At 37.2% G+C, this 72,089-nt stretch overlaps 4 protein-coding genes, 1 long non-coding RNA gene and 1 other non-coding gene across 7 annotated transcripts; 5 read left to right on the forward strand and 1 right to left on the reverse strand.

Moving 5' to 3' along the window:
* Positions 1–12,884: 12,884 nt before the first annotated feature.
* Positions 12,885–15,946, forward strand: LOC126581973 (protein MANNAN SYNTHESIS-RELATED 1-like). Its single transcript, XM_050245920.1, has 6 exons — positions 12,885–13,271; positions 13,876–14,020; positions 14,124–14,194; positions 14,341–14,426; positions 14,668–15,247; positions 15,373–15,946. Exons 1-6 carry the CDS (start codon positions 13,170–13,172, stop codon positions 15,649–15,651), a joined length of 1,263 nt encoding a protein of 420 aa, XP_050101877.1. The 5' UTR covers positions 12,885–13,169; the 3' UTR covers positions 15,652–15,946.
* Positions 15,947–17,629: 1,683 nt separating this feature from the next.
* TRNAK-UUU (transfer RNA lysine (anticodon UUU)) lies at positions 17,630–17,702 on the forward strand. Its single transcript has one exon. It is a non-coding gene; the product is annotated as a tRNA-Lys (tRNA).
* Positions 17,703–20,311: 2,609 nt separating this feature from the next.
* LOC126633806 (uncharacterized) lies at positions 20,312–25,687 on the forward strand. Its single transcript, XM_050304360.1, has 14 exons — positions 20,312–20,444; positions 20,996–21,066; positions 21,188–21,298; positions 22,119–22,175; positions 22,285–22,323; positions 22,446–22,571; positions 22,837–22,926; positions 23,068–23,214; positions 23,488–23,582; positions 23,681–23,886; positions 24,218–24,419; positions 24,495–24,783; positions 24,883–24,965; positions 25,150–25,687. Exons 1-14 carry the CDS (start codon positions 20,312–20,314, stop codon positions 25,310–25,312), a joined length of 1,812 nt encoding a protein of 603 aa, XP_050160317.1. The 3' UTR covers positions 25,313–25,687.
* A 3,494-nt stretch (positions 25,688–29,181) lies between these two features.
* LOC126581975 (uncharacterized) lies at positions 29,182–35,140 on the forward strand. Of its 2 annotated transcripts, XR_007609226.1 has the most exons (4): positions 29,182–29,350; positions 29,450–29,503; positions 29,927–30,469; positions 35,103–35,140. XR_007609226.1 is itself a non-coding variant. In XM_050245922.1 (3 exons), exons 1-3 carry the CDS (start codon positions 29,251–29,253, stop codon positions 30,247–30,249), a joined length of 477 nt encoding a protein of 158 aa, XP_050101879.1. In that variant the 5' UTR covers positions 29,182–29,250; the 3' UTR covers positions 30,250–30,507. The 2 variants fall into 2 exon arrangements, 1 of the variants encoding a protein (XP_050101879.1); XM_050245922.1 differs by lacking the exon at positions 35,103–35,140 and having other exon boundaries at positions 29,927–30,507.
* A 5,680-nt stretch (positions 35,141–40,820) lies between these two features.
* LOC126581977 (uncharacterized) lies at positions 40,821–42,496 on the reverse strand. Its single transcript, XR_007609227.1, has 3 exons — positions 42,265–42,496; positions 41,372–41,599; positions 40,821–41,194 (listed from the first exon to the last, which is right to left on the reverse strand). It is a non-coding gene; the product is annotated as an uncharacterized LOC126581977 (long non-coding RNA).
* Positions 42,497–46,382: 3,886 nt separating this feature from the next.
* On the forward strand, positions 46,383–47,631 carry LOC126581976 (uncharacterized). Its single transcript, XM_050245924.1, has 3 exons — positions 46,383–46,628; positions 46,726–46,776; positions 47,182–47,631. Exons 1-3 carry the CDS (start codon positions 46,439–46,441, stop codon positions 47,391–47,393), a joined length of 453 nt encoding a protein of 150 aa, XP_050101881.1. The 5' UTR covers positions 46,383–46,438; the 3' UTR covers positions 47,394–47,631.
* Positions 47,632–72,089: the final 24,458 nt, after the last annotated feature.

Here is a 72,089-nt window from a genome sequence, read left to right on the forward strand (position 1 = left end):
ATGATCGAAGTTGAAGTGATAGTTGGTCAATGTACCAAGTTAGTACAATTACTCCAGTGCTGAGTAATAACTTTTTCCCAGACAGAGTAACGGTACTTATTTGTTTTATGGAAAGAAGAATTGGTTTACGGAACTGCTGAGTTTCTTAAGTATGTTGGTTGTGCAGTTTCCGAAGTAACGCCATAGGGTCCCTGAAGTGTGTCGTGTGAATGAAATGCTTCTGAATAGAGAAAGATTTGATCAAGAAAGAGTTTTAGTAGACCCTGAGACTATGGATGAGTCTCCTCAAAGTATTCATGTGATTAAGTTAACCTGAAGTAACCAGGAATGGCAAAAGAGACTAACAGATGGATATGCCACTAATCGAGTGTGTAAGGTAAATGGTTTGATATTTTTGGAAATTTCACCATGAACAGAAATAGTAAGATTCAGAAAGGAAGACAAGATAAGACTTAGTCACATCAGACCATTTTTGATCACTAAAGGAATCAATAAAGTGCATACAAGTGGTGATGTCTTCAGAGTTGGCTAAGGTACTTAATGTATTTTGGGTTCGATACGTTGTCACTAGGTGGCAGATTCGTCACATGAGATTCTGGTGCAACTATTGAGAATTAAATTGGATTCGACTTGATAAGGAACCAAGGACGACTTTGGATTGGAAAAAGAAGGTCCTGAAAAGTAAGACAGAGTAAGTGGTAAAAGCTTTGTGAAGGAAATCATTCAGTAGAAAATTATGTTGGAGAAAGAGAATCGGATGAGAGAGATTTACCCGAAGCGATTGTTGGAGTATGGTTGATTTAGTTGGTTGCTGGAATTTCGGGGACGAAATTCTATAAGGAGGGGAGATTGTCACAGCCCGTTCCAAAATATTACATTCGTGGCTGTGAATGGACGAAATTGCCCTTAAGAAATACTAAGTATGAGAAGCTCAAGTTGTTAATTATCTAGGTTCCTAAGTTTTGAAAATAAAATGGAATTTATTAAGGATGGAACTTAGATTTTTAGGTTAAAATTTTGTGGTTTGGAGTTGGGGATTGGAAAAGGACCACGAGGGATCCCCACATCCCTCAATCCTCTCCATATTTTCTGCATACTGTCTCTCTCTCCTCCCTCACGAAACTCTCAGTTCTCTCTCCCTCTCCTTCGAACTCACACGGACCACCACAAAACCACCTTAAACTTCCACCAACGTCGGAGTTAAGACCACCATCAAACTCCTGGAACCTCCACGATCACGATGGTATCCATTTCAGGTAAGTTTTGCTTCGGAAAACCCTAGTTTCAAAGTTCCCGTGAAGAACACTGTTCATGATCTTCGAATTGACTTTGTTTTAGGTGAAACCAAGCTCACAGTGAGCTTAAGGAAGTCCCAAGGAAGCTCGGAGTGCTTCGTTGGCATGAATTGGACGTCGAGATCACCTAGTTCGAAGGTAGGCCGATTTCTTGAATTTTTGAAAGTTTGATCCCGTTGTTTTTAGACCCTAAAACTAGTCCAACGTGATAGTAGATGTTTAGGGCTTCAATTTGGTATAATCTACGTGAAAAATGGATGAAAAACGAAGGAGAATAGCAAGTTTGAAATTTTTCCAGAAACCGGCGAACAGTCGCCGGCGACCGGCGAATCGCCGGAGAAGACAGGGAATATTCCGTCAGTTTTGACGGAATATGCTAACGGCGTTGACTGACGCCGTTAATTATTAACGGAATATGCTAGGATTTAACGGAATATTCCCTAACTGCCGTTTACTGTGCCGTCAGTGTACACGACACGTGGCCGCGCGTGGGGGCGCGTAGGTCCGTGCCACGTCAGGCGCGTGGGGGCGCGTGAGGACTCCAAAAATTATTTTAAAAATATGGGGATGATCCTGAGGTTGTGTAGGTCACGGTGGTATATTCATATACCCAATTTGAGCAATATATGAGGAGTTATTAACTAAGATTTGGGTTAGGCGTTAAATAACGTCAAATTGGTTACTCTTGTATAGGTGAGGTTTATGCGGGCATCGGGCATGGCCATGGGATGCTCAGGGACTTACGAGACGTCGATGTATTCTGTGAGTGGGCAGTTTTGTTTTCCGTATATATATATACTTGACGTTTCCCAGAAATTGAATTGAAATGAAAATATGTTTAAAATGAAATGCATATGAGTTATGTGGAAAAACGGGAAGTGAAATACCATGCATAGAATTGATATGAAAAGTATATAGAAATGTGAGTTGAAATGCCATGCATGAATTAATATATGATGCATATGTATGAATTAGTGCGGTGGACGCACAGGTAAGAATTGATTTATGATGCATATGCATGAATTGGTGCGGTGGACGCACGGGTAAGAATTGATTTATGATGCATATGTATGAAATGGTGCGGTGGACGCACATGTGAGTATTTATTTCTGTTATGATGATGTTGATGTATATTGAGCTCAAATCCTGCACCATAGTTTAGTGCTTATAGTATTCACCGCATCGCACGCTCGTCTTGGATCCAAGTAGATGCTAGTCGTACAGTCCACGCGGAGTGGGTACGACAGGCCAGTCGCGAGAGTGTTAGTGAGATTCCGACTGGTGGGTGACCTTAGATTATGTGCACATATGATTTATGAGAAGCACTAGAGCGTAACTTATGTGCAGAAGGCCGGACAGGTCACGCGGAGTGACTCCGGCAGAGTGTGAGAGTGATAGATTTTGAGCTCTAGGTTCAACCGTGCAGGGCTATTAGAGGGCCTCCGGTTGATTACTTTCTTGCACCTAATATGATTATTGTTGATGCATCCATACTTAACTGTTGAATTAGACATGGCATGGCATGATGGATAAAGAAAAATGTTGAGATAGTAAAAAATGAAGTTTGAGAATATATATGTATATTTATATTTTACATTTCTGGGAAAGTATACAGGTTTTACGGAGAGGGGTTACAACGTTTTGAGAAATGTTTGGATTTGGAAAAGAATTGTTTTACTGACCCACTCAATTTTGGTTTTGCGCCCCTCCAGGTTCAGGAATCACAAAGGTGTGGTGACTACGAGGAATTCGACGGTGTTCTGACAGATTGGACAAAATTAGGACTCACCTTCGGGTGTATCAAATTATAAATTGTATCTTTAAAGCTTCCGTACTGTGCAAATGGTTACGTCACTCTCACGTGACGGCCAACATGCCCTCCTTCGGGACAGGGTGTGTCAGCAGCCACATCAGCATTTAACAAATCAATTGATGGAAAATCTAACGAATGTATTATTTTGAAATAAAATAGTACGTGAGACATGAAAGTGAAATGTTTTAAAGATGTTGTATAAAAAATTATATTTTTTTGGTTTTTTTTAATATATTTTTTAAATTTTTAATAGGATTAATATTATAATATTTTTAATGTATAAAAAATTATATTTTTTTACCACGTGGCAGCCACATCAGCACAAATGTGGCAGCCACGTCAGCATTTAATAGATCAATGAATGAAAAATCTAACGGATGTATTATTTTGAAATAAAATAATACGTTAGGCATGAAAGTGAAATGTTTTAAAGATATTGTATAGGGTTGTAATAGATCTCAAATTTATAGGGTATTATGTAATTTACCCTAAGGAAAAAGTAGGAAGCGGCCAAATCTGACAAGGAAGTGACTTGACTCAACTGGCAATCATCCGGCTCAGACTAGGGCTGGGCACGGGCCGGGCCGGGCCCATTTTTGAAGGAACCGGACCGGACCCGGAATTAAAGGAGACGGGGCGGGCCGGGCTGGGCACTACAATTCTGAAAATAGGAACCGGACCTTACCCGGCCCGATTGAAACGGGCCGGTTCGGTCCGGGTACACGGGTCCTTTTTTTTTTTTTTTCTTCTTCTTCCTGTTTAAACATGTTTGCTGCACACATACAAACTGCACAGATTGCAGTTTTTGCTGCACACATACGACGAACTGCACAGATTGCAGTTTTTGCTGCACACCTACAAACTGCACACATACAAATTGCACACATACACATACAAACCCCAAGATTCTCAAATGCATATATTTTCGAATATATCCAGGCAAACACAAAATTCAAAACTAAATTCATAGTCAAAACATTTAAAAGAAAATCACATTGATAATATCAACCCAAATCAGCAAAGAAAAGTAACGCAATGATCAGAACGAAGCCGGAAAAAATTGAGTGCTCGAGGTCAATTCGCTCCCTGTTTGAGATGTAACAACGTGCTCAGAAAGTTACATGTTCTTAATTGAGTTCTTGGGTCCAGGTATTCTAAACCTTATGTACAGATAGAACAATATTCTTTTTCCAAACAATCACGTAATTGCTAGATTCTCAATCTGATAACATCATAGTCATTTAGACTTTATGTGTATAATTGACAGTCTTAGTTCATAGATTGATAACACACACACACACACACGAACAGAGACCATGTATCATGGGCATAAATGTCCCACAGATATACAACGAAGAACCATTGAGAAACTAAGGGTGATATCTAGGCTCCATCTAGATTTAATAATTAAAAGAGAAATGAAAATATAAAGAGTTCAAAGGAAATCCCTTTCAAGCATCAGAACCAACTTTTTTCAGTAACTCCATTAGTTCCAATCTAAAATTAAGGAATAATCTTCAAGAATGAGAAAACCGATAAACAATTGAAACGGAAAGTCTGACTTTTGTTCACCAATACCCAAACCAAGGCACATGATCAAGCAGCCAAATTACCAACTACTATCTGGGGAAGGGAACATGCAATTAGCAAGGTTTGACATTGAAAAACATAAAAACGGGTAAAGTGGGAAAAAGATGCATAAACCAGATACACTCACTGAGCAACAATCAGCAGCACTATAAGAAATCAAAAACCCAGATAGTTAGAGACACCCATTTCCATATGAAGATTAAACTACACTCCCAAAAGCAAATAATCAAAGCAAGCAAGTTCCCTTGTTTTCATGTAAGGACAGCTTGAAGACTACATATATATAGATATATTTACCAAATCAGCAGCTAAACCAAGTTAGCTCTGCAGCTGACACGATTTTGGTGCGATCTGCAGGCACAGCTATAAAATGCAACCATGTTTTCCGAAATAGAGGGTTAAAGTTAAACACAGCCTCTTACAAATCAACATGCAAATGGAAAATTAACTCTAGTAGTAACCTAGTTCGAAAACCCTAAAATCCCAAATTCCAATTTAAAAACCCTAAAATCCCTACACATAAAATTCAAATTAATAACAAAACCCTAATTCAAAATTACCTAAATTTTAGAGGGATGATGGCCTGGGTTCTCTGGCGGTCACGACGGTGATGGGGTGATGGAGTCACGACGGCGGGGGTTGCTGTCGAAGAGGAGAGAATCGACGGCAAGGGTGATGGCCTGGGTTCTCTGGGATGTTGTCGATGGCAAGGGTGGTCCCGTTGTATTCGCCGAGGAGAAACGACGGTTGGTGAGGGGATCGGAGTCGAGGGAAGGTCTGAAAGTTTGAGAGAGTGAGAGAGTGAGAGAGTCGGGACTCGGGAGGGAATCGGGATGAGAGAGAGATAGAACTTAGGGTAAAACTAAAACAACGGTTCAGATTAGATATGGTATCTTATTCATCAATCTGGTCCATTCATTTTAATTACAAACGGGTACCCGCGGTTCCTATACCCAGGAACCGGCCCGGACTGAAATTCACAAAGACCCGCCCCGCCCCGCCCCGCCCCGTTTCTTGTTTTTAAAAGTAGGAACCGGCCCGTACCCGCCCCGAACCGCCATTACCCGCCCCGACCCGCGGTTCCTGTACCCGTTTGCCCAGCCCTAGCTCAGACAGCGGAGTGATGTCCACCAATTTTGGCTCCAGTATTTGTAGGTATTATGTAATCATAGATTTCTATTAATTAGTTAATACCGATATTTATTTTAATTAATCCAGGTCTTCTAAGAAAAGTAAAATAAAGGAAAAATTAGATTCTTATTCTTATTTTTTCTATTTCATTGATATAAAATCTTATTTTTTTTCAATTTTTAACTAAGTTCTTTAGATTTTAATAAAAATTATTAATTATTTTAATAATAAAATATTTTATTTCTAATATGTTCATTTAGTATTAAAAACGTTATATTTGGTATATTTATATTTATGGTTAAATTTTGTATCATATATTTTTATTTTTAGTTTGTACTTATTTTTAATTTGTAACCCTTTTTTTTTTAATTTATACCAATTTTCTTTGTACCCATATATTAATTCTTTTTTGTGCCCATATTTTATAAACATTTATTTGTATTTGTACTCATATTTTTTAATTTATTTGTACCCATTTTTAATTTTGTTAAATGTACCCATGCTAATTATATGTATTTATTTTATATTTAAAATATATCAATAGTTAATTTTTGAAATATGTTAATAATTATGTGGGTACATTATTGTTTTGCTATAATCTTTGTGAAGAACAATATTACTCTAAAATTGATTTTTAAGTATTTATTATATTTTAAAATATTATTTGAATTTGTTTAAATTTCATAATTTGTGGGACATTAAAAGCATAAATGCATGAATTAAAATCTCTTAAATGATGCTAAGGACCTTGATCAAAATATTTAAACAAACAAGGTTTCAGTCTAACAATTAAGTTGATTAAAGATCGAAACCAAAATGACCCTAAAATAAAATAAGTATCTAATTTTGTTTGATTTGGTAGAGTGGATCTGAGATATAGTTTTTTTTTTTTTTCTTTCTATCAAACGATTGATTTTGTTAGATTAATCACTGACGGGATTCAAACTCACGACATCATGCAAAGACTTAATGCATTTCCATCACCGTGGTAAAGAACCACTTGCAAGATCTAGTTATTTAAATTAGTTGCTTTCTTCTTTTGTTTTTGGTAAGATCCTTAACTGAGATGCTTGAGTCTTCCTACACAAAGAGGGATTCTTCCTCTTTAAGAAAAGGTAACAAACACTATTACTAGCAACTCTGGATCAAATCTTGTAGTGTTACATTCTATGATCAAATTCATTCTTGTTATTCAAATTGATACCATTTTTCAAGAGTCAAAAGTATGATATCACTTCATGTGGTACTAGGATTGCATGAAAAAGGGAATTAGTTTGTCATTAATGTGTGGTGGGATACTTCATATGTTCAAATCGATACTGCTTGATCTCCTAAGTATATGATCAAAATAAAATGTCTCCTAAGTAAATAAAATGTGTCGTGGAGAGGATGCAAGTTCAAAAACGGTAGTGTTCATAAGCATTACTTGTTGGTCGAGAAAAACGTTGGGTTAGCCATGTTAGTATGTTACTATTGATTAAGAAAGCAAGACTTTTTTCGTACTTTTTCTTTAAATTTATAGATAAATTATGCAAAACTACTTCAATTATTAGTCGAACTACAATCTCATACTTCATATTTAAATATTATAATGTCATACATCAATTTATGAATTTGTTGTAATGTTAGATCTCTGTTAAATTTGATGTCAATTTGGTTGTTAACTGCTGATGTGGCAAGCAGCTGACCCACTCACTCATCCAACTAGATTAATAAATTAATAAAATATTAAAAATTAAAAAAAATTTAGTAACAACAAAATTAACATAATAAAAAGGGTCCCACCATTAAGCTTAGCAAACCACTGTGCAATTCCTTCTCCCACGCCACCAGACACCACCCTCACCTTCACAACTCCGGCGAAGTCATTTTCTTCTCCGACCACCTGATTGGGGGTTAACTCAGCAACCCACAACTTGAACTACAACAATCTATCACACTCACCCACAGCTGCAACTCGCAGCAACCTCAGAGCCTTAAAAAAAAAAAAAAAAAAAAAAGAGTCAAGTCCTCTGCAACCATGGATTCAAAATCTCTGTCGTCCGATCCCTCCCGCTGCCAGAGCTTCATATCAATCCTTGCCACTCAACCACGAAACTAGCCACTCACAATGTCTTTCTCTTCGCTCTTCCCCTCCAAAAATGTCGTATTCTTCAATATCTGCAGATCTGCAACAGCAGCCACTGCCAAGCCCTGGGCTTGAACAAGGCCCGAATTTCGATGAACGTCGGTCCTCTTCAAGACAATTGCCTGCCACGTCAGCCAATTGTGACGAGAATATAGATGGTACATTTTTAGTTGTGACGGGAAATTCATGGAATTAAATATCGATAATATCGGCGATATTTCGCCGATATTATCGTTTTTCTGAGGTTCCGATATTTTCTGAGGTATCCGTCTCATTATCGTCAAAATATCGCGATATTATCGATAATATCGATAATATCGCGATATTTTCGATATTATCGAAAAAATCGTCGTTGATCCGTCGTCGGAAAGGCAGCCGAGGCTGCGTCGTCCCCCCAGCTGCCCAGATCTCTCTGCAATCCATGCTCAAACCCAAGATCTGCGCCTCAACGACGCCGATCTGGCTGATCTCGGTGACGATGGTGATGAAGCCGAAGGAGGAAGAGGAGGAGGGGAGGCGGCGGAGAGAGAATGAGTAGGAGGAAACGAAAAGGGATCTGGCTGATCTTGGGTTGAAGCAGACGCGGAACAGAGACGGAGGCGAGCGCGGCGCCGGCGGGGCAGGCTCCGGGGGGAGGAGGAGAATGGGTGCCGATGTTTGCTTCTCGCTGGCGTCGTGGTGGTGAGGGTGTGGGACGAAGCCGTCATCGAAGCGGGTGGGGTGGAGGTGGACGGGGCGGATCTAGCTGATCTCGGTGACGATGGTGACGAAGCCGAAGGAGGAAGAGGAGGAGGGGAGGCGGCAGAGGGAGAATGAGTAGGAGGAAACGAAGAGGGTTTTGCAGGGCCTTGATGCGGTGGTGGAGATTGTGAAGAGGGAGAGGAGGGCGATGAGGATGAGGGATGTTGACTCGTTGACGCCATGGATTACTAGCACAAAGGAAGACGGGGAGCCTCTCGTTATCTCTGTCTTCTCTTCTTTCTCGTTTCAATTAGCAATTTAGGGATTTAACCAAGTTTCGGCCCCCAAATCATCTACTTAAATTGCCCTAAAAAACTCCAAGTAATTACAATATTAGAATTGTAATTGATCATTATTAGATTTGGTTTAGAAATTTTATGTAATTTAGTGATTGTTTCATACTAGGTTTAGATTTGAATTTTTTACTCCATTCAGATTTTAAAGGATTATAATAGATTTAAAAATTTATGAATTTTGATGAAGTTTAATAATTTTTAAAACTTTTATGTAAAATTTTAAGTGAATTCCCTCAAATTTTCAGGAAGCGATTTTAGAATGTTTAAAATATTATGTGAAATATTTCTAATTTTTTCGAGTTTCCCAACTTTTTAAAAATCTCTTCGAATCAATTTCTAAATGAATACATTTGGAATGTATGAATTTCTTAAAAATCATGATCGAATACCCCTTAAACTATAAAGAATCCCTTAAAATCCTTATTAAATGCCCTTAGATTTTTAAAGAGAATTAAAATGTTTATAAGCCCCAATTGGATGTACCGCTTAATTTAACCAGTTAAGATAACAAATTAACACAAAAGACGACTTGATGCGATGTCATATCTAAAAAACTTGCCGCAATAAGCCCCAATTGGTGTGTTTAAACTTCTTTCATTAATTACTACATATTTTCTACACTCACAATGTTTGCCAGCTCGCTATATAATCAACTTAAATCAGTTAAATCCATCATGCAATGCATTTCCTTCCAATTTTTTGTGATAAACTAATAGATAATTGACTAAATAAACATCCTGCAAAGTTTCAATAAAAATTTCCAAGTTTTTCTTACAATTTCCGTGGTTTCCATGTAATTTTTATCGATATCGATATTATCCCGATATTTCCATCGATATTTTCGTGTTTTCGGACTACCGATATTTCCGATATTACCGATATTTTCTTCCTTGACGGGAATATAGATGGTACATCATGTATTTTTATGTATGTGGTGAAATTTTTTAATTTTTAAGTTATTAACCTTTTAACAACCTACTATTTATAGGGTTGTTTAGATATAAGCCCTTGTAACTGATATTGTCTAGAGAAAAACCCACCTCATATTAAACATCCAAATAAAATCCAAAATTCAAATAGTCTGGCATGTTGGCAAATAAATGACATATCCTTATAAAATATTTACAACTTATGCCACAATGACCTAAATATGTCAATTAATATTATTATTACTCACCTTCAATTATGCTAGCAATGAGCAATTGAGCTCCTGTTTTAAAACCACGTATTACAAACTATTTATCTATATTTTAAAAATTCACTAATTTACCTACATTCTTTTGATACAAACTAATTGACCTACATTCTTTTGATACAAACTATTTACCTATATTTAAAAAAAAATCACTAATTTACATACATTCTTCTGTTACAAGCTAATTTATCTGCATTTTTGTAGTACATACTAATTTACCAATCTACTTATTAATTTACCTATACAAATAATATTGTCATATTATTACTTATAATATCCAAAGTAATCATATACATTTTTTCTTTACAATATCACACCTATGGGGTAGGTAAATTATTTTTACAGGATTTATATTCTAAGTGGGTACTAACATATAGATAGGTAAATTATTTTCTGTGGAAAGAAAAAAATACAACCATTATTTTGTATAATTTTTTTGATAGAAATTATTTTTGTCCATGTCTCAACGTAAAACACCATAATATTTTTTTTATTTATATTATATATTTCAAGCTAATAAGGTCAGCTAGTTTCACGATAAAACAATTTTTGGTAAAAAAAATTGAGAAAAAAAAGCCTAATCAAATAATAGGTTAATTGACATTTAATTGCATTGAAAATAATAAAATGCAAAATTTATTATTAATTATAAGTCAAACCTAACCCACGTTATACTCTATGAGGGCATTTTAGGAACACGAGAATTATAAAAACTGACAAACCAAGCTTGTTAAGGAAATTTGCTTAGTTGGATTCTAGTAAATGGGGTTTATGTCTAAAAAAATAAAGAGGATGGGTTTTAAGTGAGAGAAAATAAGTTTTAAGGGGGAAACTCTCATTTTCAGCTATTTATATAAGAACACGTGGTGTACCACATCGTGACGGTCGCATTAAAAAATCTCTCGATGAGGGAGGAATTGCTAAGCTTAGTAGTGGGACCCTCTTTATTATTTTAGTTTTTGTTGTTACAAAAAAATTTCTGAACTTTTTAATAAATTATGAATTTATCAATCTAGTTGGATGAGTGAGCAAGCCATTTGCCTGCCACATCAGCCACTAACAATCAAATTGATAGAAAAATTAAGGGAGGTTTGATATTATAACGAATTTATAAGTTGAAGTATGATATTGTAATATTTAAAACATGAGGTATGTGATTGTACTTTAACTAATAGTTGAGATAGTTTTGTGTAATTCATCCTTAAATTTTTTCTAATACGTAACACTAAACGAAGGAAAAATGAGCTAAGTTTTATAATGGGGCTAACCATAATAATTTGATTCGAATTTGCGTTTGATGATAATCAAATATAAGATCTCTCACTTACACATGAAAAAGAATAACACTAAACCGTAATACTAACTACTTTCTTAAAAGAGCTCTCTCAAAAGTATATGGATTAGGCCACTTCACCCACCTATATTATTTTTCTTAAAAACAGACAGAAAGATAGGTGTTATGGTCAATAAAAGGGAGGCAGATTCTCTGCCCTCTTCTGCTCTCCTGTTTGTGTGGTTACGGTTAAATTACGTCAATATTTTATATTATTATTTTTTTTATCTTATTATCTTTATAAAAAAATAATATAAAATATTAATGTGGCTTAACCGTGACCACACAAAACAGAAAAATATAAGAGGGGCACAAAAATGGGAGGGCAGAGAATCTGCCTCCCAATAAAAGACTAAAGAATATGAAAGCAGTGATGCAACTTGATGACGCATCACCCGGAGAAAACGGTAATAATAATATTTTTATAGTTGAACACGCAATTTTTAATTACAACTATATTTTTTTTGTCTCTAATGATAATTTCACTAAATCTTTACGATCAAAATTTCCTCACAACAATGCCACTAAAGTTCCAACAACATGTCACTTTAGTCCTAGTTTATATAAAAGAAAAAGTATATTTCTTTACTTTTCTCAATTTTGCATCTCTCGTTACACATCTTTGGATGGAAAATTATTTTCCTGCTTTATAATTATGAATATCATTCTTGATTTAATTTTTTTTTAAATTAATCGGATACATTATGCTATCAGAAAATTAATTTAGAATATTTTTTTGAATAAAATATTAATTTGTCATCGGTAGCACTATTAATAGTATTAATTTTTCAATATTAAATTTGTGCTCTTCAAAATTTTGAACCTTTTTCTTTCCATCTAACAAACAAAAAAAAAAAAAAGAAAGAAAACCTTTTCTTTTACAACAACTTAAGAAAAATAAAAAAATAAACCCAAAAGAAAAAAGAAATATAAAAATAAAAAATAAGATAAAATTTTTTGACAAATGATATTATCTAATATAAGAGAGTAAGAGAGTTGGCTAATATGGTTAAATACGCATACGCAAGAATCAACCAAAGACCTTTTATTTACAAAGTAAGAGAAATTTCATTCTATTGTAGTCTGGCAAAAAATTTTGAGAAATGTTATTAACACTCCAAAAATCTCATTCTACACTCCTCACAAGTGTATTTTTTTTCCTAATATAGAAAATTTGGAGTGTAAAATGAGATTTTTTAAATGCTAATAACAATTTCCAAAATTTTTAAAGAAAAAGAAAGAAAATGGGGGAGACTTACAATTAAAATTTGTTAGGCTAGGTGTCATTATCCCAAGGAAAGTGTCGGTGTGCTGTAAGCAGGAAGACTTACAATTACAAAATGCATTTCTGAGTAACATGTGATCTGATACATTTCCTGCGCTGGACATTTTACCTTCAAAGTTTTTCATTTTTTTATTCAAACCTACAATCTCTACTCTCCTTTTCCAGAACTGTTTATTACCCAAGTGCCTTGCTTGGTTTCCTAGTGCTCCAATCCATCACCACCTACTAGGGCGTCATCTCTCTCTCTCTCTCTCACACACACACACACAGCAGAGTTAGTGAGAGGGTGTATTTTGAGGTGATCGAGTAGGATCTGTGACTGTGAGTGAAGGAGAGTTCTTTTTTTGTAGAGAGAGAAAGAGATGGGTGTGGATTTGAGGCAGGTAGTGGCAGGAGTGCTGACACTGGCAATGTTTGTGATGCTTGGGAACATGATTAAGAGAGACCATTTTGATTCTGTTGAAGTAAGTCCACAAAACCCATCATTAATCTCTCTCCACAATGCTAAAGATCATCACTTTACTGCTTTTTCTTTGATTTTTTATTGCAGAATAATCAAATTGTATGTCACTGTGCAATAGCATTTTCTCTGCTTCTGGGTTTACTGTTTCATTTGATTTGTCATCTTTGATGGGTTTTCATTGATTTGTTGTAATCGAAGTTTAATCACAGCAAGTTTCAATCTTTGTGTTTTGGGTCACAGTAGATTTGTTGATGTAGATTTACCCCATTTTGTTAGAAATTGAGAGGCAAAATGGATTCAAAACTTTAAGTTTTGTAATAGTTGGGGAAATATTTCTGGCCAGTGACATTTTTATGTGATTTAAAATATTCAAAACATTTCTATTGCTTGAAGAATTTGATTTGTTATCCAAAAGATTTGTATGTTTCCCCCCTCAGTCATTTGGCACACTTCACTTTTCGGAGTTTTCGCCATAGAAGAGTTGTATAGAGTTCAAGTCTCATGTAGATTTTTTTATGAAGTTTACATTGTTTAATTTCAGCAGATAGATTTGAGCATCGATTTCAGGGACGTTGTGTGATTTTCTTATCTTTTGATTTATACAGGAGAAATTTCCTGGAGGAGGAGGAAGAGATACCTTAGAAACTTCAGAGTATTCAAAGGAGGGCCTTGGTAGCTTCGCTAAGAAGAATGGCGGACCTTGGAAAGATGATGGCGAGGAGCTAAAACAGTGTTGGTCTAAGCCATCTGGTAAGTTTTCATTGCATTTTGAAATCATTGGTAATTTCATATGCTGTTTATTGCAATGATCCGTTACTTTTCGTAATTTCTTATCTTGTTACCTGGCTAGCAGATGATGTAGAGCAGACGGAGGGGTATGTCCTGTTCTCATTAACAAATGGCCCCGAATACCATGTTTCACAGGTATTTAATGAACCGTTGATCTCGTTGATAAAGTTAATAATTTGGAATGTTTAACAAGATTTTCTGTCGTACATTCCTACATTAGCCATTTCATTTGTAAACCAATTCACTATTCACTCAGTAATCTGTTCCTTGGCATTCTTCAGGTCGCGGATGCTGTTGTCGTGGCAAGGTACCTAGGGGCAACACTTGTACTTCCTGATATTAGAGGGACCAAACCAGGGGATGAGAGGTCAGTCGCTAATGCTCTATTAAAACCCTGTTTTCCTTTGATTATTTATAGTTTAAAAACAAGTAATACTTCTTCCCGTGTTGCTGCTGTCATTGTGCTTGTGTTGGGTTTTGGCAGTAAAAATCTACTGTGTTACTCTATCTGAACTTTGCTGATATCTTCTCTACTAACCATAAAAGAATTCTTTGGTTCGATTTAGATAAAAGATTTTGGCAAGCAACTAATTTAACTGAAATTCCAGGAACTTTGATGAGATTTATGATGTCGAGAAGTTTATAAGTAGCCTGGATGGTGTGGTCAAAGTAGTAAAAAAACGACCTGGTAAATTATCCACAAGGAATCTTGCCGCTGTTAAGGTTCCCAATCGGGTTACAGAAGATTACATTGCTGAACATGTGGAACCAATTTATAGATCAAAGGGCAACATAAGGTTGGCTACTTACTTTCCTTCGGTTAATATGAAGAAGACAGAAGGAAAGAGTTCTAGCGATTCAGTTGCATGTTTGGGAATGTTTGGAACATTAGAGTTGCAACAAGAGATCAGTGAAGTGGTCGAATCAATGGTTGAGCGTCTGAAAACTTTGAGCCGCAAGTCAGATGGCCAATTTGTATCAGTGGACTTGAGGGTTGACATATTGGAGAAGAACGGTTGCCAAGGAGGAGATGAAAGCGGAACAAAAAGTTGCTATAATGCACAAGAGATTGCTTTATTCTTGAGGAAACTTGGATTCGCAAAGGATACCACAATCTATTTGACCGAATCAAAATGGGACAGCAGTCTTGATGCTCTGAAAGACATCTTCCCTAAAACGTATATCAAGGTGCACACTTCTTCTGTTATGCCTTGAATTTTTTTCTATGTTTCAGTTTCTTTCCGAAACCCATATCATTGCAATGCTATTTCAGATGTAGATTTTGTACTTAATGAGTCTGGAATTCATTGCAGGATGGCATTATCCCAGCAGACAAGAAGTCAAAGTACCTGGATTCCGAGGGGTCTGAATTCGAGAAGATCATTGACTTCTACGTGTGCGCGCAAAGTGATGTATTTGTTCCAGCCATTTCAGGTTTGTTCTATGCAAATGTGGCAGGTAAGAGAATCGCGTCCAGTAAAACTCAAATACTTGTCCCAGCTGACATCCCCGGTGCCTCTGCATCTCCCTCCAAATTCATCACACATTATGTCTCGAAGAAGAACCATTTGGCTTATGCATGCTACTGCTAATGTCTCTCCGTGAGAAGAAACCCGGGAAAAGGAAAGGCGTGGCAGGTGTATCGAAGCCTTCAAAGACGGTGTTAGCTTTCGCTACTTACCTCAATCGGGATTTAGTTGGTTACGCAGATTGGACAGGCTAGTTTGTATAATGTATACTTAATCTGGGTTGCAAGAACCTTAAACAGAAATTGTCTGTTAAAAATGATCATTTGAAGACAGTGTTTGATAGGGCAGGAAATTCTGAACCTTTAAATGGTTCATATCATTTGTTGTTTGATTATATATACCATAACATTTTTCCTTATATTCATTCTAATGTTGTTGTCATATTTTCCAAATCTAGTTGAACAGGAGCATTATTTGTTGCTACACATGCCTTTTTACTGACGGAATGCAATTATGTCTCTCTTATCACGTGTCTGTAAAAATATAATAAGGACATTTATGCAATGTAAATATGTGACTAGTAAAAAGATTAATTAGGGAATGATTTTTACACTCGGTGGAGGATTCAGGAAAAATTATATGGAGTCACATGTAATATTTTATTTTTTAAATAATAAGAAGGGCGACTCTTCTTTGAGGCATTTTATCAAATAGTTAGAGGGCATGTATGAAGGTCTACTCCAACCTTCAAAAAGGGCAACATCCAAGTTATTCATAGAAATTCGCCGAAAATCAGAGGGTTAGTTGATCCCCCTTGCACGCACCTTAGTGCCCTCGCCTATGTCTACACTGCTCTTTTTGTCTTATGCACTTCTATTACTTTTGATGGTTGATGCGCATTTGATTTTTTGTTCAATCCAAAGGCCGTAACCAAAGAAAAAATTGTGGGAGGAAAACAGGAGATCGCAGAAAATCACTTCCCTTTAATTAAACCTACACCCAACAAGGTCAACAGATAAAACAAAGATCATATGTGTTTGGATCTTGGAACAAAAAGAAAAATGGATTAAAAAAGGGGAGTTGGATCAGGATCCAAGGTAGTTTTGTCCACAGAGGACAATACTAAATCTGACAAAGTTCATATGTACGAGAGATTTTTCGATGTAATCGAAACATAAGCTGGTACATCATGTGTTATTATATAAGTGGTGAGCTATGTAAAAAGTTAATTATTTTAAAATATAATTTTTCATTATTTATATAAAAACACGTAGTATTATCATCCGTATTTCAACCACAATAAAAAATTTCTCCGTATGTACAAGTATAGTATAATCATGTAATTGCAGGTCCTTAAAAAATAAAAATAAAAACAAAAACAAAAGTGGTTAGATAAGAATATTCGAATCTAATGATGTGTCACGTTTTATTTTCCGCTTAGTCTTAGTCTTTGGCAGAAGTCACAGAACCCCACTTATATTCTGAAACTTGTCTACCATTTTTAGCTGTAAATTACAAACCTTGAAATAAATAAATAAATCTCCCAAGCCAATTGGATCTCAGAATATAAATGTCATCTTATTTGGAAGTGGTCATTCGTTTTGTTTCATCAAGAATTTATATGGAAATAATTTTCGCACACTTATAATTTTTTTTTGGCAATTAATTTTTTTTATTTATTCAATTAAAATACTTTAAGTAAATATGAGTGTGTACGAGAGGAATTGTATTCACAAATATTACTTTCCTTTTCAGATTTATCTATTGAAGAAAATGAATAACAAAATGGTTAAACTATATTTATAATTTTTAAGCCGTACAATATTTTATTTCAGTTGAGTATCTTGTATGATATTGTTACCCCAACCATTGCATTTTCATTCTATTACTAATTTAATTTGAGCTTGAGCCCGAGTTCATAGTTTCATAGAGGGTGAAACAGCTTTTTCTTTGGTTTTTTGTTTTTTTGAGAAAGAATAAGTAAAAAAAGAAACAAAGAAAAAAAGATGGGAGGGGTAAGGATTAGTCGTATCACTAATGTTCTTCTCTTCTGATTTAACAGTTAAATGTAATAAAATAAGTAAATGAAAGGGACAAGCGAGCCGTCTTAGCTCAGCTGGTAGAGCGCGTGGCTTTTAACCACGTGGTCGTGGGTTCGATTCCCACAGACGGCGGAGTGATTGTATTTTTTTATTTTTTTTGGGTCGAATGTGTTGTTTTCTGTATTGTATGGAGTTGGATCGGAGCCCAGACATGTCCGAGAGAGCCTTCGGGGCAAGTCGAACTTGACCTGGCTGGTGGGATTTTTGGGTCTAGCTTTATAATTATTCTTGTTGTGAAACTGTGTGACTGTCCGTATATAATTTGACTAAAAGAATGAAAGTCAAAATTGGAAGGTTAAAATTGTAGGCTTAAAATACTATAAGTTTGGTTTTTAGTTTACTATTTTGGTATGCAAAGTTTTTTTCATACATTTAAAGAGGTGTTGGATCAGAACCCCTATATATAGTTTAAATCCGAGTTTAATTATTTTGAGATTTTCTTAAAATATGCATAAGCTAAACTACAATACTGTGTACATAAAATATGAAATATTTCTTCTGATTCAGAGGAAAGAACAACACAATTTTGCATCACATCTTCGCTGCCGGGGCTTATAGGATCGGAGGAATGTGTCAGGTTCTTGCTGATCAAAGGATTCCCTGTTAAGGGGAGCGGCGAGAAGGAGTGATTCGCGACGGGTGGAAGTAGTGACCAGGAATGAAAAAGGCGAATTCATGACTTGTTGCACAAGAAATTATACAATCCTCGATCCTGCAATGGAATTCCTTGCTGCGAAGTGGGGGTTGTACTTTGCTTAATTTGGAGCTCGGCTTTAGGGACATTGTTTTCAAGCTGGATTGCAAGGAGTTCTCTACAAAGCCCTTTTCGAGCTCATTTCGTGTTATCAGTTGTCAATGGCAGGGCAGCAACGCAGGGATAATTGGGCTTCCCGCTCTTTATGCATACATTTCTGTACTATGTGCAAGAAATTTAAAGAGACTCACATCAATAGAGAAATACAAAATCATTCGGTCAATTTTGGGGTTTACATCTCCAACGTTATTTTACATAATCGAAAACATTGACTTTACTTTTAGCTAACTTAGTAACTCCACATCGAACACACTTTGTTATCCGTCCTCTGGAATCTTTTCTTCACCAGGCAACGGACCTCCTCCGCTAGTCAATAGTCAGCGCACGTCAGCCGCGCAACCCTGTCTCCAGCACTATTTTTACTCGAGTGTGTATTGTTGATGCCTTGCCCTCTAAGTTTCTGCCAAACTGCAAAACACAATAACTGCAGTATATATCAAGATGCCATGAATATACAGCATAAAGAGGAAAATCGGGCATTAATGATGGAATGAGTGAACCGTATCTGACCCGTTTGGGGTGAGGCTTAGTAGAGTCTTGTCCCATAGAGTCCCGCCCTTGGGGACGGGCGGAGGGGACTTGTTGTCCCTAATATGTAGGGCAGTTAGGCCAGTTTAATCGTCCAAGTAATGATATGTCCCCCCAGCATTTTGATCCCTATCTTTGGTTTAGTTCAACTTGTTGATTCTCGGGCGATAATTAGTAGGATCACGTCTAAATGTGATATCCAGTTGCTGCATTTGCCACATTACAAAACTTACTCAGATTTATTCTTATTTATATGTAAAAAAAAAGTTGCAGATAAAAAGGTTGCAAGACTTGCAGATAAGAAAAGGTTCATCCCAGGTTAACAACGATTGAGGAGAATTGGCAGTACAATCAACTCCAGGCTTCCCGTCATAGACGATCACTCTATCTGCCAGGTACGTACGTAGCCATAATGAAATAGTGCTCAACCACCAACGCAGTTTTCTTCGCATGGAGGATAAACCTCTTTATGACTTCTGCAGCGACGATGCACTGCTCAGAATCAAGGTACACACTTTTCAAGTTGTTCAGATTAACACAACTTTTGTTTGGCATGTCAGTTTCTATGTGGATTGGAAGAGAACGATGATTTACATGAGTCGTTCCCAGCGTATTACTCAATAAATGAATACTCGATCACATTAATAAAGCTAATATTACCAACGAAAATAACACATATTACTTGAAAAGCGTAAGAAAATCCTTTGTAGCCCCATTCGGACTGCTGTGCCCTCTTTGTTACCCTCACGTCTTCTTCTTCCTTCTCATCTCCCTCACCATCACCCTCGTCCGACACCTAATTCTAAATCCGAGAAACCGATCACCGTGAATAAATCTCTGGCAAAGAACCAAAGTCTGGCAACAAGCATGCACACTCAGGGCGCAGAGTCTAATAATTATGTCGTTTACCATGTTTAAAACGAGATTCTAATATTTAAATTAGAATCTTTTTGATATTTTGTTATTTGTTTAATTTCTTGCCTATTTGAACCTATATGGTTTCTAGGGTTAAGTTCCATTATAAATAGGTCATATTGGCGTTAAGTTTGCAAAAAATTCATATTGTTATCGATAAACTTTTGAAGTCTTCTCTATTTTTTGGTGAATTCCGAATTGCTGGCGACTTAAGCTTATTTGGTAGTGGATTCTAGCGTGAGAATTTTGATCGATATCCCTTGTCATATATCCGGCTGCGTGAGGTTGGGCTTGTTTCTTTTTTATTATTTTTATCCTAAATAAAATATAATTTAGTAACTGAAAATCTGCGTCGTCTTCCCCAACCGTCCAATTTCTCTGACGTTCGCTGATACCCAAAAACGACAACGTAGTCTGAGTGAGGATGGAAAAAAACGAAAACGGCGTCGTCCCACAGCAGGAGGAGTCGAAGATGGTGGATTTTGGCCCTTCGTCAAAGGGAGAGGACGGCTTGCTTGAATCCCTTCCAACAAAAAAGAAAAGGCTCAGATTTTTCCGTACGCCCGTCCCGAAAATTTTTAGTACGTTCTCTCCTGTTCCTTTTCTACTTTGTTTGTTTGGCTGATTCTTTTCAAAGCGCACATCTTTTTGGTGCTTCTACTTGGTTGCTTGACAAACACGTAATAGGTTATATATTTGGTTTCTAGAATCTAGGGAATTGTTGACTAAGTTCTTTTGAGGAGAAACTGTTAGTGTTACCCAATTTGGTATCTGTATGGTGATCGAGTCTTCGATCGGATGAAAGAAATAAGGTTAGGGTAAAATGGGAGTTTCATATATGGGTTTACCGTGGATCAGGCATGTATATTAAATTTACTATCTTTATACGTCCACAGAATATCTAACGCATACATGTAATGCTTTTTTGGTATGTCTGAGGCACTCGGATGGCCTCTGGTGGATGGTGAAAACTGAAACCATCCAATTTTAATAGAAACGAAAGGGCTTAAAACTATTTCAAATTGTATTGGCTAAATCTTAGGGTACCACTGTAGCAGCGAACTAAACTGTTTCATCCCTCTGTCTTCCTTTGCCTTGTTATGTGCAGAAAATAATATAACAAAGGTTTGGCCGGTGGTAGAATCTGCTCTACTAGAGCATGACATGTCAGGTGAACTGGTATGTCATAATAAATGTTGTTTACGGAAAGTCTTATGTTGAGTTTGTACATCGGTTATCAATATTTGTGTTCTCGACTGCGTATCTGGATTGATGAGATTTTATTTCAACTTATGGCCAGGTTGATGATTGCATGAGAGTCTCAACTACTGAAAAGACTAGAGACCCAAAAGTTCTTGACAAGGCTAAGGGTCTTACTCGCCTTTTGGCAAGAAAATTTCCTGCACGTCTGGTACAAATGCCAGATTCTTTGTGATTGTTTTGTTATATGCAACTTATGATTGGTCTTTGTGTTCAAATGACTTGAAGTAGTTCGTAAGGTTTAGCTTTGTTCTTTCCATGCAATGTTGTTTTTTCTCTTTAAAGGCAACAACATCCCAAGAATATGTGTGTGTATGTAATACTGTATATAGATAGGATAGGAACCCCATTTTTTTAGAGGGATCCTGCTTCTCTGTTCATGGAGCGGGGTCCCGCTTATGATTATCGTCCTATATACATCTATAGCTTTATATCAGAACAATTTTACATTTGAATGAAAATTTAAGATTCAGATTTATCTACCTTTAGTTAAGAATCTAAGATATGATGTATATTTACACTGATTTTTCTTTCTTGCTTGAAAACTCCAAGCATTTCTTTTTTCATGGTACTGGTCTTTGTTTGAGCTATCCTCTATAAGTTTCTCATTTGAGTGCTCAAGATTTTGATTTCAGGCAATAAAAGTACTAAATGACGAAATGAAATACACTATGATCATGATTGGGCCCAAAAAATACGGGATTGACATGGTGGGTATCTCGTAAATTCCCCTTCTCCTTACTTGTAGCTGGGACCTCTTAGTCTCAGCCATTTAACCCGGTGATTAGACCATATAACTTTTGTATGATGTTAGAAAAGTATAGATTTTGTTTACGACCTAGGTCTAGTGAATAAGGAAAGTGAGGACAATATCAGGAATATGAGCCTTTGGGTGTTCCATCACCTACTTGATGGAGAGGGCTATGCAAATTTAGTTTCCCTTGTTCTAATATCTCTACAATTGTGCACAGGAGAATTTCTATAAACGGCGTGGACGTCTCATAGGTCCAGAGAAATCCACTTTAAAGGTGCATAAAGAGATATAGATTCTGTGCTTTACTGATCTTCCCACTAAAAGAAAATTAATTCTTTGTTCTGCCTGATTTTCTAATTTTTGACGTTATGATTGGGACTCAGGCACTTTGCAAGGTGACGGGCTGTTATGTTATTGTTTCTGTAAGTGTTACCGTTCCTTTTGATTTCGTTGGTCCCATTGCATAGTTGTTTTTCTAGTGTTCCGACATCCAGATGAGGTATGAATTATAGATTTGATGATTTTTGATTTACCTGTAAACTAGGGGTTCAGTGTTCCCGCTACTGGTTCATCTGAAGGATTACAGGTAGTCAAGAGGATTGTGGACGATTGCTTTCAGAATGGAACGTCCCCTGCATCCCTTATCTGGCTTGAAAGGAGACGTAAAGTGGTGAATATTCTCAAGGCTGTGTGTTTCTGAATTATGTTCTTCTGTCACCAGTGTGGCAACATTATGTTTCCAGTGAATAGACCATCAACGCTGTTGATCTTTGTTTAAATGCACGGTCCAGATTCAGTCTTATAATGTCATTATGTGAAACAGTCCGGCAAGAGAACATGACACCATATATGTGGCATTCTTTCTCAGTTTAAAGAAGTTATTTGCTTCCTAAGGTATTGCTGATCACATGTGCTCTCCTCTTGTGGGCATGCAGGCTGATAAAATTACTGTCGATAACCCATTTAACCAAATTGGAATTAGACCTAGCATTGATGTTGGTCGTTACCTTTGTTCATCCCTACTGGTAATACTTCTGGAGTTCCTACTTTTTAACATTTTACAACAGTGATTAGGATCTAGAGCTTTTGATTGTTACTTCTAATATAAGAGGCAACTTCTTGAGCTTTTAGATATTGACATGCTTCGAATTGGTTGTTGTCAACAGGAACTCGTGAAAACCCAATTGATTTGCTGTGAACACGCACATAAAAAGTTTTCTGAGGCACTGCATCAGGGACATTTTAGAGATGTGCTAGAGATGATACAAGATACAGATGTGCTGGAGAAAATAGCTGAAAAGTTCAGCTCTTGGGTAAGTAATTAATTAATTTTACATTTAAGCTATATTAATGCAACCGAATAGGCTTCTTAGTTTTTTCCCCGTAAGTGCGCGCTATGCGCTAAACATTTTTTCACTGAGAGCTAGCTCGTGTATAACTTATAGGGTTAAAACCATGATTAGTGTGCTGGAAATATCAATATTTCCATTTTGGTATCCCTTTTATGTTTAAAAGTATTGCCAGTCTCAATAAGGATGGCTTGTTTGCTGTTAATGAGCAAGTTTTTATGAGCATGTTTTCTACAGAATTCTCCGGAAGTGCATGCTAATACAGCAGAGACACTTTGTGCTGTAGCAAGGTTCGCTCCACCTGGACTTGCTACTAAAATATCTAGCCCAAGGTAGCATTATTCCTTCTTACATTTACGATAAATTGATGTTGCTTTCATTTCTGCTCTAAGATTCTGCAGTGAGTTCATTTTGTGCACATTCTACGCAGTTTTATGAGAAGATTGTTCCGGCATGCTTTGGAGGATTCACGACCGCCATATGTTCTTATTAACTTATTGTCAGTGTGCTTGTATATGTTAGACCCTACGAGGCTAAATTCGAGAACATATGAGAATTTCGGTGGACTTCAAATTACTTATGGATCGGTAGATACTGCTAATTCCGAGACTGTTGTTGGCATGCTGGAGATCCTAGGTAAAGTTAACTCCTTAGTTTGGTCATTTGGTACGTGGTACTTGCATTCAGTTAGGTTGGTGCTCACGACTACTTGCGTTATGTTTTCGGTTTTAATTTTAAATTAGTGCGCTCTGATCTTTCCTTTACTCCACATGGGATTAAACAAAAACCTGTAATGTAATGAGGCTCCCGTTGTATTTAGTTAAGTTGTAGTCCAGTTTTGTATTATCCATAGGATTCTGCCCAATTTTGGACTTGTCCAATCCTTTGTTCTTCTGTGTAACAATAGGTCGTGTAGATAATTTTGGATTGGTCAAAAATTGATGCTGCAAAGCATGCTATGATACAGGTGATTTGCTGAAGCTTTTGGATGTTTCAACGGCAGACAATGTGTTGCTAACTACATATGGCAAGTTACAGCCACCTCTTGGACAACATCGTTTAAAGATTGTAGAGTTCGTTGCAGTATTACTGAGGGTGGGTGGTGAAACTGTTGAGAAGGAATTGATTCGTCTCGGAGCAATACAAAGAATTTTAGACTTGTTTTTCAAGTAAGCTTGAGAATTTTCTTGTCCAAGAAAGAGTGTGTTGATACAAGGTCTTACTTCTCACGTTTTGTTCTCCAGGTACCCATATAACAACTTTGTCCATCACCACATAGAGAACATAATAGTATCATGTTTAGAAAGCAAGAATGCTCCTCTTGTACAATATCTTCTTTGTGATTGTGATCTTGTCGGAAAAATACTTACAGCAGAAAATAATAACACTTTAGAAACTGATCCAAACCGGCCGACAGTTCCTGATGAGGGTAGATCCCCACCCAGGTTAGGGAACATTGGACATTTAACGCGTATATCCAACAAAATCATTCAACTGGGAAACAACAATAGTGAGATTCAGGCATATTTGCAGGTTCGTACTTTTATTTCTTCGTATATATGTTTCTTGTTCTGTGAGGTTCTAATATTTACATATTGGAATAAATATTTACATGAGAAGCATTCTTGTCAGGAAAATAGAGAGTGGACCGATTGGCATACGAATGTCCTATCAAGGCGTAATACTGTGGAGAATGTCTTTCTATGGGCTTGTGGGTATGTTTTCCTCTCAAAAGTAGTTGGTTTGAACCTGAAAAGTAACTCACCGTACTGGTTACATTCAGTCAGTGTTTTCATTTCTGGTTATGTCTGATGTATCACTGTTCTCTTGTTTACATCTAAGCTAAGTATTTGTGTTCGGAGCTAAGCTAAGTATTCGGAGTGTAATCAATTGTAACAGGAACCCGGCAGTACAGGAGGAGATGTGTGATATGGAAGATGATTATAGAGCAGTTCAGCTGATACTTCCTACAAGCCCCTGTAGAAAAAAAATGCGTTGCTCGCCTACAGATAATGTTAGCGAAGATGTTAGAACATCGGAACTGGAAGACCAGAAGATATAGTGGAAGTGTTTTCATGATCAAGTTTGAGCATCTCTTTATGTATTGAGGTGTTACTGAATTTGAAAAATTGATGTAAGGACGGAAGATTTTGTCAGCTTCGTTCTCTGGTCTCACTTGTCCAATGTCATTGCAAGGCTATTATCTCCCAGTTCAAGCATTTTGAAATGAAGCATATATGCATGGAGAAGAACACGGTGACTGATTTTCTGACTAGGTTGAGTTTCTTCATTGATGTAGGATGCTCCTTTGAATCTGCGCCCTCTATTTTCGGTTATCATCCTTCTGTCTTCTGATGAACCAGCTGGAGTTGCAAGGCCGAAGGCCGTTTGCATAAGCCTAGTGAGCTAGTGTTTTTCATTTCGTTTGCTGTTTGCTTGGGCTTTGGGGGACCCCATTTTAACCAATATTGTGAGATAGTTTGATAATTATTTCATTTTTGGTTCTGAAAATGCACTTGTAGTTTTCGAATCAACTAATCCGATTTGTATTTTTGTTCATTGGTTATATTGGTAGATTTGAGGAGTTACAAATTATTAGAGGACAGTTAAGAGTCGGAAAATGCAAAATAAAGGCTGGTTTTATTTAACTTGCGTATGGCCTGTTTATAATTGATGGTGCTAAATGAGTGTTTCTTGCAAGTTCATGACGGCGCTGAATGTGGGCCTCTCTTGCATCAGCGGTCTACATTCATATGGTAACATTGTGCTTTGTAATAAAAATCATTTGTGCTTCATATTGAAAATCATTTGTGATTGGATGCATCGATCACATCTCATAAAAACATGATATACTTAGTTGTGATGAAGATTACTCAGAATTTTTTGAAAAAGAATATGAGGAATCAACAATAATTAAACATTGAGAAGGAAAGTGGACAAGATGTGAAATTGAATGAGGTGATACTTTTGAAGTCGGTTTAACCCAGTAGTGTTTGTACTACTAATAAGAAAAGTTGAACTCTTTTTATAAATGTGGGTTAGCCCAGTAGTGTTTGCACTCAAGTTTTATTTAGCTGTAAGTACACAATAACTACTCAATCTTTAGAGCAGCTGCAGCGTATGTTGGAGCCCGATGGACAAGCGACTTTGAAGACCCACACGCCCCAGCAACAACCTCCAGCCCATGCAGGCGATTGGGGAGGGAGGGGGCCCAAGTGAGAGGCCCAGCGCGAATTGGTGGCCCGAGAGCTTGAGGATTGTCTAATGCATGGCTGACGCCAGGATGACGTCAGCCACGTATAAAATTAATAAAAAATGTCAAAAATTAATTAAAAAATGTCAAAAAATTAATTTTAAAAAAATAAAAAAGTAAACGATTGATTAAAAAATCCGAAAAAAAATTTTAAAAATTAAAAAAAAGATTTAATTTTTCAATAAATAACTTATCATTATCTTCCACCTTATACCGCAATTTTATATTTTCTCAAATACTTTGGATTGTAATTTCTTATTTAATGAAATGTGGTACATCGAGACCAATTAAAAATCATATCCGAAATTTGAAATAAAATAATTTTTTTTTATTATTTTATAAAATAAAAAATACTAATATTTTATTGCATATTGCCATGACTATTCAGTTTAAGGGTGGAGATGCAAAAGATAGTTACTGTTCATTAAAGACAATTACTGTTCACTGGAGGCTATTCAATAGTGACTTGCCCTAGGGAGCCTTTACAACGCTAGAGTTGCTCTTATGGCGTGTTTACCAAATGGGAATGAGGTAAGTGGAATCGGAATTGCATTCCTTCAAATGCATTCATGTGTTTACTTGTATATAGGGAATGAAAACAAAGGTGCGGTCCATCCGAAATGGGGAATTCAATTCCGGATTTTCCCGGAATCCGATTACCAAGATATAGTAGGTAATTGAATTCCAGAAGAAAAGGTCCATCAGTAATCAAACTTTTCTTCCTAAAGTGCCCTTGTACTTCTGTTTATATCCCAAAACACTCCTGCAGCTTCAACACTCTTCTCTCTCAGTGGACTCCCTGCAACTTCTTCTCCGATTTCTCTTCGTTCCGCGACTTGAGACTGGAGCTTTCAAGGTCCATCTTCCTCGCCTTTAGTCAGCTGTTGTTTATCCCAAACCTGATTCATGTCCCTATTGTTGTATATTCTCATTTCGACTCTTCGATCCGCCGACTCTATGGTTAAAAACTCATTCACTGCCTCAATTGGGAAACTAAAAATTGGGGTAAAAAAAAAAATTAAGGTTGGGACATGGAGGGAGGGAGCATGAAGGGTTCTTCGCAAACGTGGGGTGGGTTGGCAGCAGAGAAAGATATTTTAGAAAATAGTAGGTCGGCAGTACTTTGGTAGCAGAGAATGATGGGGAAATTTTAGAAATGGGAAGGTCGGGAAGGACGGGGAAGAGAGGAAGAGACCGAGGGTCACAAAAAAAATTGGAAAAATGAAAGAATGAGAAGAAAGAGTTTCTGGGAAATTGAAGTTGCAGAGTTTCTAGATGGTTTTGGAATTGTGAATGAGAAGAACAAATACTAAAAAAATAAAAATAATGAAAGATAAAAGTTTTAAAATAATTAGCATAGAAAATAGATTAGTTAAACTAGGGGTATTTTAGTAATCACATCCATTTTCATTCCGATTCAAGTAAATTAGTAAACAGTTTATATGGATCAATGTCATTCTTACTCCGATTCCAGACAGTTTTAGTAAACAACTTCAACAGTAATCTTATTTTGATTCCGCCTCATTCCAATTCCTCCTCAATTCAATTCCTCTCAACCTGATTACGGATTAGTAAACGTGCCATTAAGGTTGATCCTAAATTGATTCAAGCCTTTAAAAATATTTTAAATAAATATATATTGTTTTGAAAATTGCACATTGACATCATCAGAAAGGCTAAGTCATGACGCAGACAAATAAATTGAAGGGCGTATTATGTTTTCTGCCTACACTCACCAACGGAGAGCTTGAAGTGCTCAAAACTGCCAGCATTAGCCGAACAAGTATAGGTTTTAATGGCTAAAACAAGTTGATTTGAGGATTCAAGGCTCCATAAATGACGGGTGTTTTTCGTTAAAGTTTCCTATTTAAAACTAGTAAATGTCCTATTATAATACATAAATTAGGTGGTTATTTGGAATGCTTAAAAATTTAGATGTTTGGGGGTATTTAACCTTTTATCTATGTCGGTTTATTAATTAGAGTTTACTCAATGAGAAATGGTAATGAGACTTTCCATGGACTTTCTGCACCTTACATTTTATTGCACAATATTTTATAACATTGGCACAAAAATTGTGTCAAAAACACAAGGTGGTGGAGGGTTCATATAGAATCCCATTTGTGGGAGAGTCTTCTTAGCATTCCTCTTGACAAAAATGCTTTCATTGAAAAAATAAGGCTTTTTAGTTAAAATGGTCATTGAGATTTGCATAACTCATCACTTTGATCTATAAGATTTGAAATCAATAGAAGTAGTCGTTGAAATTGTCTTCCATCAATCATTTTGGTCTTTTCTTGAAAAATTATGTTACCAAATGACAAAAATACCCTCATTTTAATAAATAATTGGTCAAAATGATTTGACAAAAATTGAGGATATTTTTATTATTTTATCTGTATTTAATAAAGATTTTTCAAGGAATGACCAAAATGATTAACGGTGGACAAACTCAGGAATCACTTCTATTGATTTCAAATCTCAATGACCAAAGTGAGGAGTTATGCGAACCTTAGGAACCATTTTAGTTAAAAAGTAAAAAAAATAATAAGAAAAAGTTGGCCAAAAGTAGTTTGCTATGTTACACTTGTACGCGCGTGTTTGATTGGCTGACCCATGTTTTTCTTTACACTTGTGCCAGGATATTAAAAAGCACAGCTTCACCCCACTCCCCACAGACACAGCCGCACCCACAGACACACACAATTCGCTTGAAAAATAGCCCCCTCTCTCATCTGCCCTAAAAGATGAGCTCTTCTGAACCGCCCAAGCCTCCCGCTGATGGGGAGAAAAGAAAATCAATATTCTCATCAGCTGAAGGGGAAAGCAAAATTCAAAAACTCTCAAGTAAGTAGTGGATCCTATTTCAAAACACAAAAATTCTCCATCTTTTCAGCCTTTTGGGATTTTAATGTTTGTGTTTTTTGTTTTTGTTTTTTTTTTTAGTTTCTTCTGGTGATGGTGGCAGCTGTAGTGTTCATCAAGCAGCTAAAGCTAAAGGTCAGATCTTGTTTTCCATCTTTTATTCCAAAATGAAACAAATTGTTTATGGAATTGTTTTTTTTTTTTAAACCGAAGGTTTATGGAATTGTTTCAAAGTTGTCATTTTTAATGCATGGGGTTTCTGATCTATGCGTTCAAATTGTTTTTAATATAGTGTTGTGTGATCTCCAAAAAGTTGGCACCTTTTTCTTTTTCTTTCTGTTTCTAGTTTCTTGCTTTATTTTATTTTATTTTCCTTAAACCCCTATATAAAATAGAGAGATTCTTATCATATTCTTCAAAAGTTGGAATGAGGCGTTTTGGATTTTAAATATTTTTTTCTTTTTTTATAGGTTTTTCTGGTGGTGGCAGCCGTGTTAAGTTGTGAAGTTTATTTCGTTTTCAGCCGAGCTGTTACCAAACCTTATTTGTTGTTCTTAGGGATTGAGGAGGAGGAGGCTGTTGATGAGAAAACAACTGAGCATGCTATTGATGAGGAACCACCAGAGGAGAGTGCTGATGAGGAACCACAAGAGGAGGCTGCTTATGAGGAACCGCCAGAGGAGGCTGCCGATGAGGAACTGCCGGAGGAGGCCGCCGATGAGGAACCGCCGGACGAGGCTGTTGATGAAGAACCGGAGGAGGCTGCTGATGAGGAACCGGATGAGGCTGTTGACGAGGAACCAGAGGAGGATGAGGTACCACAGCAGGTTGAGGACGAGATTTCAGACGAGATGTTGGGCGATGATGGATATGACGATTGAGTGATGATTTACCCCTTACAAGTTCATGGTGAAAGTTAATATGTTTAAGACTAAAAGTTTAGTTCCGCGTACTTAACTACTACATATGCTAGCTACTTATATAGTTAATTATCCACTCATAGAGTCATAGTTAAGTACTCTTGGCCTCTGGTTGGACCAGATCAGAGAGGTTTATGTGTTAGTGTTTGTGTGTGTGTTTTCAGTATGTGTTTCAATGGAGGTTGTCTTCAAAGATGAAGAGAGTTTTAGAGAGAAGAAGCTGCAAAATGTCTCTTCGAATTTCATACTTTTCACAAAATACAATCTAACCGTTATATGAAGAAAGGAAGGGAGATCCTTCACTCTTCAACATATAATACAATCTTAGCCATTCATTGCTATCACCCTATGAGATGATGCCACTTGGCTTATTCTATTACTTAGACTAGATACAAGATTAAAATGCCATGTGGACTATGATCCAATGGCTCACATTCAAACTGAAACAAAAAATAGAAACCTGATTCTTGCTGCCAAGCTTCAGCTAAAGGATTATACACTAACACTCCCTTCTAATCCTTTGGCTGATTTAACTCCAAGTAGCTCCCTTAGATACACAAATCGATCTTTAGGTAAAGCCTTAGTAAGTATATCTGCAATCTGCTCCTCTGTCCTGCAGTACACTAACTCAATCTCTTTGGCTTGAATTGCTTCTCGGATGAAGTGGAACTTCTTGTTGATGTATCTTGTCTTTTGATGAAAGACTGGATTCTTTGCCATAGCAATGGCTGATGTATTATCACACAAGATCTGAGTTCCTTCCACTTGTTCTTCTCCAAAGTCTTCTAGAACAAATCTCAGCCACTTTGCTTGTGATGTAGCCTCTGCTGCACTAACATATTTTGCTTCTGCAGTAGACAGTGCCACAGTGTTTTGTTTAATTGAAGCCCATGAGAACATACCAGATCCTAGTGTGAATGCATACCCTGAAGTACTTCTCATATCATCCTCACTTCCAGCCCAATCACTATCACAGTAACCGATTAGGGTAGTAGCTTTTCCCCTTTCAAAGACAATACCAAAATCGATTGTTCCCTGGATGTATCTCAGTACCCTCTTAGCTGTTCCCATATGTTTCTTAGTGGGATTATGCATGAACCTTGCCAACATACTTGCTGCAAACATCACATCAGGTCTAGTTGCAGTTAAATAGAGCAGACTTCCAACAAGCTGCCTATATTCTCCTTCATCTGTAGGTTCACTTCCATCAACTTTGCTTAACCTCTCATTCATTGCAAGTGGAGTAGCAACTGATTTGCATTCTTTCAGACCAAATTTCTCAATTAGTTTCTGTGCATATTTCTTTTGGTGTATAAAAATGTTGTTTTCAGTTTGCAGCACACCCATTCCAAGGAAATGATGTAATAAGCCCAAGTCAGTCATCTCATAGTGTTTCATCATGTCATTTCTAAATTCCTCAAGCATTTGTGGACTGCTACCAGTATATACAATGTCATCTACGTATAGAGAGACAATAATGATACCTGAGTCCTTACTTGTCTTAACATACAAAGTTGCCTCACTCGAACTTTTCTCAAACCCTGCACTATTGAAGTATGCATTAATCTCGTCATACCAGGCTCTTGGTGCTTGTTTCAAGCCGTATAGAGCCTTGTTCAACTTGTACACCTTTGTTTCTTCACTTTCCTTCACAAAGCCTTGAGGTTGCTCAACATACACTTCTTCTTTCAGTACCCCATTGAGAAATGCAGACTTTACATCTAATTGATACAAGTTCCATTTCTTCTGTGCAGCAAGGGCAATTAAAGTTCTAATCGTATCCAACCTTGCCACAGGGGCAAAAGTTTCATTATAGTCGATTCCGGGCTTTTGTGAATAACCTTTAGCCACCAGCCGAGCTTTATTCTTCTGCACCGTGCCATCCAGATTAAGTTTGGTCTTATAAACCCATTTAACACCAATAACAGGCTTGTCATATGGTCTCTCAACAAGTTGCCATGTGTTGTTCTTCTCAATCATGTCCAATTCAGTTTTCATTGCACTCCTCCATGAATCATCTTTGGCTGCATCCTCATAACTTTCTGGTTCAATAACACACATGTTGCATTGAGCCATGATTTCATTGATACTTCTCCATTTCTTCGGTGTATCATCATAAGTTGGAGATCTCTCAAGCACATTCTCACTTTGAGAAACATTGTATTCTTCAAACTGAGAATTTTCATCAACCTCACAGATTTCATTAGCATTCTTATGTTCAGTGATAACTGGAAATGTCACTCCAGTATCTATATTGCAGTTCCAATCCCAAGATTTATTCTCATCAAATGTGACATCCCTTGAGAGAACAATCTTCCTTGAAATGGGATCAAACAATCTGTAGCCCTTCTCACTTGAACCATAGCCTACAAGGATACACTTGTGACTGTTTTCTTCCAATTTATGTATGAGATTGGAAGGGATATGCACATAACACAGTGAGCCAAATTATCTTCAAATGAGCTATTCCAGGTTTTCTGCCACTGTAAGCTTCAAATGGGGTTGACTTCTTCAAAGCTTTGGTAGGACACCTATTGATCAAATAGACTACAGTATTCACTGCTTCTGCCCAAAATGCATATGGAAGGTTTTTTTCATGTAGCATTGACTTTGCCATCTCCACCACAGTCCTATTCTTTCTTTCGGACACCCCATTTTGTTGAGGAGTGTAGGCCATAGTCAATTGTCTCTGAATTCCTTGTCCATTACAGTATTTGTCAAACTCTGCAGAAAGGAATTCTCCTCCTCGATCACTCCTGAGACATTTAACCTTATATCCACATTGTAACTCAGTCATTGCCTTGAACTTTTTGAAACACTCAAACGCTTCAGACTTGTTTCTCAAAAAATACACCCATGACATCCTTGTGCAGTCATCTGTAAACAACAAAAAATATTTGTTTCCAGAATGAGACTCTACTTGCATCGGACCACAGATATCTGTATGAATCAACTCTAGTGGATCTTTAGCTCTCCAAGTCGATTGAGAAGGGAATGAGTCTCTGTGTTGTTTACCCAACATGCAACCTTCACACACACTTTGGGACATTTCTAACTTAGGTAATCCATGCACCAACCCCTGTTCTTCAAGTACCTTGAGACTTCTCTCATTCAAATGACCCAACCTCTTGTGCCATATCTGAGAACAGCGTGTGATACCTGCTCTTAGTGCATACTGTGTTGCAGGCAACATTGTCAAAGGAAAACATCGATTGTTGGTCATATGTACCCTCATTACCAAATTATCCAGTGACCATCCATCAAAAATATTAACTACATCACCTCCAAACAACAAATAATAACCGTTTTCCATCATTTGTCCTACACTTAGAAGGTTTTCCTCAAGTCCAGGAACAAGCATTACTTCTTGTATATGTTTCCTTCCCAATTTAGTTTCAATCACCAAGGTTCCCTTTCCTGCCACTTGACAAATTTCTCCAGTTCCCATCTTTACTTTGGAAGTCAAATCTCTCTGAACATTGACCAATAATCTTTCATCTCCTGTCATGTGGTTACTACAACCACTATCAATGTACCATGAGTTATTGACTTGCACATCGGTCACTGCATTGCAGGCATAAAACAGTGATCCTATTTCTCCCATTTGCTTCACATAATTAACCTTCTGCACTCCTTTATTCTCATGACAGTCTCTCATAGAATGACCTGGCTTACCACAGCCTGTGCACTTTGGTTTACCTTCATACCAACACTTCCCATAGTGCAACCTGTCACACCACTTACAATCACCCTGAGCATTGTTTTGCTTCTGGACATAATTAGGCCTATGATCCCAATTCCTTTGAGTATTGTTCTGTCTCTGAGGATAATTGGGTTTGTGATCCCAATTCCTTTGAGTATTACTCTGCTTCTGAACATGGTTTGGTTTATAATCCCAATTTTTCCCCTTGATTTCCAACTCTCTTGAGACCTTTGATTCCCAGAAAATCCACCACTTTTGACACCCTTAGATGCTACATTTAAACTTGCAAATGCCCTCTCAGTCGAAGACTCAGTATGTAAATCAAGCTTCTGTTCAAATCCTTTTAGAGAAGCTACAACCTCTTGGACCTCAATAATTTCAAGATCTCTAGAATGCTCAATTACAGAACAAATTGCATCATATGTTTTCGGAAGACTAATAAGTAATTTCTGCACAATTCTCTCCCTAGATAGTTCTTCTCCATAACTTTTCATTTGATTAATGATATCAAACAATCTAGAGAGATACACAGATAATGATTCACTGTCCTTCATACGAGTGTATTCAAAATCTCTACGTAAACCTTGCAATTTTACATTTCTTACTTGTTTATCTCCTCGGAATTCACCCTTTAGAACATCCCAAGCTCCTTTGGATGTCTCTTCATTCACGATTCTGGGAAAGATCTGATCCGATACTGCACCTTGTATCATTCCAAGCGCACGAGCATCCTTCATCAGGATCTCACTGAACGACACTCCATCCGTCGTCTCCTTCTTCGCTCATCGACCACAGCTTTCTCAGACTTCGGATCTGGTGGTTCAAACCCATTTTCCACCAGCTCCCACAAACCATACGATTTCAGTATAGTTGTCATACGAATCCTCCAAAATTCATAGTTCTCTCCATTGAAGACGGGAGCTCTAAGCTCAACATTGCCGGACCCAGCCATATGAGACTTGGATACACGAAATCACAATTTCCAGATTCGATTGAAGCTCAAAGATGTAGCTCAATCGCACAGATTTCACGCCCAGATTAGACGATGAAACCAGGCTCTGAGGCCATGTTAGTGTTTGTGTGTGTGTTTTCAGTATGTGTTTCAATGGAGGTTGTCTTCAAAGATGAAGAGAGTTTCAGAGAGAAGAAGCTGCAAAATGTCTCTTCGAATTTCATACTTTTCACAAAATACAATCTAACCGTTATATGAAGAAAGGAAGGGAGATCCTTCACTCTTCAACATATAATACAATCTTAGCCATTCATTGCTATCACCCTATGAGATGATGCCACTTGGCTTATTCTATTACTTAGACTAGATACAAGATTAAAATGCCATGTGGACTATGATCCAATGGCTCACATTCAAACTGAAACAAAACATAGAAACCTGATTCTTGCTGCCAAGCTTCAGCTAAGGGATTATACACTAACATTATGGAGCTTCTTTATGCCACTGATGAAATGAAGTCTTTATGCTACTGATGAAATGAAGACCCAGCTTAATTAATTAAATTTTCTTTAAGACTTAAGTTTGGTTTAATTGCTTTTCTGTTTAGCATTCTTGCTACTTCGCACTAATTATAATTATGCTACATACTTAATTATCAGGCTGTACACACTCACATATATGTATGCATGCATGTATGTATGTATGTATGCATGCATGAATTAACCACACTAAGAGCTCGTTTGCAGCTTATTAATTTCTGCGAAAGCAAGAGTACTCTTACTTCAGATGTGTTGCATGTGTTTGCAAGTCCCTCCCCCGGCCCCCGTAGCGTTGGTGGTCTCCTATATATTTACTTGTAATTCATTTTCTTGTTTCGCTGTCCTTGTCTCCCAGTCGGAGTCTAATCACCATGTTTGAAACGAGATTCTATTAATTAAGGATCTTTTTAATATTTTGTTGCTTTTAATTTCTTTCCTATTTGAATTTGAGGGGCTTTTAGGGTTAACTTACATTATAAATAGGTCATGTTGCCATTAGGTTTGCGATTTCTTATCATATATATATAGCCAAAACTTACCCTCCAATTTCATAAATGTAATTTTTTATAAAAACTATCAATTATAGCAACAAAAAAAAAAAAAAATACCTAAATAGACCTGAATGCTCTAAAAATTAAAGAACAAATACACTCGACCTAAAATCCTTGAAGTTCCTTTCGATTCCAACCCATGTGATACATACAAAAGGACTACTGGCTTATGTCTGGAAAAAACTAATTTTGATTGCCGGAAAGTAGATTTCACAGCGGTTGTTTATCACCATATAAATGTGAAGAACACTAACAATAACAGTCACTACCTCAAGTTCATAAATGGAGGATTGAAAGAAGGGAACTTTAACGAAAAGCACCTGGTACTGTTCACTTTAACGAAAAACCACATTTTTACACTAAAAAGTCAATCATGGTACTATTCACTTTACCCTTTATTTTGTCCTTATCATTAAAACTCAAAGTTTTCAAGCCCTTTTCATTAGTTTTCCTTTGAAAGAATTGGATACTCAGTACTCTAGCCCAAATATCTGTAATATAAAGAAATTAGCAAAAGCTTTCTCATATAAATATTTTTATACGTTAGATCAGTACATGTCTGACAACATGTGAAGCTTTTTCGCTATCAATACATGTTGTTAGACATAAGAGTTGATTGGAGCTTTTTCGCTTGTTTTTACTGGATGATTTAATCTTATCGTAGTTACTGTATCGAAAAGAGTTTTGTTACTTTTCCTAATATAAAAACGAAACTATATATGACTTATATAATTTGCAGTTACCTATAGGTTGATATATTCGAACAACAATTTTCTTCCCAATGAATCCAGATTCATTGTGAGCCTATGAAAAAAAGCATACTTGCTCTCATTCATTAAGAGAAAAAGCTAGCACAGGTTAAGAAAAAAAAAAGTTTAATTGAGGTATTTGGGTCTATTCAAGAGTGATTTTGGCTATTTATAATTTTTTTTTATAAAAGTTGACATTTATGAAATTTGTGGCTAAAATTTGGCCATATATGATAACAACTCTAGGTTTGCAATCAATTCATATTGTTATCAATAAACTTTGGAGTTTTTTTTTTCTATTTTTCGGTGAATTTCGAAGTACAGGCGATTTCAGTTTGTTTGGTAGTGGATTCTAGCGTGAGGGTTTTATTTGATATCCCTTATCATATACCCCGCTGCGTTGGGCTAGTTTTATTTATTTATTTTTCTGTTTTTTTATCTTAAATAAAAAGTAAGTCCAACCTTGGTTACTTTAGCATCCATGGTCCAACTTTGACCGATCGACGTACGTCTTATAGAAATTAGACAGACCCCTTGGAATTTGGAAAGAGGAAAAAGTATGCTAGCTAGGTTAAGTAAGGATTCCCCAACTCATGAAATAATTAGTACTCAGAACCCAGCAAATTGAACTCTCTCTCTCCGAGCTAAGGGGATTGTTGAAATGTTCAGGCTCACTGGAGTATTGAAAGGGGTTTACATATATGTATGAAGTTTTTTTGTTTTGATTTTTTTATTGATGTCGATTATAGAAGATGACCACACATATGGAAAACCCGAAGAAACGTCACCTATAAATAAAGATCTCAATAACATTGTAGCAAAATCTTAAGAATTATATATACATAGGTGCGATGTCCCCTGCCAGGCTGCCACTCTTCTCCTCGCCATTGGCTTGGCGTGACTATTCAAACACGAACGAAATCTCTTTGATTTCTATCGACGATAAAAAAAAAAAAAATAAAATAAAAAATATAACTTTAGCCCTTAAAACTTAATTTCCTTCACATAAAACCCGACATAAGTTTTTTATTCGAATAAAACTTATTTACTAGATTTCACATCAACAAATTATTATTTATGTTTGACTTAACACATTTAAAATTTTCTGAATGCCTAAAATACCTCTATATGAATGTTTGATGTAAACAATTAATGCCATGTGAATTATAAGGGAGAATTAATAATTTTATAAAAAAAAAAACATTTGTTATAAATTCATTGCCTAATATATAATAACAATAAAACATGTCTAGTATATTGACATGCTTAATTAAGTCAGCCCATTGTTAGCACCCTATCCTCGTTTATGTACATATTTCTCTATTCAATGAATATCGTACTTTCTCAAAAAAAAAAAAGTCACAAAAATTATATTTTACATATTAATGTAGGTAAATTATTTCACACATATATAAAAAAATGCCTAATATATGTAAAACTTCATGCAAAATAATTTACCTAAAAAAATGTTATTTGATTCAAATAGTGCACCTGCTATTAAAATTTTAAAATGTTAGATTGCACAAAATAATTTACTCAATATATGCAAAATACTTGCAAAATAATTTACCTACATAATAAACAAACCCAATATATGCAAAATACATGCAAAATAATTTACCTACATAATAAAGCAATATTATTTTATTTAATACTAATTTACCTACAAAATATATTATTTGCTAATCAAAAATTTACAAATAGGTAAACTAATTACATATGATAATTTTTTAACATATATGTTAGTACTGCGCATATATATAAGTATGTGCAATAATTATTTGTTTATTATAATTAAGGTTAGTAATAATATTTATTGATTTGATTTGAATATTGTGGCATAAGTTGTAAATATTTTGTAATGATATGTCAATTACTTTTTTATTTGGCAGTCTTTTGGAAATTTGGATTTTATTATGATGTTTAAAATTAGATGGATTTTTATATAAGAAATAAGAGTTGTAAAGATCTATATCTAAAGAACCCTAAAAAAAAAAAAACCCCTAAATACTGAGGAGTGAATGGATTATGTAACATGAGAAAAGGAAAGCATTGTCGGGCCCCCATAAATGCATATATCATGATAGACAAATAGAGGGGAGGGTTTTCTCAAAAAAAAAAAAAAAAAAAAAAGAGGGGGGAGGGAGCAAAATGATGGACTGCATTTGCATGTGATCCCTAAGTACTCGTAATGGAAATTTTTGCTTTTTGTTTTATATTTTGACCAAACAGGTATTCTTTCCCATTTAAGGATAAAAAAAATGATTGTGTAAACTAACTGGCGTGGTGTCCAAGTTGATGTCTATCTCAGTCGACGGTATCTTTAAAAAGTTTCATTAAAAAGTTTTAGGGTCACAAACTTCATTAAAAAGTTTTAGATAGAAATGTCCTCAAAACAAAAAAATTCAAAAACAACCCAAAATAATGTAAATGTATTTTTATCATTTTAACAGTAATTTTTAATAATTAATTCTTTTTGTATAATTTTTTTTTATTTTAATTAGTACCTCGCAATAGGTTAGCAATAATGTGATTCAATCAGTTGTTTATTAAATATTATTTTCTCTATTTTTAAACACGTTCAAAACATCTTAAGAGGCGTGTAATGCCGGTTATAAAAAAAAAATCTTTCGCACGCGCTTAATAATGTGATTAAATTAGTTATCAAATAATTGTTTATTTATTTATTTTAACAAACGATATTATCTACACTAAAAGAGATGGGTGGGCTTAGCCTCACAATAGGTTAGCAATAATGTGATTCAATCAGTTGTTTATTAAATATTATTTTCTCTATTCTTAATGTAAATTCAATAGAATGTAGATGGAAATTGAAAAACTGATTTATTATGTGAATTCAACTGCTTTGATTGGTTTGTGATGAGATTTTTTTTCTACCATAATCTAAGATTATTCATTTACTTCAAATATTTGACTTTCCTTTTGTCAATTCAAGCATATAAATACATTTAAAATATGTAAATCGCACGTAGCACGCCGTGATTCAAAAAATGCCTTCTGTATGCGTGTGAATGCGTGCATGAAGGCTAGTGCTAATTAAAGTGAAAGTACTCTTACTGCAGATTTGTTGCATGTGTTTGCAAGTCCCTCCCCCGGCCCCCCTATGCATACAGTGTTGTTACGAGCATGGTCTCCTTTATATATTTACTTGTGTTTCTCTTCTTGTTTCTTTGCCTTTGTGCCCTAGCTAGCTAATGGACGTGGTTATCCAACGTCGTTGCAAGGCTATTATCACCCAGCTCAAACATTTTGAAATAAAGCATATATATGTGCATGGAAAGAACATGTACGGTGACAGATTTTCTGACTGAGTTGAGTTTGTCCATTGATGTAGTGTAGGATCCTCCTTTGAATTTGCGTATGCCCTCTCTGTTCGGTTAATTATCTCTTCGGATGAACTAGCTGGAGTTGTCAGGCCGAAGGCCGCTTTTATATGCCTAATGAGTTTTTGAGAAGTGCCTACCAAATAAGAATCTTGAACTTAATTGTGACTCAAAATTTGTTTTTGAGTTAGAAGATGTAGAACTCAATTTCAAAATACCGAACATGCCCTTCACTTTTTAAATCTTTTATTTGTACCCTTAATTTTAAATTTTGATACGTAGCCTAAGGGCTGGTTTGGTATTGCTATGCTTTGAAAAAAAAAATGCTTCTACTGTGCTGTGAGAATAAACTCATTTTTGTTGCTTCATGTTTTCAGCTTTTTTCACCAAAAACTATGAAAATAAGTTGTTTTTGCACCTCAGTACCAAACCAGTACTTAATTAATCACGTTGGCCATACCTTTTGTGGGTACTTAACATTTTTTTCCTTTCAACTTTGAGATTGGTAGATTACTAGCGAAAGTGTCCCCAGGCGATGCTGCGGGTTTTAAAACCATATAAAACATATAGAAAGTTATAAATGTATATACAATAGGCAATACTATTTACATACATTTGAAAATCTTACAACTCTATTTACAAAAAAAGGAACAAAATAAGAAATAATTTTGGCAATACCATTTATATACGGTGACTTCATATTATGCAAAATTTGTGCAGACCCATTTTAAGAATAACATTATGTGATTCTTCATTGTACATATAATTAAATTGTTACCCCATTCTTCAACACTATCAATCTGTTTTTGCCTGGCTTACCCTCTCAATAACAAATCTCTCCCACTGAACACAAACACACACAACCAACTACAGCTTCATTAAACTGGTTCTACAACGTTTGAATTGATGGTACACAATTATGTGATTAGATGGGTCAAGCAAAACCGTATGCTTTTCATGCTTATCTAGGTTCAAGTGTATCCCTAATCTATACATTACCTATGAAATCCTTGTAATTCACAATGAACATGTTCTGCTCAGGATCAATGGTGTTGGAGAATCATCCCACTGCACATACACAACCCCACGAAAATCGAAAGATACTTAGAATGAAGGCATGAGAAATTTAGATTTATTTCTAGCTTTTGAATTAAATAAAATCAAGCAACAAAATACGCAAAAAAGTGCATAAGAAAAAAAAAGTGTGTGAAAATCATTTACCTTTGAGTAAAATGAAGAAATTACATGAATTGGGCATGGGAATTCTGTTCGAAAATGTCAAAAATCATGCAGAATTAAGGGCCTTCTTGATTGGGATGAGCGGAGTGGGCGAAATAGGCACATTGGGATGTATTTGTAAATCAAGACCTGGTGTTCTAGCTCCATCCATTAGATCGAGTGAAAGGTCCTCTGCCTCCTGCTATACTCCATTGCATGGCAGCAACTCCATTACTCAACTCCCACTATTATGCCCTGAAACACAACCAGAAATCGGAAAACCAAAAAAAATATATATATATATATATTTGAAGTTGAATTTTTTTTTTAAAGAAAATTAAGCAATTCAGAGCCTTTGAAATTGGCCAAAAAACAGGAGAACTAAGCTTCTACACCTATAGTGAATATATTATGTGAACGTGGTTCTTGCTCTCTTTCTCTCAACATCACGATTATGAAACCTTCGACATAATCAAGAAAAAATTTCTAAAGCCCAATTACATTAAATTACAAATTCAAAACATTATTTTAACATGCAATTATCGAAACATAAATACATAACTATAAATAAATCTTCACAGTTTTGGAGGAGAGCAAAGAGGAGGAGATGTGCGACCACCATGAAGCTCCAGAAGGTTTTCTAGTTGACCAGGAAGGAAGAAATCACGGATCATATGACTTTTTGTTCAATTTTCATAGACTATACAAATTGTTCAAACAGATAATTTGGGTCTTTTAACAAATATTTAACAGATAGAACTCAAAAATTTTAAGAACAAAAACAAAAGGTTCGAAATTTACTTAAACCCAACAATAACAGACGAGATTAAAATTAATTAGAGCAAAGTCGGTACAAATTCGAAATTTCAAAAACCAAAATTATACGCAAAATATCAAAATTTATAACACAAAGAACTCACCGAAATCGAATTGAATGGAGAGAATGAACCATCAGGATTTGAGGAATGAGGCAAGGCAGGGGCCACTATGAGTGAGTTTTGGGTTGTGGATTTCAGATTTCTCATTCGGGGAAAGGATGAGGATTCTAGGTTGGGGAAAGCAAGGAGCAGGGAGAAAAAGGAGGATGCCCAAAAAAGCAAAACGATTTCTAGGCTTTGATGGAGTCTGCAGCCAGTTGGACTTGCTAGAGTGTTTTATCACTGTGCTGTCGAAGAGAAAGAACGACACCTAAGAACTCAACAGAAAGAATGGCAACCTTGTAATAACACAAACTAAGCAAGGGTAAAATCGGAATGACACTGTGCTTATGAACAGTGTTTCAGTTGATTTTCAGTTTTAGTATATATTGAATTTTCTAAACAAAAATGAGACTGGAACGCTATTTAGTACTATAGTTTAATGATATTCTTTTTCATTTGTAAGTTGTAAGTAAAAGGTCTTAGGTTCGATTCTCGCCAAATGTGAATTATTTGAACCACATTATTGCTAGCTTATTGTAAGGCTAAGCTTACCCCATCCCCATAGTGTAGGTAATATCGCCTTGTAAAAAAAGGTTAATTTTGATGCATGAAGATCTAGAACTATGTTTTAGAAAAATATTAAGAGATGGGTTTCACCCATTTATTGTGTGAAAACGTAATTATCCACGAAAATTTGAATAAATTATGAGTAATATCAATGTGCAAGTGTGACAGTCCAAAAGATTATTCAGCATAACATATTTGGGCTTGAGTGTCAATCTTCCCAACGACCAAATTAGTTTCACGGCTACAATTATGTTCACGAAGCCTAAGACGGGACCAACCAACTTGAGTCAATACATAAAGAAAGTTAAATAGTTTTATACAAGCAATATTACTAAATTTAAAGGAGGGGGAAGTTGAACTCGGGACTTTACGTAGATGAGCGAATACATTTAACCAAGTAAGTTACAACTTACGAGTCCCTTGCATATTCCTTAATTAGTTCTTTATCCGATAGATTCACTTGTAGGAGATATTTGTGTATTTTGTAGATTAAAAATAGGAAGGCATGGAAATTGCAAAAGAATCTTCAAGAGGGCAATCTAAACTGTATAAACCGGTCTGTACTATTGAGTTCAAACAAGCAAAAGGTCTCCAGTTTTAATGGACGAAGGCAATGTTCAAATTTTACCTGTTGCTATTGAAACAAATTTGGACCTCTTTTTCTTTTATTTCGAGCCGAAACAAAACAATGATCCTTTTACGACATGCAGGATCGATGATGTGGTGACAAGGAATAAAATATCGGTAATATCGGAAATATCGGTAGTCCGAAAACACGGAAATATCGATGGAAATATCGGGATAATATCGATATCAATAAAAATTACATGGAAACCACGGAAATTGTAAGAAAAACTTGGAAATTTTTATTGAAACTTTGCAGGATGTTTATTTAGTCAATTATCTATTAGTTTATCACAAAAAATTGGAAGGAAATGCATTGCATGATAGATTTAACATTATCAAGTTGATTATATAGCGAGCTGACAAACATTGTGAATGTAGAAAATATGTAGTAATTAATGAAAGAAGTTTAAACACACCAATTGGGGCTTATTGCGGCAAGTTTTTTAGATACGACCTCGCATCAAGTCGTCTTTTGTGTTAATTTGTAATCTTAACTGGTTTTGTTGTGTTGTGTCAATTAGTTAAATTAAGCGGTACATCCAATTGGGGCTTATAAACATTTTAATTCTCCTTAAAAATCTAAGGGCATTTAATCAGGATTTTAAGTGATTCTTTAAAGTTTAAGGGGTATTCGATCATGATTTTTAAGAAATTCATACATTCCAAATGTATTCATTTAGAAATTGATTTGAAGAGATTTTTAAAAAGTTGGGAAACTCGAAAAAATTAGAAATATTTCACATAATATTTTAAACATTCTCAAATCACTCCCTGAAAATTTGAGGGAATTCACTTAAAATTTTACATAAAAGTTTTAAAAATTATTAAACTTCATCAAAATTCATAATTTTTTAAATCTATTATAATCCTTTAAAATCTGAATGGAGTAAAAAATTCAAATCTAAACCTAATATGAAACAATCACTAAATTACATAGAATTTCTAAACCAAATCTAACAAGGATCAATTACAATTCTAATACGATGTTGTAATTACTTGGAGTTTTTTAGGGCAATATGTAACACCCACCCCCATTTATAAAGATATATTTGTGTAATTATCCCCTAAACATTTTAATATATCAAATTGGTCCTCTTTGACTACCAATCAGGATCCAAAACATTGGATCCCTTTCTTTCTGAAGTGGCCACGTGGCAGCCCCCCCTCCACTCTTCTCTTTTCTCTCTTTGTTCCCCCGTGACTCCCTTCTTCTTTTCTTCTTCTTTCTATTTTCTTTTCTTTTTCTTCTGTCTCCCTCTCGGCTCTCTCTCATATCTCCCTCATCTCTCTTCTCTGCATCGCAGCACTCACGCACCCATCTCCCTGCGCGAGGAACATCACCATCACCATCTTGTCCGTCGTCCCCATCGGCGCTCTCTACTCCCTCTCCCTTTGGCTCTCCAACTCCGCCTACATCTTCATCTCCGTCTCCTTCATCCAGATGCTCAAGGTCCTCATGCCCGTCGCCATCTACTCCATCGGCGTCGGCGTCGCCTTTCAAGCAATGTCGCGATAATATCGCTAATATCGCGATATTATTGCTAATATCGCGATATTATTGCTAATATCGCGATATTATTGCTAATATCGCGATATTATCGATATTATCGATATTATCTCGATTTTTTGACGAAAACCTATTGGATGTGTGTGGAAATATCGGACTCCGAAAAAAACGATAATATCGGCGAAATATCGCCGATATTATCGATTTTTTATACCATGGGTGACACAACTTAGGAACATGTTACGCGATGCTCAAATCATGAAAAGTTTGGCTCCAACAAATATTTTTGTGAGAAAATTCTTTCAACATTTTATTTAGCAGTAAGTACACATAACAACTCAATCTTTAAGGTTGAGTCTGAATTGATTCAGGCCTTTAAAAAAAATTTCAAATAAATATATATTGTTTTGAAAATTGCACATTTGTTAAATCATTAGAGTCAAGTGACATCCTCAGCAAAGTTAAGGCCTGGTTTGATACTGAGGTGATTCTGAAAAAAGCTGGTATAGCTTTTTTTGTGTTTGGTAAACATTCAGCTTCAGTTTTTTTTCACAGTTTTGGGTGAAAAAAAACCAAAAACAAGAAGTTGCAAAACCCAGCTTTGAAAAACCAGCTTTTTTCACATTTGTTTTACATAAAAGTTTACCAAACACTATAATATTGCTTTTTTTTTTCAAAAGCATTTTTACAAAAAAAGTTTACCAAACACTCTACAAATTTATTTCACAGCCACTTACTCTCACAGCATAGGAGAAACAGTTTTTTTTCAAAGCACAGCAATACCAAACCAGCCCTAAGTCATGATGTGGACAAATAAATTGAAGGGCATGGCCCAAAGCTGGCAGTTTTAGCCAAACTAGTATAGGGTTAAACTTGGCTAAAACGGGTTAATTTGAGGATCCATAACTGACGTGTATGTGAAAACGCAAACTTGCCCTATAAGTATATTTGTCCCAAGGCATTATTTAAATCTAGTAAATGTCCAGTTTTACAAAACATTAATTAGGTAGGTATTTGGAATGCTTAAAAATTTAGATGTTTGTGGGTATTTAACATTTTACCTGTGGTGGTTTATTAATTACTCAATGAGAAATGTCAAAAAGACTTTCTCTCAAAATGTGAGATTCTTCATGAATTCTCTCTCACAAAACATCATATTTTTTACACTAAAATATAACGTTGGTAGGAAAATTCCATGAGATGATAAAGAATTCATAAAGAATCTTGAAGACTCATCATAGCATTTCTCTTGACGACAAGCTTTCATTGAAAAAATGATAAGACAAAGTTGGCCAAAAGTAGTTTGCTATGTTACACCTGTTCGTGTTTGATAGGCTAACCCTGTTTTTCTTTACACTTGTACTAGGGTATTAAAAAGCACAGCTTCACTTCACCCCACTCCCCGCAAACACCCCCCCAGACACACACTATTCCCATGAATAAATATTCCCCCTCTCTCGTCTGCCCTAAAAGATGAGCTCTTCGGAACCGCCCAAGCCTCCCGCTGATGGGAAGAAAAGAAAATCAATATTCTCATCAGCTGAAGGGGAAAGCAAACTTCAAAAACTCTCTTCGGAACCGCCCAAGTCTCCCGCTGATGGGATGAAAAGAAAATCAAAATTCTCTTCAGCTCATGGGGAAAGCAAACTTCAAAAACTCTCAAGTAAGTAGTGGATCCTATTTCAAAACACTAAAAGTCTCCATCTTTTCAGCCTTTTGGGATTTTAATGCTTGTGTTCTTTTATTTTTGTTTTTTTTAGTTTCTTCTGGTGATGGTGGCAGCAGCGTTCATCAAGCAGCTAAAGCTAAAGGTCAGATCTTGTTTTCCATCTTTTGTTTCAAAGTTGTCATTTTTAATGCATGGGGCTTCTGATTCTATATGTTTCAACTTGTTTTTGGAATATAGTGTTGTGTGATCTCCAAAAAAGTTGGCACCTTTTTCATTTTTTCTTCTTGTTTCCAGTTTCTTGCTTTATTTTATTTTATTTTCCTTAAACCCCTATATGAAATTGAGAGATTCTTATCATATTTCTTCCAAAGTTGTTAGACAAAAACTAAAACGAAAATGTTTCATCTTTCCGGGCGTTTTGGGATTTTAAATATGTTTTTTTTTTAATTTTTTTTAATAGTTTTTTCCGGTGATGGCAGCAGGTTAAGTTGTGAAGTTTATTTCGTTTTCAACCGATCTGTTACCAAACCTTATTTGTTGTTATTAGGGATCGAGGAGGAGAAGGAGGCTGTTGATGAAAAAACAACTGAACAGGCTGATGATGAGGAAACACAAGAGGATCGTGCTGATGAGGAACCAGAGGAGGATGAGCCAGACGAGGTCCTTGTGCTAAATGACCCTGATCGCTGGCCAGAGAGGCGTCCGGTGGGTTCACCAGATTCCGACGAGATGCTGGGCGATGATGGATATGACGATTGAGTGATGATTTACCCCTTACAAATTCATGATGAAAGTTAATATGTTTAAGACTAAAAGTTTAGTTCCGCGTACTTAACATGCTAGCTACTTATATAGTTAATTATCCACTCATAGTTAAGTACTCTTGGCCTCTGGTTGGACCAGATCAGAGAGATTTATGGAGCTTCTTTATGCTACTGATGAAATGAAGACCCAACTTATAATTAATTAAATTTTCTTCAAGACTTAATTATAATTATGCTACATACTTAATTTTTCACTAATTATAATGATGATTGTGTTGGTTGCCATCTAATCAAAGACTAAAAATCTAATTTTTCACTAACATTGGTAACAACTAACATGGTAAGGTATGCTATTATCGTGTCATTCCATGCTAATAATACAAAAATATATACATGACCTTGTATCAGGGTTGGGGTTGAGATTTTAGAGGTCTTGTGCAAGACTTAAATGGGGATCCTTATCAGTACCAGCGCTTGACAACTCTACCAAGAAAGCATTGTGACACACACACACACACACACACACACACACACACACACACACACACACTTATATATATAAAGGTTTTTAGAATTTGGGGGCCCCAAAAAATGGGGGACACTAGGTGATCGCACACTTTGCACGCTTCAAGGTCGGCCCTGCCTTGTATCATTGACATAAAACGTTGGTGTATTAGTATAATGGGACTAAATAAGTTGTTTTCGTATCATAGACGAGCAAAATTAGGGGGGCACATTTTAATGGGTATATTGACCAACCGATATAAATTGGGTTGAGTTGGGTTGGGTTGGGTTTTAAATATTAGAACTTATTTTCGAGTAAAAACCTAACTCACTAGAATCACTATAATTTTTAAACTTACTAGTATATTGAATAGATATATTCACAAAATTTAGTAACTTTTAAATGCACTTGTATATTAATACTTGCTTTGACTAGTGAAATTTATTATTAACATATAGTGATTCTTTAACATTAAATTCACATAATTTGGGCCTAATTGATGTAATTGTTGATTATTTGTCGCTCAAACTCATATTAGAGCATCTCCAATCATGCTAAAAGTTACTTTAGAAGTTCCCTAAAAAATACTCCAATCATACTCTCTAGTTTAGGGAATCATTTTTTATTCTTTGAAATTTAAGATCTCCTACGAGAATTCCGAATTCCTATCTTTGGTGGTGGATAGCGAGTGTAACTGAAGATAAAAAAATTTCAAATCCTCTCTGAAATTTAGCTACAAGCTTATTTAAGGAGCTCATTAAAGATGCACTTATGCATAAGAAAGAAACCAATTAGCCCAACCAGGGAAACACATCATACCCAAAACCGCCAAAACAATGGTTTGCCCATTTTAATAGGTAGCAATGAGCTTGAAGAATTCCAATCCGAGCCCATTGAGTTGGCCTATGGGTTGAAGTTCAACCCGACCAATCCAACTCTTATCCATCCCTAAGACCATCTCCAATGGTGACCTAAAATCTAAAAATATTTAGCCCAGAAAATTTAGGTTTTAGCCCAGAAACAGCTTTTCTACTCCAAACTTTTTGGCTTAAAATTTTAGCCCGAGATTATCAAAGAATGAATTAAGGCTAATTTTTTTTAAAAACAAATTTACGTTGACTATCCTAAATTAATTATATGAACATTTTAACCTAAAAATATTTAAATTCAAATAAATTTTGAAAAATCACTAAATCAATACATGAAAATCATGATAAACCATATAAACTTAATACAAATGACATTTAATAAACCACATAAACTTAATACAAATGACAATTAATAAACCACATAAACTTAAAAAAAAAAAGACAATTAATAAACCACATAAACTTAATATAATCGAAAACTCATAAACTTAATAATGATATCTACCATCTTGACTTGGTGATGGACTTGGGTGATAGTCTTGAGATGAATCGTGATCTTGAAATATACTCCTTGTGGCATTCCTTCGTAAAATGTCATTTTGCTTACCACGTAAGTATATCTTCATCTCTAGAGTGTTGGTTGCCATCTAATCAAAGACTAAAAGTTTAGCTTTCTTGCTACTTAGCACTAATTATAATTATGTTACATACTTAATTATCAGGCTGCACACACACACACACACACACACACACACACACACACAGATATATATGTATACATTCTATCTATCTGCCTATGTCCGCATGAATTAACCACACGAGCTCCTTTGCAGCTTATTATTATTTCTGCTAAAGCAAGAGTACTCTTACTTCAGATGTGTTGCATGTGTTTGCAAGTCCCTCCCCCGGCCCCCGGCCCCCGTATGCGTATAGTGTTGGTGGTCTCCTATATATTTACTTGTAATTCTTTTTCTTGTTTCCCTGCCCTTGTCTCCTAGTTGGAGTCTAATCGAATTACATTGTTTACCATGTTTAAAACGAGATTCTAATAATTGATTAAGGATCTTTTGATATTTTGTTACTTGTTTAATTTTTTTCCTATATGAATTTGTAGGGTTTCTAGGGTTATGTTAGATTATAACTAGGTCATGTCGCCATTAGGTTTGCAATCAATTGATATTATTATCCATAAACTTTGGAGTTTACTCTATTTTTCGGTGAATTCCAAATTACAGGCGACTTCAGCTTATTTGGTAATGGATTCTAGCGTGAGGATTTTTGCTCAATATCACTTGTTGTGTATCCCGCTGCGTGAGGTGCGCTTGTTTTTTTTTTTTTTTCTCTGTTTTTTTTTTATCTTAAATAAAAAGTAAGCCCAATTTGGTTACTTTAGCATCCATGGTCCAACTTTGACCGATCGCTGTACGTCTTATGGAAATTAGACAGACCCCTTGGAATTTGGAAAGAGGAAAAAGTAAGCTAGCTAGGTTAAGGATTCCCCAACTCATGAAATAATTAGTACTCAGAACCCAGCAAACTGAACTCTCTCTCTCTCCGAGAAGGGGATTGTTGAAATTTTCCGGCTCACTGGAGTATTGAAAGGGGTTTACATATATGTATGAAGTTTTTTTGTTTTGGTTTTTTTACTGATGTCAATTATATAAGATGACCAGTGACCACACATGGAAAACCCAAAGAAATTAACGTCACCTATATATAAAGATCTCAAGAACATTGTAGCAAAATCTTAGAATTATCTGTGCATAGGTGCGATGTCGCCTGCCACTCTTCTCCTCGCCATTGGCTTGGTGTGACTATTCAAACACAAATGAAATCTCTTTGATTTCTATCGACGATTACAGTTCGCGCGCATTTCAGTTCCCAATTCAAGCTCAAACGATGAACACCTACATCGCGGTTTCATCATTTCAGATTGAGATTGTGGCTGACTTGGATTTTTATTTTATTTATGTTCTTGTTTTGTATTATTTTTTTTATTTTGGGTCTTAACACATAATTGGTTAAATGGAAAGGACAAATATGTTGTATCAACCCGTTCTAGGATTTACGGAACAAAAAGGGTATTTTTGTATTTTCACTAAGTTTGGGGGATATTTTCCTTTTTTAAAATGATTTTTGGGTCTTAAATGTGTGCCCAAGGGGCCCACCCCCTGTTTTATCCCGGTTCCCATCCCATTTTCCTTCTTTTTCTGATTTTTATAACTCTCTTTCTCTCCTTCAGCTTTCTCCCCTCTTTTCTCACTCTCGAGCTCACCTCTATCTCGGACTCTTTCCCGATCGACACCCGCACACACACCCATAGATACAAACGCACGCAGGCCACCAACCTTTTCTCTGTACTCCTTCACCCTTCGGAGAGCCTCTCCCATACCTCTTGTTCCTCCTCTCCCTCTGCGAGTAAAAGACTAAGACTACCCATCGATTTCTCCAGCAAGTTCCTCATCCTTCCGATTTGGGTAAGCGTCAAAACACTCCAAATGCTTCTCTTTTCATCCTATAATTCCTTTCTGGCCATGTTGTTGTGTTTTGGACGTCAACATACGAAGAAACAACTCGGAGGGTGTTCTTCCAGTTTTATCGGCTAGTCCGACGGCTTTCGAGGCTTTTTTCGGTCAAACCATGATGAGTTAGACGTCGTGTGAGGTACCATTCTCTTCGTCTCGTCAAGAACTATGATTTCCGTTTTTTGAATCACTCGATTTCGCTGAGTATTTACAAAGTTATGAACATTTAAAGTTTGTCCAATTTTCTAGTCGAAATCCGGCCTTCTTCCCCGAAGTGTAATAGGCTCCCAAGCCCAACCTTTCAAACCAGGCCCTTTGGGCCTTATCACATTAGGGCCTTTGGCTCGTTAAAACCCAACCCATATAATTATTCTATTTGTTTTCTGAAATTCAAAGTCATGTGGGCCAGGCTCTTAAGCCCAAACCCATTAGAAACCTTTAAACCCTAAGCCCTTTAAACCTTTTAAACTCATACCCTTTTTAATTATTAAACCCCAAAGCCCTTTGAGGTCAAAACCCTAAACCCTAAACCCTAACCGGCCAAAACCCTTTATGGGGAATATTCTGTTAGGGAATATTCTATTGACTTTTACAAAATTTTACCGGGATCATTCTTAGGGTAATTCGACGTCCTGAATCCGTTTCCGACGTCTGTATTCCCAAATTCAATTGTTATAATAGAGTTTTATTAATTGGACCCTTTATGTGCTTAGGTGCATATATTGTGACGTTTCCGTGATTACTAGTTTGCGTGGCTCTTCGGCAGCTAAGTATCTGTGAGTGGACCCCTTCTAAAATGCATATTTTAATAGTAGAAATGCATACATGGAAAAGCATGATTTAGCAATTATGTTTTATGAAGCGCTTTGAGATAACATGCTTATTGAGGCTATTTTGAATTATTACTATTTTTCCTATAACCCGTATTCTTATAGAATATCTAATGGATGACGATATGATATTTAGAACATGTTTAGAACACCTCTTTATAGTATAGATGATGGATGACTTTATATTATGAAGTTGTTTTTCAATATATATATGTTCAATGGTTTTGTATTTACCTAGTGGTCCCTATTCTGCTCTGGGATGAAGGAATAGATTCTGGTTCGTCCCGGGCCACAGTTATGGTGTTGGCATAGGGCTTGAAGTGTTTTTCCTCTGGCTATTAGCACAGGGACGTGGAGCCAGCCTTTAAGTGTTTTTCCTCTGGATATTAGCACAGGGACGGGGAGCCAGCATGGAGCCTGAGGGTAATTTTCCTCTGACTGTTTGCTCAGAGACGGGGAGCTGGCATAGGGCTTGGAAAGTTATCAGACATTCACTAGTGGTTATTATATATACAAGTTATGATTTGAGACATTGCACGACATGCTAGGTTTCGAAAAACCTATGTTTATCATGATATATATGTGTTTTCATAAAACATGGGGGTTAGTATGTTGATAATTGTTTTATGATATATTTATCAACTTGGTCCACTCATGTTTGTTTTGCGCCCCCTTCAGGACTTAGAATCGAGGCATACAATCCTGATGTCAAGACACTTCCGCATCGCATCTTTGAGTCCTCTCGGTGTAGGACCCACTCCTTTGTTCATTCAATTTTATATTAATTATTTAAGTGTTCTAGATTAGTTGTGTGCTTTGAACAGTTCCTAAAATGCATATTCATTATATTTTATATTTATAAGTCTTATTTATTCCTTGTTCTCAACATTTGCAATTCAATAAATGAATTTCGTCACCTTTGAGTGTCGGCCAGCACCTGTCTATCTTGGAATTTCGAGGAATATCGGGATCGGGGCATGTCATATATCCTTACACGTGAGGCTCACGCTGAGACTATGAATGGATAGTTTACGAAACTTTCAATGTTGACATATTTCACCACAAGCGTTTAAATTCTAATTTTCTCACCACGGGGGCTATCTTCCAGCTACCCTATCACCATCGGGACCATTAGTCCAATTAGACCAAAATATTAAGTGTTCATGAAGAAAATGTCCTATTTTTTTAATTTGACTCTTAATAGTTTTGTTTTGTGTTAAAAAAAAAAAAACCCTAAATACTGAGGATTGAATGGATTATGTAACATGAGAAACAGAAAGCATTGTGGGGCCCCCATACATGTATATATTATAGACAAATAGAGGGAAGGGAGCGAAATGATGGACTGCATTTGCATGTGATCCCTAAGTACTCGTAATGGAAATTTGTTATTGTTGTTTTATATTTTGACCCAAAAGTTTTTCTTACCCTTTTAGGATACAAAAAAATTGATTGTGTAAACTAACTGGCGTGGTGTCCAAGTTGATGTCTATCTCAGTAGACAGTATCAACAGCATTTCTTTATATATAAATTCAACAAACTCATTGTTTTGCACGTGATCCCTAAGTACTCGTAATGGAAAGTTTGCTTTTTATTTTATATTCAGACCCAAAACGTATTCTTCCCCTTTTACAGATACAAAAAATTGATGGTGTAGATTAACTGGCGGGGTGTCAAGTTGATGTCTATCTCAGTAGAAAGTAGCAGCAGCATATGCATTGGCGCCATTTGCCATGCATGGTTTATTTCTCGATCTCCAGAAGTGCTGCAGAAGCATCATGAGCCTGAAAAAAAAAAACAATTAATGGAAGAAATAAAGTTTTTACTTTTTACACGCTTTTTCCTCTTGTTTGGTACAACACATAGCCTTGTATATGCACGAACTAGCCACACAAAAGCTCGTTTGCAGCTTATTGATTTCTGCTAAAGCAAAACTACTCTTACTGCAGATGTGTTGCATGTGCTTTCAAGTTTCTCCCCCAGTACGCATACAGTGTTGGTACGTGCACGGTCTCCTGTATATTTACTTGTATTTCTCTTCTTGTTTCTCTGCCTTTGTGCCCTAGCTAGCTAATGGACGTGGTTATCTAACGTCGTTGCAAGCTATTATCACCCAGCTCAAGTATTTTGAAATGAAGCATATATATGTGCATGGAGAAGAACACTTACGTCGACAGATTTTCTGACTGAGTTGAGTTTTTCCATTGCTGTAGGATCCTCCTTTGAATCTACGTACGCCCTCTCTTTTCGGTTAATTATCTCTTCGGATGAACTAGCTGGAGTTGTCAGCCTGAAGGCCGTTTTTATATGCCTAGTGAGTTTTGAGTTGTTTTTTAGTTGAGTTTTTGAGAAGTTCCTACCAAATAAGAATCTCGAACTTAATTGTGACTCAAAATTAATTTGTTTGTGAATTTAAAGAAGTAGAACTCTATTTCAAAATACCAAATAGGCCCTTCACTTTTTAAATCTTTTATTTGTACACTTAATTTTAAATTTTGATATGTAACCTAAATCAGGTTGGCTGTACCTTTTGTGGGTACTTAACACTTTCATCCTTTCAACTTTGACATTGGTAGATTTTTTTTCTAAACAAAAATAAGACCGGCATGCTACTTAGTATTATGGTTTAGTGATATTCTTCTTCATTTGTAATTGAGAGATCTTAGGTTTGATTCTCGTCAAATGAGAATTTGAACCACATTATTGCTAGTCCGTTGTGAGGCTAAACCTATTTATTCTTCGTATTTTTATATCCCAGAAATTAGGGCTTTTAAATAATATCCCATTTTATAATAAAAGAGAAAAGGGAAAAAAAAAGTAAGGATATTCCCATAAAATGGAGAGTTATAAATTTCATAATTTCGTAACGTCCATAAAAAAGTTAAGATGGAAATACATTACATTAATATTAATATGCATTTGTAAGCATACATCCATCATGCACACGCATCATTCATGCGTAATGTATACATGCATTGCACAAGAATGGTAGTATGGCTGGTCACACAAGAATCGCATTATTTTATTGTATATAAAATAAGAAGGAAGAATCGATGTTTAATGAAGAAAAGTGATTTGGTGAATCGACAATTCAATAGTTAATATATTATCTGTTGATGCCATATTGGTATATCTCAAAAGTGGATATTTTGAATTTTTCAAGTTGTTCGGATTAACATAACTTTTATTTGACATGTCAGTTGGGCCTGTAATGTGTGAATTAGAAGAGAACGATGAGTTGTTCCCCATTGGAGTGTGATCGATTTATGTCGTTTACCGTGTTTAAAACAAGATTCTAATATATTAATTATAATCTTTTTGATATTTTGTTATTTGGTTAATTTCTTGCCTATTTGAATTTATAGGGTTAAGTTCCATTATAAGTAGGTCATATTAGCATTAAGTTTGCAATCTGTTTATACTATACTTGACCAATCCCGAAACTACTGAGCACCGATCAACGTTATACCGTCAATGACCCAGAAGAGTTTCCCTCCAACCAGGAGGCCAATCACAGCGCGACACGTGTCGACGCCAGAAGCCAATCATAGCGCGACACGTGTCAACATCAGAAGTCAATCGCAACACGACACGTGTCAATGTCAGAATGAAACTAGAAACTCTCTTCTATAAATAGAGATCATTCTCTCACAATATTTCCTAATGTCATTTGTACTAAATCATTCACTAGTACTCACTAAAGGAGAGCTTGAATCTGTGTACTTGTGTAAACCCTTCATAATTAATGAGAACTCCTCTACTCCGTGGATGTAGCCAATCTGGGTGAACCACGTACATCTTATGTTTGCTTCCCTGTCCCTATCCATTTACTTACTTATCCACACTAGTGACTGGAGCAATCTAGCGAAGGTCACAAACTTAACACTTTCTGTTGTACCAAAGTCCTCAATAATTTTGCGCATCAACATTTGGTGCCGTCTATGGGAACGACACTTATTCTCACTCTCTTCAGCTTTGTTAAGCTGGTTTCCACCATTCGTACACTCTCTTTTGACCAGGCATCCTTCTCCAACATGGGGAGCGAAGGAAGCCACATCACAAAGAATGACACCCATTTTGAACCTAGTGCGAAGCAACGAAAGAAGGAAGGAAAGAGGGTTGCTCTTCAAGCTAAAGTCGATGAGCTAGAATCTCAAAACAATAAGATAGAAATGCAGAATGAGGTCATCCAGGAGCAGTATGAGAAGCTTTTTGAGATGCTCCATGAAACTAGGCGTACTCAAACACGCGAACTCATTACCCTGTAGACATCAACCATCATCTGGATGCCTCTCAATAAGGAAGGTCACCTTCCTTCGACATGGGTATCCCTGATGAGGAGCGAGCTAATCATCAAAACATTGATCAACATGAGACTTCTCTCAACCCAGCTGCTTCGACCCGAAGCAGGAGAAGTGGAGGAAGACACCTCTTTGCAGAAAGGTTGGAAGGATCGAAAGCCATTTATCGTGACTGCCGAGACTTTCTAAAGCAACGTTGAGAGAATCCCCTCCACATAAGCTCGAAGATCAATTACCTAAGGGTTTCTGAAAGACTCGGTCCCCTCCCACGTCCCAAGCCGGCTTCCAATTTGGGGAAGTGGCAACAAGTCCTAAGAGAAACATGAAGGTATAGGGGACTCAGAGATGTTTCGACAGACATACCTTGAAAGTCAGTACGGCGAGTCCAGGGAAAAATTACATGCTCTTGATCAAACCTTCCTACTTTCAAGAGGAGATGGAGATTTACGAAAGAAAGCTCCAGTGGTACATGACTCCACTCAGGACCTTCTTGTCCTACAACTTCTTAAGGAAGTAAACAAGTTGAAGGCCAAACGACAAGCTGAGATACCTGATTGGAACCAACCTAGGCCTGGCCCTCTTACAAGGAGGATCCTCGACACCCCTTCCAAGCAAAGACAAAACAAAAGCTTGGCTTACAACTCTATACTAGAAAGGAGGACCCGATTGAACACCTTAACCTCTTTGAGTCCACCATGGCATACCGGATGCACACCGACGAAAAACGATGTCTTCTCTTCCCTTCCACCCTCTCTGGCGAAGCTCTAAACTGGTATTACCGTCTTCTACTTGAAACGATAGACTTATTTAAGGAATTGAGGAAACTGTTGATTTCTCAACACATTTTCCAGACCGATCGCTTGCATTCTGCAGATGACTTGTACACCATTCGCCAGAAGCTGGATGAGTCACTACGAGAGTATGCCGGTCGTTTCAGCCATAAGTATTCTCGCTGCGCTGAGGCAGATGACAAGACCGCCCTCAATGCCTTCACGGCAGGCCTACGTGATTGTTTCTTCAAGTACATGATCAATGCCAACACTTGGAAAACTTACTCTGAGGTGATGACACATGCTTACAACCATGCCTCCGTCGAGGCAAAGACATATCAAGGGAAACCCCCCGTAGCCACCCCTTATCAGCAAGTAGGGAGTGGAAGCCAGATCCAACCAAATGAGAAGACCTTGACCTTCCAAACGGCAGCGGTGCCTCCCCCTGCCTTACTTAATACTTTGCCAAGTCAACAGACATATCAATCTCAGGGTAAAAGGAAAGATTTCCATCTTCACTAATCTCATTTTAGTAAAAGGAGTAAGGGACACTACCGCGATAACCAAGGGTATCACCACGATAATCCCCGACCCCAGGCAGTCAACACAGTGGGTCAAGCACGTGTCAGGACAACCCTTACCCTGAGGTATGAGGCAGACATACCTTTGAACGCCACATGCGTGGCCATTTACCCAGCATAGCATACCTGATACCGAAGCCAAAGTCGAGGCACCCGGATTACAAGTTCACGAAGAACACAAGCACGTTTTGCTGCTACCACGAGTATAACGGCCATGACGGCGAGAAGTGTATCACTCTTCGTGATCATATTGAAGCTTTGGCACATGAAGGAAAAATTGATCAATTCCTCCTTCACCCTCCAATGGGTAACCGTAACCAACGCCAGGTGAATGTGATATATTCCATAAGTGGTGGCACACCCATATCTAAATCTTCCAACAGGGCCATGAAAAATAGTGAACGAGCTTTAAGGTCTGACCACCAAGTGTTTCATGTGGAAGACATCAGGGGAGGCAAGCATCAAAAGCCTAACTGAGATCCAATATGTTTCTACCCTAAGGAAGAAAGAGGTATCATCTACCCTTACAATGACCCACTGATCGTGGAAGCTCACATAGCCAACTTTGAAGTACGACGAATCCTGGTAGACACAGGGACTTCGGTCAATATCATGTTTGTTAAAGCTTTCAGGGCACTTAATGTAGCTGAACACTTGCTCGATCGCTCGATTTCCTCTCTAATAAGCTTCTCCGGTGATATTGTGCAACCTTTGAAGAGCATACACTTACCTTTCACCATTGGTACAGGCCCTTACACAGCTACCATTACCACTAACTTCCTAGTGGTTGATTGCCCAACGACATACAATATTATCTTGGGACGCACAGGCATCAATGATCTCAAGGCCATGGTATCCACACATATGTTGTTGATGAAATTTCCAACCCCTTATGGCAATGGTTACATCAGAGGAGATCAACTTAGTGCATGATCATGTTACAACACTTCGGTCAAGCAACAACACCTGCCTGTCCTCAAGGAAACCTTTTCTATACATGACCAAGTCATAAAGACCAGCCCAGACGAAGCCAACTTGGATTTTCACAGTGACAACAATCAACCCGACGATCCTCGAGATGACTCTTTCACACAGCAAGCACAACCCACTGAAGAGTTGGAAAAGGTCTCTATCTTAAAAAATTATCAGGATCACATGGTGAAGATTGGCACCACCTTGTCACCACCTATTCGGTTGACATTGATCTCTTTTTTACAAGAGAACATTGAGGTCTTCGCCTGGTCATACGAAGACATGCCAGACATCTCTCCCGATATCATTTGTCATCGCTTAAGTATTGACCCCAAGACCAAGCTAGTGAGACAGAAGCGAAGATCCTATGACGCTGAACGGTACGAGGCAATGAAGGCAGAAGTTGAAAAACTTAAAGGCATAGGCTTCGTCTGTAAAGTCAATTATCCAACGTGGGTAGCAAATGTTGTCCTTGTTAGGAAGAATCCGACCAAGGAAAGTCTCATGCTCCAAAAGGTCTTGTGGAAAATGTGTGTCGATTACACCGACCTAAATAAAGGATGCCCGAATGATAGCTTTCCTCTTCCTCTCATAGACAGACTTATAGACTCTATAGCAGGGTGTGAACTCCTAAGCTTCATGGATGCTTACTCAGGATACAACCAAATCATCATGAACCCTCTGGACCAAGAACACACAGCCTTTACTACTGACAGGGGACTATATTGCTATAAAGTCATGCCCTTTGGCCTAAAAAATGCAGGAACGACTTATCAGAGACTGGTCAATTCAATGTTCGCTGAACAGATTGGGAAAAGTATGGAAGTTTACGTTGATGATATGCTAGTCAAGAGCAAACATGCTGACCAACACATCACCAACTTATCTGAAACTTTCACCATTCTGAAGAGGTATCGAATGAGGTTAAACCTCAACAAATGTGCCTTCGGCGTAGGCTCTGGAAAATTCTTAGGCTTCATGATAAGCCAACGAGGCATTAAGGCTAATCCCGAGAAGATCAAAGCAATCATCGACATAAAGGAACCGGTAACTTTAAAAGACATCCAAAGCCTTACTGGTAAGGTGGCAGCCTTAACTAAGTTCATCTCTAAGGCCACACACAGATGTGCTCATTTCTTCAAAGCACTTAAGAGAAGTAAAAAGTACATTACATGGACTGATGAATGTGCTGAGGCATTCAAGAACCTTAAAAACTACATGAGTAAAGCCTCTATGCTCTCCAAACCTGAGGTTGGTGACACTCTTATTATCTATCTGTCGGTATTGGTTTCAGCAGTAAGTTCCGTTCTCATTCGAAATGATGGTAATGTCGAACGGCCAGTCTACTACTCTAGTAAGGCCTTACAATATACGGAGACACGATACTCCAACATTGAGAAATTAGCTCTAACATTGGTCATGTCTGCTTGAAAACTTCGCCCTTACTTCCAAGCACACTCCATCATCGTGCTTACCAATCATCATCTTCGACAGATACTCCAAAGTTAGATGAGAAAGGCCAAGCAGTGGTAGACTTCATCGCCAACTTCACATATCCTGTTGACATTGTTTCTACGCCTAAAGAAATGGTTTCATTACCTTCGGAAGCTCAGAAAACAGAACCAACAGCCTCATCATAGAGCCTATATGTTGATGGCTCATCCAACCAACAGGGTTATGGAGCAGGACTAGTCCTTACGACCCCTGACAAAGTGGCAATGGCAACCAACAGGGTTGTGGAGCAGGACTAGTCCTTACGAGCCTTGACAAAGTGGCAATGGAGTATGCTCTTCGTTTCAAATTCAAGGAGCCGAACAATGAGGCCGAATATGAAACCCTCATATGCTTACGTTTAGCCAAACACCTTGGGGTTAAGCGAATTGATATCTTCAGTGACTCCCAATTGGTGGTTAACCAAGTCACCAACAACTTTGACGTTAATGATAGCTCCATGGCAGCATATCTGGCACAAACACAATTGTTGCTCAAGTACTTCCACTACCAGATCACCCAAATTCCTCGAGTGGCAAACAGTCATGCAGATGCTTTGGCTCGCCTCACTTCAGCGGTGGAAGACAAGATTGGAAGAAAAATTTAGGTTGAATTGTTGGCAGCACCAAGCACCATGACTGCGGAAGTGTGCAACTTACAACAGGGGGATAGTTGGATTACCCCGATTTATATATTCCTTACTCATGGCACCCTTCCAAATGACAAAGTCCAAGCTAAGCAAATTCGATACAAGGCTACCCGTTACTTGATCATTAATGACCAACTCTACAAGCAGGGTTTTAACCTACCATACCTAAGATGCCTTATGCCCGCAGAGGCGGAAACTGTCCTTCGGGAAATACATGAAGGAGTCTGCGGAGATCATACTGGATCTCGATCCCTAGCACACAAGGCTTTTCGCCAAAGATATTACTGGCCAACACTCTACCAAGATGCCTTCAAGATATCCCGCTTATGTGATAAGTGTCAACGCTACGTAAGTATTCCTCACTCCCCTCCTGAGCCACTCACTCCTATGATCAACCTTTGGCCCTTCGCCCAATGGGGACTTGATTTGATTGGCCTAATGCCTGCAGGGAAGGGCAAAGTTTGCTATGCAATTGTTGTAGTTGACTACTTCACAAAGTGGGCCGAAGTAGGACCCTTGGCAACCATTACTGAGGTAAAAAATAGAAGACTTCGTATAGAAGAACATCCTTTGTAGATTCGGCATTCCCAATGCCATAGTCACTGACAACGGGTGACAGTTCAACAACAATAAGTTCACGATGTTCTGCTCTAAGTTCAACATCAACTTATGTTTTGCCTCCCCAGCTCATCCCTAGTCTAATGGACAAGTTGAAGCTATCAACAAAATAATTAAGAGAACTTTGAAAACCAGCTTGGATAAGGCTAAAGGTTGTTGGCCATAATTTGTACCCCAAGTTCTTTGGTCATACCGCACTTCGTATCGGACATCAACATGAGAAACCCCATTCTCACTTGCCTTTGGTACAGAGGCAGTTATCCCAGTTGAGCTTGAGCAAGCAACGTTCTGAGTCTAGAACTACGTGCAAAGCGAAAATGACAAACAACTTACCTTCAACTTAGATCTAGTCGAGGAACACAGAAACCAGGCTCACTTGAGGAATGTCGCCTATAAGCAGCGCATCTCCAACTACTATGACTCAAGGGTCAAACCTCGTTCTTTCAAAGTGGGGGACTGGGTATTAAAGAAAAGATTACTCTGCAACAAAGTCTCGAATGAAAGAACACTTAGTCCAAACTGGGATGGACCGTGAAGTTGTTGGCATCAGTCGCCCTGGCTTCTACAAGCTTAGAAGCTCCGATGGCAAGACCCTTGGCTATCTATGGAATGCTGATCACTTGAAGTACTATTACAAGTAAACTCATATTGTACAAGTGTTAAGCTTTAACCGTTCGACATCCTATGTAACGAAAACTGTGTGGCATGAATTCAATAAAGAGGTGATTTAGACAACTCGGTCATAATCCTTTTACATTCCTAGCAATGAAACACTCGGGTTCAAAGCTTCAACATGAATGCTTCCAACATGAAACAAAGTCTAAGTATATGTCAACAAGACTATACAAATAAACGAACAGCTTCACAGTATATTCGTTCAATCATACATTCCAACACATCCATACATAAGCCAACTGTGCTTTGAAAGGGTTCAACATACTTTGTGTCATTCGACACTTGCTACAATGTGCCTAGACACCTTGCCCTTATTCTCACCAACCAGGTGATGAAATGTGAATAAGGAACTCATCTTCATGCCACCAACCAAGTGATGAAATGTACAACATGTACTCTCCTTCATGTTACCAACTAGGTGGTGAAATGTACAACCCGTACTCTAACATCATTTGGCAACTTGCCACTCATGCCACCAACCAAGTGAAGAATGACTCATCTTCATGCCACCAACCAGGTGATGAAATGTACAACCCGTACTCTCCTTCATGCCACCAACTAGGTGATGAAATGTACAACCCGTACTCTAATATCATTTGGCAACTTGCTACTTATGCCATCAACCAGGTGAAGAAGGAACTCATCTTCATGCCACCAACCAGGTGATGAAATGTACAACCCGTACTCTCATTCATGCCACCAACCAGGTGATGAAATGTACAACTCGTACTCTAATATCATTTGGCAACTTGCCATTCATACCACCAACCAGGTGATGAAATGTACAACCTGTACTCTTCTTCATGCCACTAACCAGGTGATGAAATGTACAACCCGTACTCTAATATCATTTGGCAACTTGCCACTCATGCCATCAACCAGGTGAAGAAGGAACTCATCTTCATGCCACCAACCAGGTGATGAAATGTACAACCCGTACTCTAATATCATTTGGCAACTTGCCATTCATGCCACTAACCAAGGGAAGAAGGAACTCATCCTCGTGCTACCAACCAGGTGATGAAATGTGATGAAAGGTGATGAAGGAACTTACCTTTGTACCACCAACCAAGTGATGAAAGCAACTCACCATTCATTCCACCTACCAGAAGACGAGTGGTATAACTTGTACATATGAACTCCTAGCATTCACAAATAATAAAAAACCCTCAAGCTTGACAACTCAACTAGGGGAGCACTTATGCCTAACAAGAGTTATAGTTATCAATAAAGTCTTATTGCAAGCCAACAACAACTTCAGTGCATGGCATATGAAGATCAAGCTATTCAGCCCTCTTGCATCTGCTTTAAACATTTCCTCTCTGTAACAATGCAAACACTACAACTCGTAGAAAGCTTCACACACTCTTGATCAAGACAGTGTGAAGCAAAACCAATTTATAGTGCCAACAAGAGCTTCATCAAAGGAGTTCAACCACAATTCTCAAAAGCTTCACACACTCTTGATCAAGATAGTGTGAAGCAAAACCAATTTATGGTGCCAACAAAAGCTTCATCAATGGAGGGCAACTACAATTCTCAAACTTTCGAAGCAAATTCAAGACTGTTCGAAGCAAATTCAATTTATATGGTTCATTCAAACCTTCGACTACTAACGAAAGCTTCAACAAAAGCTTCAACTCCAAAGCTTCACCTACAAAAGCTTAACCAACAAAAGCTTCACCAACAAAAGCTTCATCAATGGAAGACAACTACAAATTCTCAAAAGCTTCACACTATCTTGATCAAGATAGTGTGAAGCAAAATTAATTCATGGTACCCAACAAAAGCTTCAACTCCAAAGCTTCACCTACAAAGCTTCAACTCCAAAGTTTCACCTACAAAGCTTCAACTCCAAAGCTTCACCTACAAAAGCTTCAACACAAAGGCTTCACCCACAAAAGCTTCAACACAAAAGCTTCACCCACAAAACCTTCACCCACAAAACCTTCACCCACAAAAGCTTGACCTACAAAAGCTTCACCCACAAAAGCTTGACCCATAAAAGCTTGACCCACAAAAGCTTCACCTACAAAAGCTTGACCCATAAAAGCTTGACCTACAAAAGCTTGACCTACAAAAGCTTGACCCACAAAAGCTTGACCCACAAAAGCTTGACCCACAAAAGCTTCACCTACAAAAGCTTGACCCACAAAAACTTGACCTACAAAAGCTTGGCCTACAAAAGCTTGACCCACAAAAGCTTCACCCATGAAAGCTTCACCGACAAAGCTTCACCACAAAAGCTTCACCTACAAAAGCTTCACACTATCTTGATCAAGATAGTGTGAAGCAAAATCAATTCATGGTGCCCTACAAAGCTTCAACCTTAAAGCCTCACCTACAAAGCTTCAACATCAAAGCTTCACCTACAAAGCTTAAAATATATATATATATATATATATTTTCGGAAATTCGAAAATTCAAAAATTTGAAAAAAAAAGAAAAAAAAAAGAAAAAAAATCGAAAATTCGAAAAAAGAAAAAACAAAATTGCCTAGGCCTCCTCTTCTTTGGGCCTAACAACTTTCATAACCAATATATATGAAGGGGGAGTTTTGGGCTACCATTTAGAAAGGAAATGCCTCATTCATCAACTCCCTTGACCGGAGACTTAGGGGACACCTACCATATGCTACTGCGCCTTGATACTCAGAAGTCTCACGACCATTCAGTGACTTGGATTTTTCAAGTCTCCAACCGAGAAGTTTTCCTCACTCGGGAAATTAAGGGAGCACTACCTCAACATACATGCTTCACTCTTAAAGGTTCAACATACAAGCTTCAACAAAAGAAAAAATTCAAAGAACTTAGTGAAGAAGGCCTTGGTGTATTTAACACAATAAGTTGAAATGAAGCAAAGCTTATTTATTGATATCTCTGATAAGTTACAAATATGTACATATACATGAATCAAAATAAACAAACAAGAGGGAGCCTTCACAAAGTTTGCTCATGATAAGTCTTAGCAGTCGGCAGAGCCCTAGAAAGAGTAGGCACCGGAGGGTGATCATTCGGAGCCTCAGTATTGGGCAGAACCCCAGAAGAAAGAGGCACCAAAGGTTGATCATTCGGAGCTTCATTACGCGGTATAGTCCCAAAAGACGAAGGCAATAAATGCCTTTGGAACAAACCTACAAACCTCTGATAATCAAGCAAAATTTTACCATCAAATTCCTGCAGCTGGTCAAGCTTCCTCTTCATGTTTGTAGCATGTCATGTGCGAGCCTGTGCAACTATTTATTCTCATGCTTAAGCCCTCTGATCTCCTGTTTGAGACTTATCACTTCAGCCGCCAATGATTCAACTTGGCGAGTTCAAGCAAATAGGCGTTGGGCTATATTAGACACAGAACCTGCACACTGAACACTGAGAGCCAGAGAATCCTTAATTGCCAACTCATCAGACCGTTTGGAAAGTAGTCTGTTATCTTTGGGAATAATAAGGTTCCTGGCCACCACCGCAGCGGTCATATCATTCTTCATCACAGAGTCCCCAACGGTAGGATGACTAGTAAGGGATAAGAAGGCTGGGCGCCATATGTTGTCTTGAGAAGGCATGACTGCCTCTTCACCAAAGTTCAAGTCAAAACGACGGTCAGATGGGCCAGACATTCTCATAAATGATGAAGGAGAAATGAGGTGCAATAAATCTCTAAAATAAAGGGAAAATTCCTATAAGTAATAACTCTCTGAATGTACTTCTTGCACACAATTGGTGCCCTTATAAAAGAAATGGCAACATAGCCGTTAGTTCAAAAATCGAAGAGGCACCACTCTCCGGATATTGAAGAGTCACCACTTTCCACACGCAACATCTGCTCATTGGGTACCACAGATAACTTTGCCAAAGATCTCTAGTAAAGGTTAGACACATAAATTTTGAAGGTCCAGTTACCCTACTATTACCCACAAAGGTAAAGGAACAACACCACTGCTTGATAACTAGAAAGTCCCAATATGTGTCAACCTCTGTGCTCCGTGGCAAGGTAGACTGGTAAAAATGCCCAACCTTTACTCATAAATCAAATAGGCACCACTCTTCGAATCTCGAAAGCCAGACTCCCAAAATGATTACATGCTCAAAAATCGAAGAGGCACCGCCCTCCGAATCTCGAGAGCCAGACTCCCAATAGGATTACCTTCTCAAAAATCGAAAAGACATTGCTCTCCGAATCTCAAGAGTCAAACTCTCAACTAAATTGTTTTCTCAAAAATCGAAGATGCACCGTTCTCTGAATCTCGAGAGCCAGATTCTCGACAAGATTGCTTGTTCGAAAATCGAAGAGGCACCGCTCTCCAAACTTCGAGAGCCAGATTTCCTTGGATAAAGCTTGTCTGCAATCTTCACACGCAACATTAGCTTTCCAGATACCATAAACCACTTTTTCAAAGTGCTCTGACAAAGTTAAAACACGTGAAGCTTGCAGCTCCCACTACATTGCTATGACCAAGAAGGGTAAAGGAATAACACTACTACTTGTTGTTAGGGAGACTCCTATATATGTCGACATCCATCCTCCACAGCCAGGCAGATCTGCAAATAAAAAAAAATGCTTAACTTTTCTTCACATCCGAGAGGGCACTCTCAGTAGAGTCTCTCGAAATACTCAGCTTATTTTCCTCCCGATAATACCTCTGCAAACAATTCACACCAGAGCAAGAGTATCTCATATCATCAGGGTTAAAAGCAAGAGTATCCCATATCATGCTTTTTCCTTGTCTTTTCCTTTGACCTTGTTCTTACCTGCAAGACAAGGAGAAAAAGAGCAATCAATCAGCATTTGGAATCAAGCTTCCAGTCAGGAACTGACTGCCTGGAACCCTTTGCCTGATTACTTACCTGGCATTGCTCTCGAGTACTTATCTTCAACATCTTATGCTTCCAGAGAAGATACCACATTTGCCTGATGAACAGATAGGGCAAGTGAAAAAGATACAAGGAAGCATGTGGAAACAAACGTAACAGAACACGTGACGATACATCCACTACTTTGTCAAAAGCAAAAGTATCACATATCATCAGGGTCGAACGTACTCTAGATTTGATGGACTTGTTTTGACACTCAAATTCTTGAGTCGGCCTTATACTCTGAAGGAAACCAGAAAACCATCTAGCCCAGTTCAAGAATAAGCCTGTGGAAAGTTACTTCTTCAAAAACAAAAGTATCTCATATCATCTCTTCTCCATTTGCTTCTCCTTATCCTTGGTGCTATTTACGACACAAAGAGAATGAGAACAATCAACCGGAAGCCGAAGTCGAACCTCCGATCCAGGTTGCTTGCTTGGAAGTCTGATTACTTACCTTATCTGTTACCTCCTTCGGCAAATCTCCTAGCTCGGCGACTTGGGGGACTCCTACTATAGGGTTTGTATCGCACTTGACCAAGCCCAAAACTATAAGTAAGCTTCAAGTGAAATTGATACATTACCTTGTGCATCTTCATCAGTTAAAGATACCACCCCTGGATAAAGGAAAAGTACTTCCAGAGAAGATGCCACATCTACATATGAGACAGATAAGGCAAGTGAAAATGATACCACACTTCGGTACTTAGAAGTTTCGTGATTACTCAATATCTTGGATCTTGCAAGTCCCTAACCGAGGAGCTTCCTTCACTCGGGAACTTAGGGGAGCACTGTTTGTACCATACTTGACCAATCCCAAAACTACTGAACACCGGTCAACGTTATACAGTCAATGACCCAGAAGAGTTTCCCTCCAACCAAGAGGCCAATCATAGCGCGACACGAGCCGACATCAGAAGCCAATCATAGCGCGACACGTGTCAACATCAAAAGCCAATTACAACACGACATGTGTCAATGTCAGAATGAAACTAGAAACTCTCTTCTATAAATAGAGATAATTCTCTCACAATATTTCCTAATGTCATTTGCAATAAATCATTCACTAGTACTCACTAGAGGAGAGCTTGAACTTATGCACTTGTGTAAACCCTTCATAATTAATGAGAACTCCTCTACTTCGTGGAAGTAGGCAATCTGGGTGAACCACGTACATCTTGTGTTTGCTTCCCTGTCCCTATCCATTTACTTACTTATTCACACTAGTGACCGGAGCAATCTAGCGAATGTCACAAACTTAACACTTTCTGTTGTACCAAAGTCCTCACTGATTTTGTGCATCAACACAATCAATTCATATTATTATCAATAAACTTAATAGGTTTCTCTATTTTTTGGTGAATTCCGAATTAATGGCTACTTCAGCTTATTTGGTAGTCGATTAGGGTGAGGATTTTGTTCGACATCCCTTGTCGTATATTCCGCTGCGTGAGGATGTAAAACAACGAAAACGGCCTCGTGGAGCAGCACGAGGAGTCGAAGATGGTGGATTTTGGCCCTTCGTCAAAGGGATTCAAGGCCCTTCCAACAAAAAAACTGAAGCTCAGATTTTTCCGTACACCCGTCCCGAAATTTTTTAGTGCGTTCTCTCCTGTTCCTTTTCTTGTTTGTCTGTTTGGCTGATTCTTTTTCATCGATCGATTTCTTTGAGTGTCGATATTTTCTGTCATGTCGGTATTTAGGAATTTTCTTGAATGGAAATGGTGGGACGATTTGGACAAATTTCCCAAATTTTCTTTTGGGGTTATTTATAGTGTATTAAGCTATTACTTCATTCTTTTAAGCCCCATTGGATGGACGAATTTTCTTTGAAAACATTATAATTATATCCACATGGAATGCCCTCTATCCAAACGGGCCCTAACTTTTCAAAAGCGCAAATCTTTTTGGTGCTTCTACTTTGTTGCTTGACAAACACGTAACAGGCTATATATTGGGTTTCTAGGGAATTGTTGGTTCAAGTTCTTTTGAGGAGAAACTGTTAGTGTTACCCAATTTGGTATCTGTATGGTGATCGAGTCGTCGATCGAGATGAAAGAAATAAGGTTTGGATAAAATGGGAGTTTCATATATGGGCATACCTAATGAAAATGGTTTGAAAACTTTGAGTTTTAACAAAAATAACAAAATAAAGGGTAAAATGAATAGTATAAGGATTGACGTTTTAGTGTAAAAATGTGGTTTTTCGTTAAAGTGAACAGTAACGGGATTTACTATCTTTATACGTCCCCACAATATCTAACGCATATATGTAATGCTTTTTTGGTATGTCTGAGGCACTCGGATGGCCTCTGGTGGATGGTGAAAACTGAAAGCATCCAATTTTAATAGAAACGAAAGGGCTTAAAACTATTTCAAATTGTATTGGCTAAATCTTAGGGTACCACTGTACCAGCGAACTAAACTGTTTCATCTCTCTGTCTGCCTTTGCCTTGTTATGTGCAGAAAATAATATAACAAAGGTTTGGCCGGTGGTAGAATCTGCTCTACTAGAGCATGACATGTCAGGTGAACTGGTATGTCATAATAAATGTTGTTTACGGAAAGTCTTATGTTGAGTTTGTACATCGGTTATCAATATTTGTGTTCTCGACTGCGTATCTGGATTGATGAGATTTTATTTCAAATTATGGTCGGGTTGATAATTGCATGAATCTCAACTACTGAAAAGACTAGAGACCCAAAAGTTCTTGACAAGGCTAAGGGTCTTACTCGCCTTTTGGCAAGAAATTTTCCTGCACGTCTGGTACAAATGCCAGATTCTTTGTGATTGTTTTGTTATATGCAACTTATGATTGTTCTTTGTGTTCAAATGATTTGAAGTAGTTCTTAATGTCTTTGTTCTTTCCATGCAATGTTGTTTTTCTCTTTAAAGACAACAGCATCCCAAGAATATGTGTGTGTGTGTAATACTGTATATAGATAGGTAGGAACCCCTTTTCAGGATCCCGCTTATGATGATTACCCTCCTATATACATCTATAGCTTTATATCAGAACAGTTTTACATTTGAATGAAAAATTAAGATTCAAATTTATCTACCTTTAGTTAAGAATCTAAGATATGATATTTATGCTGATTTTTGTTTCTTGCTTGAAAACTCCAAGCATTTCTTTTTGGTCTTTATTTCAGCTATCCTCAATTAGTTTCTCATTTGAGTGCTCAAGATTTTGATTTCAGGCAATAAAAGTACTAAATGACGAAATGGAATACACTATGATCGTGATTGGGCCAAAAAAATATGGGATTGACATGGTGGGTATCTCGTAAATTCCTCTCCTTATTTGTAGCTGGGACAATTTAGTTTCAGCCATTTAACCTAGTGATTAGAACATATAACTTTTGTATGATGTTAGAAAAGTATAAATTTTGTTTACGAGGACTATATCAGGAATATGAGCCTTTGGGTGTTCCATCACCTACTTGATGAAGAGGGCTATGCAAACTTTACTTTCCCTTCTAATCTCTACAATTGTGTACAGGAGAATTTCTATAAACGGCGTGGACGTCTCATAGGTCCAGAGAAATCCACTTTAAAGGTGCATAAAGTGATATAGATTCTGCGCTTTACTGATCTTCCCACTAAAAGAAAATTAATTCTTTCTTCTGCCTGATTCTCTAATTTTTGACGATATGATTGGGACTCAGGCACTTTGCAAAGTGACGGGCTGTTATGTTATTGTTTCTGTAAGTGTTACCGTTCCTTTTGATTTCGTTGGTCCCATTGCATAGTTGTTTTTCTAGTGTTCCGACCTCCAGATAAGGTATGAATTATAGATTTGATGATTTTTGATTTACCTGTAAACTAGGAGTTCAGTGTTCGCGCTACTGGTTCATCTGAAGGATTACAGGTAGTCAAGAGGATTGTGGACGATTGCTTTCAGAATGGAACGTCCCCTGCATCCCTTATCTGGCTTGAAAGGAGACGTAAAGTGGTGAATATTCTCAAGGCTGTGTTTCTGAATTATGTTCTTCTGTCACCAGTGTGGCAACATTATGTTTCCAGTGAATAGACCATCGATGGTGTTGATCTTTGTTTAAATGCACGGTCCAGATTCAGTCTTATAATGTCATTATGTGAAACAGTCCGGCAAGAGAACATGACACTATACATGTGGCATTTTTTATCAGTTTAAAGAAGTTATTTGATTCCTAAGGTATTGCTGATCACATGTGCTCTCCTCCTGTGGGCATGGGCAGGCTGATAAAATTACCGTCGATAACCCATTTTACCAAATTGGAATTAGACCTAGCATTGATGTTGGTCGACCTTTGTTCATCCCTACTGGTAATACTTCTGGAGTTCCTACTTTTTAACATTTTACAACAGTGAATAGGATCTAGAGCTTTTGATTGTTACTTCTTATATAAGAGGCAACTTCTTGAGATTTTAGATATTGACATGCTTCGAATTGGTTGTTGTCAACAGGAATTCGTGAAAACCCAATTGATTTGCTGTGAACACACACATAAAAAGTTTTCTGAGGCACTGCATCAGGGACATTTTAGAGATGTGCTGGAGAAAATAGCAGAAAAGTTCAGCTCTTGGGCAAGTAATTAATTAATTTTACATTTAAGCTATATTAATGTTGTTGTGTTTGGCTCATACATTTGTGAGTAATTATAAGTCATGTGTTGACAACAATTGAAGACATGGTGACTACCACAATCCAAATGCCTTTCGGCTTATAAACTAAACAAAGAAGTGGACATCATCATGTAAAGACATAATCATGAATAAAGACATCATCATTGTAAGAAAAGAGAAAAGGTGGTGCTTTTTCTTTAATGATTATTCAAGACATCATGATGTTGGGAATAAAATATGAGTGTGAGTGACCTTATATTGAGAGTGCATTCGGATGAGAACGTGTGGTAGAAAAATATAGAGTGAGAGTGAGAAACTCTTGGGGAGAGTGAGTCTCTTAGTAAAATTCTGTGAGGGTACAAAGGGATTGGAGTTTGGGTTATGTCGATTTAACTCAAGTGTATCTTGTACTACTTATTCTCATAGTGAAGAGCAACATCTCTTGTAG

The sequence above is a fragment of the Malus sylvestris genome, chromosome 9 (genome assembly GCF_916048215.2).
Source record: "Malus sylvestris chromosome 9, drMalSylv7.2, whole genome shotgun sequence".
Classification (NCBI taxonomy): domain Eukaryota; kingdom Viridiplantae; phylum Streptophyta; class Magnoliopsida; order Rosales; family Rosaceae; genus Malus; species Malus sylvestris.

Bases quoted from the DNA above. Each gene is read 5' to 3' on its own strand.
- LOC126581973 (XM_050245920.1), top strand. From the start codon at position 13,170: ATGGGTGTGGATTTGAGGCAGGTAGTGGCAGGAGTGCTGACACTGGCA. The intron at 14,427-14,667 runs GTCAGTCGCTAA...CTGAAATTCCAG, and splicing joins ACCAAACCAGGGGATGAGAG to GAACTTTGATGAGATTTATG. The intron at 15,248-15,372 runs GTGCACACTTCT...AATTCATTGCAG, and splicing joins TCCCTAAAACGTATATCAAG to GATGGCATTATCCCAGCAGA.
- LOC126633806 (XM_050304360.1), top strand. From the start codon at position 20,312: ATGGAAAAAAACGAAAACGGCGTCGTCCCACAGCAGGAGGAGTCGAAG. The intron at 22,176-22,284 runs GTGCATAAAGAG...ATTGGGACTCAG, and splicing joins CAGAGAAATCCACTTTAAAG to GCACTTTGCAAGGTGACGGG. The intron at 23,583-23,680 runs GTAGCATTATTC...CATTCTACGCAG, and splicing joins ACTAAAATATCTAGCCCAAG to TTTTATGAGAAGATTGTTCC.
- LOC126581975 (XM_050245922.1), top strand. From the start codon at position 29,251: ATGAGCTCTTCTGAACCGCCCAAGCCTCCCGCTGATGGGGAGAAAAGA. The intron at 29,351-29,449 runs GTAAGTAGTGGA...TTTTTTTTTTAG, and splicing joins CAAAATTCAAAAACTCTCAA to TTTCTTCTGGTGATGGTGGC. The intron at 29,504-29,926 runs GTCAGATCTTGT...TGTTGTTCTTAG, and splicing joins TCAAGCAGCTAAAGCTAAAG to GGATTGAGGAGGAGGAGGCT.
- LOC126581976 (XM_050245924.1), top strand. From the start codon at position 46,439: ATGAGCTCTTCGGAACCGCCCAAGCCTCCCGCTGATGGGAAGAAAAGA. The intron at 46,629-46,725 runs GTAAGTAGTGGA...TGTTTTTTTTAG, and splicing joins CAAACTTCAAAAACTCTCAA to TTTCTTCTGGTGATGGTGGC. The intron at 46,777-47,181 runs GTCAGATCTTGT...TGTTGTTATTAG, and splicing joins TCAAGCAGCTAAAGCTAAAG to GGATCGAGGAGGAGAAGGAG.